The sequence below is a fragment of the Haliotis cracherodii genome, unplaced genomic scaffold (genome assembly GCF_022045235.1).
Source record: "Haliotis cracherodii isolate W230 unplaced genomic scaffold, xgHalCrac1.p SCAF_4, whole genome shotgun sequence".
NCBI classification, from domain to species: Eukaryota; Metazoa; Mollusca; class Gastropoda; order Lepetellida; family Haliotidae; genus Haliotis; species Haliotis cracherodii.
Genome location: NW_027266297.1, coordinates 58530332 through 58602420, shown reverse-complemented (window position 1 = coordinate 58602420; position 72089 = coordinate 58530332). Strand labels below are relative to the sequence as shown.

The 72089-nt window shown below is 41.0% G+C and overlaps 4 protein-coding genes across 8 annotated transcripts; 2 read left to right on the top strand and 2 right to left on the bottom strand.

Annotated features, from left to right (window-relative positions):
* Positions 1-3912: 3912 nt before the first annotated feature.
* On the bottom strand, positions 3913-10344 carry LOC139478994 (uncharacterized). Its single transcript, XM_071261716.1, has 4 exons — positions 10284-10344; positions 9758-10022; positions 5814-5962; positions 3913-4058 (listed from the first exon to the last, which is right to left on the bottom strand). Exons 1-4 carry the CDS (start codon positions 10342-10344, stop codon positions 3913-3915), a joined length of 621 nt encoding a protein of 206 aa, XP_071117817.1.
* A 6960-nt stretch (positions 10345-17304) lies between these two features.
* Positions 17305-22921, bottom strand: LOC139479528 (fucolectin-like). Its single transcript, XM_071262373.1, has 4 exons — positions 22854-22921; positions 22070-22151; positions 20883-21113; positions 17305-17573 (listed from the first exon to the last, which is right to left on the bottom strand). The coding sequence occupies exons 1-4, from the start codon at positions 22866-22868 to the stop codon at positions 17305-17307; spliced, it is 597 nt and encodes a 198-aa protein (XP_071118474.1). The 5' UTR covers positions 22869-22921.
* A 10393-nt stretch (positions 22922-33314) lies between these two features.
* On the top strand, positions 33315-42276 carry LOC139479187 (low-density lipoprotein receptor-like). 4 transcript variants are annotated; one of them, XM_071262014.1, is made up of 7 exons: positions 33315-33418; positions 34962-35081; positions 36301-36420; positions 36729-36857; positions 38372-38491; positions 39477-39593; positions 40587-42276. In XM_071262014.1, exons 1-7 carry the CDS (start codon positions 33334-33336, stop codon positions 40658-40660), a joined length of 765 nt encoding a protein of 254 aa, XP_071118115.1. In that variant the 5' UTR covers positions 33315-33333; the 3' UTR covers positions 40661-42276. The 4 variants fall into 4 exon arrangements, with proteins under 4 accessions (XP_071118115.1, XP_071118114.1, XP_071118116.1 ...); XM_071262013.1 differs by having other exon boundaries at positions 39474-39593; XM_071262015.1 differs by lacking the exon at positions 40587-42276 and adding an exon at positions 39685-39729 and having other exon boundaries at positions 39474-39593.
* Positions 42277-43093: 817 nt separating this feature from the next.
* On the top strand, positions 43094-70645 carry LOC139480243 (uncharacterized). 2 transcript variants are annotated; one of them, XR_011654411.1, is made up of 3 exons: positions 43094-43199; positions 45981-46083; positions 47169-47273. XR_011654411.1 is itself a non-coding variant. In XM_071263282.1 (3 exons), exons 2-3 carry the CDS (start codon positions 68611-68613, stop codon positions 70629-70631), a joined length of 1272 nt encoding a protein of 423 aa, XP_071119383.1. In that variant the 5' UTR covers positions 43094-43199; the 3' UTR covers positions 70632-70645. The 2 variants fall into 2 exon arrangements, 1 of the variants encoding a protein (XP_071119383.1); XM_071263282.1 differs by lacking the exons at positions 45981-46083; positions 47169-47273 and adding exons at positions 68611-69337; positions 70087-70645.
* Positions 70646-72089: the final 1444 nt, after the last annotated feature.

Here is a 72089-nt window from a genome sequence, read left to right as displayed (position 1 = left end):
GTGATTTAACAGAATGTTAGAGTTGTACCCCAGTAACACAGAGCATTTTGTAAATGTAAACTGTTTTGAACATTTTGTATTCAGAAAACATTCAACTTTAGCCCAAAACTCTTTAACATGCTTACAATCCCAATATACATGAAGTAAGGATTCAGTATCAGTTTCACAAAATGAGCATAGATCCTTATCGATAATTTTTCATTTTTAACGATTCTTTCTGTGTATAGATGGTGCGATAAATAATTTTTTATTGAAAATCAAGTAATTTTACATCTTTTGTACGCCCTTCCATAATATATCTAAGTCGAGAATGGTATCCCATTTTTCACAGACTGTTGGTAGATTTGCTGTAGTTATAATATTATCATACAAATATCTGGAGCTTCTAGGCGCTACAAGTAAGTCCATCAAAGATGTATTTAAATGTTGATTATATAAAATAATGTGATTATTTCTAATAGTATCTTTCCAGGATTTTGGTATGTTTAATATAACTTGGTAATAGTCAATAATTGTGCCTTTAATTTGGTATTTTCTTTTAAGTTCACTAAAGGGCATTATATCATCTTCATTGCAGGGATCTTTAATAGTGTAAATTCCCTTTAAAAACCAATTTCTTATAAATGAAATCGGTTTTTTTAAACTGATGGTTACACCAAAGAGGTTGTGATAGTATGTCTTCAATGTTTGTGGAAGTAGTTTTGTGTCTTCTATACAGTGTTCCCCAAGCAGACAAAACATCACACCAGTAAGGCTTAGCTAAGTGCATACAGCTTTCAATATTGGCCCCAAGTAGGAATATGTTTTTGAGTGGAAAGATGCTAGGGTTATTACAGTTTTTATTTTGGAGATGTTCTTTGAGAACTGACAGTTTTAGAGCAATTATAAAAGACTTTACCTCTATCGTTCTCAGTCCGCCTTCATCATATTTTCTAATTAAAGATGTTCGTTTTATTTTGTCCCTTTTGTCATTCCATATGAATCAGTACAATATTTTGTTTAGTTCATCAATAAATTCACTTGGAGGGTTTGGAAGAGACGAGAATATATGTACTAAGGTTGTTAGGGCCAATGTTTTGACAACAGTAATTTTACCTATCAATGTTAAATTTCTTTTCCTCCAATTCCCTAAAATTTGGGTAATAATTTCAATTCTCTTCTTTGTATTGATTACCCACAGATTGTTTGCGTTAAGCTTTATTCCCAATATTTCAAAGTCCCCACTGTGCCAGTCTAGTTTCAGATCCTGACATAATTTGATGTCACTGCCTGTCATTAAGCCTATCCATATTGCTTTTGTTTTATCAATATCAATTTTTAATCCTGACATTTTATAAAAATCATTTAGAGTGTCAACCGCTGACTTAAACTTTCGTCAGTCCCATCTAGAAATATTTCAGTATCATCAGCATATTGTCCAAGTTTATGTTCCACATTATTCAGTTTGATGACTTTTATTGCATTATTATTACGAATCATTATTCCCAACGTTTCTGCAACAAGCAGGAATAGATATGGAGACAATGGGTCTCCCTGTCTACATCCCCTTTCGTTACAGAAGAATGTTGATAAGTGTCCATTTTGTAAGATGCAAGATGAAGCATTATTTGTAAGTATGTATATCCATTTTCTTATATTAGGTCCAAAGCCAAACTTTTCCAGTGTCAACATGGTAAATTGTTTTGAAACAGTATCAAAAGCTTTTTCAAAGTCTATAAGTAATAGTAAACCAGGCTTATATTTTTAATTTTGTCTCAAACAAGATATCATATAGTAGTCGTATGTTTTCGCTAATCCATCTTCCGGGGATAAAGTCTCACAATCACTGGCCTTCCATCACAAGGTCAACTAACTCATACTGATATATAACATTCTCATACTTACTTCCTTACACATAGTCATGTGCCACTTAACGGACAACTAATATCTACTTTAGATTATAAATAGTGATGATGCCAATGTTCCATTGTGAATGTTGCACTGAGACCTTGAACGTTGTAGCTTTGATCAAACAGCTTTTGAGTAAGAGTCGTATTCGAAACTGCATATGTCAGGTGGACAATACACAATTAAAATGAGAGAGGGAGAGAGAGTGGGATTCTTTATTTCCTCCAGATGTCATTTTGACGATTACAATGTAAAATATTAACACACAAAAAAAAAGTCATAACATACTTACAATTACACACAGTTTATCAAATTCAGATACCTAAACGAAGACAGATATTCACTAAAAGATGTTGGTGGTGAAAAAAATCATGAACATATTTCGACACATTACTTGGTTGGCTCACTTCAAATAGTATTATATTGCAATAATCTGGCACACACGGGTTGATAAAAGACTGTTGTCTAAAATTCAATTTGTGAACACATTTGTGAAATTTAGGCAGAGAAACTGTTCAACACATATTTAAGAATAGTTTAAAGAAGCAAAGAAAACACTCTAGCAAAAATGCAAAAAGTGAAAATTAGATCTATGCACAAAGCGTTTATGTAATAAATGCACAGACATGTACTAATCATATTGTTATGTAGAGATTGCTGTGGGTTCATTTCTGGTCATTGTCAGTATCAGCAAACGACTGAGGCGCTCATAAACTATCGAAACGTGCAATCGGCGAGTTGCACCGTAAGTGTGATTTATTGTTAACAAACTGGATAGACTTCAAAGTTTGAGAGGTTTCGAACGTGACAGATTCTAAAAGTCTGGCTAGCAAGGCGAGGACGATTTCAAGCATTTCACAAGCGCCTTTTATGACCGTCTTATCTCTAGTGCAGACGGGATACCTATAAAAATCACCGAATTCGTGCCAATCTCCAACACTTTTTCGGAGCACGTACCTCTTTCAAGACATTGAAAGGTGACAAATTCTGGACATTCGAGTACACCGATTAATTTTATGAAACCTGATTTTTGTTGCTGCTGCTACTTCATACATCATATGACCTTTTATTGTAAACTTACGATAATGTAATTCTTTAATTATTCATTGGTCTTGTGTGGTCTTTAGCTGATTTCATAATTCGGTTTTGTACGAACCCATTTTTTTTAATTAAACTTTCGCATTTTAATTTTGAAATCCCTTCTTTACAATATGTATGAGCCGACAGTGTATCAGGGCACGTCTCTTATAACCAAACCTGAAGTTGGTCGATACGAAACATTGAGATCTAGAAAATCGACATTTGTTCTCACGACTACATTGTGGACTAAATGAAATAGAAAATGAGTCGATTGTACGATTCCGACTATATCATGTGTTTATGAATCACTATCAAATAGTGATACCGGGTGTTAGAGAAAAGGTGAGCGTATCCTGCCCCACCGTTGGCACCATCACAAACACAGGCAAAAGCAAGTCAAATAATGTACATTCACAGCTGCGGAAGTTTATCTGCAAACTCAATACTCATAACACATTTACTGAATTATTGTCATGAACATGGAAATTACTATATTAGCATGGCCCGACATTTATATATTTTGCCTTTTGACGCCATTTATCCTCTTAATGGTTACTTACCAGCAATATGTACAGCGCGTGACACCAGCCACAATTACCCCAAATTGTTGCTAATAAAGTCAGTGGTGCAATCTTATTACGTTATATTTCTCTCTAAATATACATGTTTGTTTGTTTGTTGGTTTGTTTGTTTGTTCCTTGGTTTGCACTCAGCAATAGTCCAGCTATATGACGGTTAAATATACACATATACCACTTTGTGTACAATACAGTCTGTGTGCATGTTCTGAGGGCAAATAACTAGAAACTTCCCCAATAATGTGTTCCCCATTCAGAAACTAAGGATTTAATCACAATAACAAAGTTGGTACGAAACCCATCCAATTTCGGACGTCACAGTGAATGATGACATGTCTCTATTGTAGAGGGCGCAGATAGCCTGGTTTTAGTGTAGCTGTATGTGATAGTTCCCGTGTGCCTGACGCTGCGTGGCACAGTGTACACCAGTCCAGGCCTTGCACTCGTGCAGCAGCCCGTCGGAGTATCTCCCACTCATGCTCGCTACACCATAATGGGACTCATAGCCTTCACCTGCAAAGACAAATGTATCTCAGTGTGCGAGGTTAAGATAGCTTAATATTGCAAGACACTGCCATTGAACATGCTTATTATTCCCCTCAAGTTGGTTTTCTTTTCACTGGAAATTCCCAATATACCCAGTTTCGAAAGTCTTTATTAGAAATTGGATCCAGCTAAAAGCTCTCGTAATTGTAATTTGAGTTAAGTGCAATGCAATTATGCATTGCCCATGTGGTTAGAATTAACAGAGTTCATAAAAATCTACTTATATGCTCTGTTGCAAATATCACTTCACCATTGTTTGGTTACGCCACCTGGACGGCATTATTGACGTCACACAAGAAAAGACGCCATAGCTCAAGATTGTTGACGTCTTTCTACAATTGTGGTTTTGTGAGACAGCGCTCGTGATCAGTGAACATTTCTGAAGGGGAGTTTAAAAGGATTAAGAAATAATGGGTAATAAAGAAATTATAACAGTCGCACGTAAATGATATTGAATTTAAGAAACTCGTTTAAAAATTCTTCACCCGGTTGGTAAAATCCCTATGGCACACATGCCCGTCACGAATTACGATCAATATAGTCAATAAATACTACAGTGTTACTGAGGTGGTTGTACCTCGAAATTTACCCCTAGCAATTAGCCTTGAGTTTTGGGACAGGTAAAAGTACAAAAGCGTGGGGTAAGCAAGCCCCAGGTGTTGCGATCTGATCCCGCTAGTGATCAGGTTGTTACTTCGTCATATACACCAAAACCCCAAGTGTCAAAAAGATTTCATCCTGGGCAAGTGGCTTTTTTCAAACGTTCCCTGTTCACCCAACAGGGAACGAGTACCCAATATGAGAGGTGGATGCAGAAACCCTCCAGGACTATAGGCACCTCCGGGTAGTTGAGAATGATACCTGGAATGCATACGGAGCCAATGATCGGGAAACAAATAAAACCTAATTTGAGCAGAGATGTCTGTATAAGTGCAGTATATACATGTACGCTATGATAATACAATGTGATTATTTACGGGTCACGAGTACTTGTCTGCGCTGTAAACTCGAGTGTAAATATATATTCCGATAAAGAACTGTCACTCATTCTACATCTATTACTTCAAAATAGACAACCAATTCTCAAACCCCAATCACACTTTTCTGGTTGCTGTTTTTATTACGATCTGTGCACACCAGTAGAATGATCAGGAAAATACACTCCCGCCCCAAAATATGGAAAATGATGCAATCATAGTGAAGGGGTACTGACGATAAATTTCTTGTAAATTATTTTCGGGCGTGTAGATCCATTTCTGGCGATCCATGCACGACATGTACATCTTGATGCACAATGTCCTATACATGCGTGATGTGAAATTCCATTGCACACATCTACGCAGTTCAATTTATTCTATGAGATATTCGCATTATAATGCAACACCAAGAACAATAACTGATCTGTTGGAAAATACATGTAGATGATTCTATTGATCAGCCATTATGCGTGAAATAATGACGTCCCCAATTACGTGCTACCATAAGCACCGAGGTGGATATTCTAGTTTTATTACACTGGATCTGTTCACAGCAGAACAAAAGTGGATCAATATTACGTATTTGAAAGACTATGATTAGAACACAGAGAGAAAAGTGTCAATAAATGCAGTTTACCTATAATTAATCATGCGGGTAAGGGCGTACGGTGAATTGAAATTCGCCAGTAATAAATACCAAGGTGTTGTGTAGGGATGGGTGATGCTTACAGTAGCACTAACGTACCCAGAATGTACTCGGCCGTGTATATATATGATGACACCCTGAACTCTTCAATGAGTCTGTTGATTGGTTCATCAAACACCAGCTGTAAGCCAGCAATGCGACCTTCGCCAAACTCCAGACGGCCTTCACCCCACCGGAACCAGAACCACCTAAAAACATCAATTGTAACACAACAAAAAAGAAAACGGAATTGAGACAAGTTTGTTGTTTGTTGTTCGAATCCAATTCCTAAAGCGCCGAGTATCAAATGAAGTTTAAAACTCCTTTATATTCCACACATTGGTAACGTTTAAACAAAACGCAATTGTTTCCCATTTTTTCCTGTAGTGTGCCTCGACCATTCGTAAGTGGCAGTTACGTTTGCTATAAAAGATTAGGAACATCAAGAAAATACGACATTAAAGTTGGTTCTGCCTAACTTACTTCCTACTTCAACAAGTAACGTCACCAGTAAAGGTCTCAATCGTCACTGATGGATAGTGATTCATAAACATTTGCGTAAAATATAATCGGAATCGTACAATGGATTTCTTATAATTAAATTAAGATGGTTCTATGGCTTTATTTACCTACATGTACAGTACGATTTACTGGACTCTGTTAAATCATTAACTATAGGTGCACATAAGACATTTTAGAACACTTGTGACGCAGATGAGTTTAAGAGTCACACTGAATGACGACTGCTTGAGAGAATGTGCATTTGTTTGTGTGTGATAAAGTAAATACTTTATTTAAACAGTTTGCATCTTTTGTGTATCAACTGTATTTTATAAGAAAAAAATATTTGGGGGAACTGGGCTCTTCCAAGACAATACAATTCAACAAAGTATGTATAATGTAATCCTAAGTATTGAACATGTCCAAGTATCCACAATTCGCTATAATTTGTACGGTGCTCCAGAAAACACATGGCTAAAGTGTGGTGATGAAATGATCTACAGATAACGTATATGTAAATTGTTCAGTTGCACACACAAATACGCAGATAAATGTATTATGTTGCAAAACGAATTTTTTTTAAACTTTACCTATCTCACACTATGCATACTTATTTCTTCTTTCGAGTGGAAACGTGTCTGAAATAAAGGTTTCCAGCTTCTAAAGTTAATCTACCCTGTCATACCTCAGGTCACCTCCGAGATCTGGATCATGCGCGCTATGCATGCTTGTTGACCTTCTTGCACTGATCACGTGTCTGTCCCAGGCAACTCATTCTCTTTCAAATCGCCACGTTGTGGTGACGTGTTGTTATTACAGGAATCCATTTTGGTTTTTTTCCCTTGCAAGATAGCTTCATATTTTTGTTGTCTTCTTGCCTGCAAATTTACCTATATCGCTGTTTGGGATAGTTATTCTTCATAATGGACAAGCAGTCTACAAGGAGACCTGTCTGCACTTTGTGCCGACGTGTTTTCTCTCCATGTGACCCTCATTCTCAGTGTTCGGATTGTCGTGGATTATGCAGTTTTTAAGAGCGTTGTGAGATCTGGTCAGATCTATCAGATGAATCCTTCGAACTGTACCTGCATCAATGTCGGCGTCGGGTGTCAGATCGTCTCTCTAAGACTGCAGAAAAATCCACGAAAACCAAGACAACACCGGTCAAGAAAGCTAGATCGGGCCGATCACCCTCATCGGCTGGCCAGGATACTAGGGATCCCACTGGTCCCATGATCTCATTAGACGATTAGGGAGTCAGGGAGTCTCTGACTCTTTTCCCACAGACATGTCTAAGGTCTCCACGAATCCACCTTCAAAACCGAACCTACCGTCCACAACCCGAGACATTTGACGAGTCCACTCGTTAGACACGAGTGTGGATGACCGGCTTATGTCAGCCAACGTATCGAGCCCGACCGAGGTTCGTACTTTTGTCTCGTCGTGTTCTATGACTAACATGGAGCTTGCTCCTGTCATACCTTCGGAGGGTACACATAGTACTGGTATCGCTGTCAACTGTACAAGTTCGGTCCGTCGTTCGAAATCTTCCATTCGACGATCTTTGCAGGATCGATCCTCTCAAGACCAGGAGTCGTATGACGACTTATCGGATCAAGGCTCTCGAAAATCCAATTCCCGAGAGGATTCACAAGACAATAGACATTCGTACCGGGAGCGACTAGGATCGACAGTCAGTGCACTTTATTCCGTGCAATCATCGGGAGATTCAGACCGGGACCAACGGACTTCTCACACTTGACACCAAGATGATTCACCGGACCACCCTCCGAACATCACCGACCCTCCAAACCTCGTCAAACATCCGAACCTCGTCGAACCTCCAAACATCGCCGTACTCGAAACATACATCTTCGGCCAAAAAAAAAGCCGAACCTCGTCGAACCTCTGAGGTTCAACGAACATCTGACTGAACCTCGAAGGACATACGGACTCCTAAGTATCAACACACTTCAAAGGAGGTTCAACGGGACACGAGAGATCATAAAACCTCCAAGGAGCAGAGACATTTGAGAGATTCCCCTAAGATGCGTCGTTCACCTGCAGATCGTAACTCGTCTTATGACAGGCGAGCGAATTATCGCTCATCCCCTTATTATGTCTCACACTGAGACTATTCGGACCCATTACGTCTAGGCTCGGAGGATGAACGCTACAATGAGTCTATTAGTCATTCATCCTTCATGTCTCGATCTCTCCTTCGCTCATTCATTCGGATTTTCGACCAAGAGAGTACCCTCACATTTTTATATTTTCATCAACGTGGTGATTACCCTTGGAACCCTACTTCATATATATATGAGTTGGAACGATACCCACACTACAGTGATCCCCAACCTCCATGGCATGGGTATCCTCTTGATCCTTCTTTTCTGGATTACAGACCTTCTCAGTCAAGCCATTTTTCCTCTTGTCGTCATGAGGATTACCAAGAAAATTGAAGATTGCTGGAGGTATCAGGATGTATATGTTTTTCATGTCTTGTTTCTAGTAAATAATGTTAGCCTGGGCATATCAGATAGCTGTAGTAATATTCTGTGCTATTTTAGTTGTAAATATACTCTTAAAGCTGAATCTGGGCATGTTCTTTTGGTGAAAATATTTTTCAATTTCTTATATATTTCATCTTAGATGTTAAGCGTATTAAATGAACAACTAACAGTCCTGGTATGATGATATCCTTAAATATCCTCTTCATATTCCCAGTTTGTTCTAGCATAGTCGTTGAAGCGTTTGATTCGCCACATTGGTACAAGGTGTGAAGCCCATTGCTTGGTGTCACCCACCATAATATTGTTGGAATATTGCTAAAAGTGGCATAACACCATACTCACTCTGACAAAATACTGAAAGTCGTTGGCTATGTGCTGACTTGAGCCTTTGTTCCTGGTAAGATTAAATAATTAATATTTGGAACGGTATCAGTACTTGTTACATCTAGACGGACGAGTTTCATTGAAGTTCGAAACAGAATAAAATTGCCCCAAATAGGTGCATAAGACAAATGGCATCCACAGAAAACACCTAAATAGAGTACCGGTACATAAAATATCAAGGTCATTTTTCTACTGTCATAGAACTATAAACTTTGTTCAGTGAGCTGTATTAATTGTGGGAAAACATTCAGGGCATGAGTATATTTGATATATGTACAGCACCTATGCTATGGCTGATTAAATTTATATTTCTTTAGTTTCAACAAAATCAGTAAAATTAAAATTAATGCACTATCGGGTCCCTGGTCCATCACTTGATTTTCGGGTTTATTTAAATATTGCCGTCGACTTCAGGCATAAAAATCTTACATTTATCAATATCGAATCTGAAGTATACACATGTATTCCTAAGAATTGAAAGTAACCCATGATTAATGATACTCAGATAGGTACATATTTACACAGCTCATGTAAGTCAAAGTATTTGTAACATAATCATTTACATCTTGATAATCAATGCTATTTGGACCCATGCGGGGATCTTACCTGAATTCATCGCAGTGTATGCCTCGCGGGTTTGAATAGATTTTCTGAGAGTCGTAACATTCACTACACTGTCTGAACCCGGTCTCTCTTCTCTCCCAGTTACAAATCTCATAGGAATTGGTGGGTGTGCCGTCCCCAAACCACACGTGTGCATGGTCACAGGCCTTGATCTGTAGTGGCATCGTCGTGCAAAGCCTGATGTCGACGCCGTACAGGGAGGTGCTGATGAACACCCAGTCTCCAGGTGACGTTATCCGCAGGGAAGCTAAACAATATGAAGCTATATAAGTCAGTAAAACCTATCCTTAGTGAACTATCTCGTTCCAAACATTTATACCACCTTTCCAAATTTATATTACGTATTGACACAGACTGCACAATTCCTAAACAATCCAAAATCAGCCCAAAGCAAGTGTTTGACAACCATCGCACACAAACACAAACCATATTTTAAAATATTTGCAAACATTGCATGCTCTGTCCACTCTTATAATGAGAATGCTGTGCTACAATGTCATATGTTCACCTTTGGTGTTATGTAAGGTAAGATTGACCAAGAGTAGACACACAATCACTTTGGACGTCATAACAGGAGGCCAGGTTCGCTGCTTCTTCGCTGCAGAAGCCAACAGAAATGTGAACAATCCTAACTGGACGCCAATGTTACAGATCAATATGCATTAAGTTAAATATTTTTCAGCAAGTACACATTACCTCAATTAGTGCCATAAATCAATAAGTGTAAACTGTAAACTATATCTTAAGATTGCTTATAGTAAATAACTGTCAGAGAGTTGGATCAGTACATAACATATCAAGTATTGAGCCTTGAGTGAGTGAGTGAGTGACTGAGTTCAAATTGATAGTAACATCGGCAATATTTCAGCCATATCGTGACTAAATCAAGTTGTACAGTAATTATACATAAATATAGATTATAAAATATGTCGTCAATGGACAGTAAAAGAACAAGAGTATCACAGCTATTAATATAAAACTAGTAAGTAACTGTAGAATTTTGACTAATCAGTACAATATATTATAACAGTAGGCTAGAGATCACCAGCAATCAAAGTTAAACCAACATACAAGTTACCAGGGGGACTTACAGTACATCTGCTCCCTGCGTGGTACCCCAGCAGGATTTACTATTTACGTCGTAACACAATTCTCTCAGCTTCTGGTGTTTGTAAATGGAATCCATTGAAAAGATTTAAGGCTTCATCACTAAGTGCGTTTAGGAGCAAAGCTACTTGATCTTCCCTGCCAAACCCTGGCAGGTTCACAAGTGTAGAATAATTTGTCCACTTTTCAGCAATATTGGATTCAATAACAAGGGGTGATGGAGGTTTGATACCACTAACGTGCCGTTGAACTGGAGGAGGATTGTCGGCCATAATTGAAGACTTGAAGCAAGGCTAGACTATCTTCACAGACAAATACACACGTGTAGCTAATTGACATCGACAAATGCAGACAGGAATCTCTCGAGTGTGCAGAATGTCACTTATCAGGTCAAATTAAGCTCATAGAATCAAGTGTTCATTCATTTCAGCGAGTGACATCACTGCTGAGACATTTGAATGATAGCAGACGAATGCACATGGTCAGGAACACCTCGGCTTCCACACACCATTTCAGACAGAAAACTGACATAAATAGGTCGTGGTATCATTGAGGAGTGAGAAAGTCACCCGCTGCCACCATGATACGTGCTGTGTGTGTTGAACACATGTCTGGATAGTCATAGCCAACTCAGATTAAAGCTTCAGCGTTTATTACAACTTGCATGGCAGACATATGCCAAGGGAAGCAACTCTTATGCAAAGACTGCATACCACGTAACAGTAACTGAATACAAGGCTATATCTGATACGATATGCATATTTGGTGACTTTAATGCTCGAACGAGGACACTGCAAGCCAATGTAATGTGTGAGGACCCAAGCTACTTGACATTGATAAGACATAGCACTCTTCATGAACGAGGCCCTTGTTCTGCATATCTCTTACCTGAGCTAACACAGATCAAACAGTGAATACTCATCGGCTACAGTCACTAAAGAGTGTCCCGCCAATAATATCTTTAATGTGAACTGCAGATTTGGACCAGATCTAAAGATCTCACGTTCAAACTGGCATACCAAAGAAAACCACTAGCATGTGTTCAATTTGTTCTATTTGTCTATTTTGCAACCGTCCCATGGCTGGAGTAATACAGTGTGGTGGCAGGCAACAAACATTTTTTTGAATGAAAATTGCAATTGTGTGAGTGGCGGGTGCTACCGCGAGGGTAGGGCGTGCTTACCCTTTTTGAGGATACCTGATTACACCACTCAGTGATCTATGCACATAATTTCAATGTTATTTGCCTTTTACGCCAATTGGAATCTGTTTTGGCGGATAATCGAGGATGGTTTTTCTATGTGATTGACGTTTTATATATACTATGCCAAAAAAGTAGGGGATAGAGGGAATCATCAAGACATCTCATCTGATCTTTTTAGTGTTGGCAAATGGAATTGATATGATCATATCTTCTGGGGAGTAGAGAATCAGATCTAATGGGTTGTAATGGTTGGTGTGATATGATGCGACGCACTAGATCATAAATGAAGTCGGGGTCAAAATCGAAATGTGCATTATGCAGTCAACGTCACTGATATCGGGTAAAACCACCTATGGCGTCCAGAAATTTGGTTGGTTGGTTGGTTGGTTTGTTGTTTAACGCCGCACTCAGCAATATTCCAGCTATATGACGGCGGTCTGTAAATAATCGAGTCTGGACCAGACAATCCGGTGATTGATATCATGAGCATCGATCTACGCAATTGGGATCGATGACATGCATCAACCAAGTCAGCGAGCCTGACCACCCGATCCCGTTAGTCGCCTTTTTACGACAAGCATAGTCGCCTTTTACGGCAAACATGGGTTGATGAAGACCTATTCTAGCCCGGATCTTCAGGGGTCGTGTCCAGAAATGCACGAATTCTTCGAGGCACCTCTCATAAGTCGATCAATGTCAGGTTGACTCATGTTGTTCCACTCAACACCGAGTCCATTGAGAGTGGTTATGGGTTTTGACGTTGACGTACACATCTACCAACGACGTCACAGACGTCATCAATGGGGGAAAGATCAGGACTGAGTGTTTACCATTACATGAAACGGATGTTTTGCTGTTGGAGGAATTAGGTCACAATACAGGCACGATGAGCACCGTGCATTATCATTTTGTGATTGTGACAGGTTGTGAAAATGATAGTATTGACCTGTGACTCTGTAACTGACAATAGGGATCGCAGTTTAGCCAGTCATTGTGTTACTATTATCGACCCACCTCCAAAACGACCATGCTGTACGACTTTAACGTCCATAAGATGCTCATTAGGACGTCACCAAACTCGATTCTGTCGGTCATGAAAGTCGAGAGTGAACCTTGATTCGTCATAAAATGACAATAGCCCAACGTCGATTAGCCCAGTTCCCTAAACCATTGCCGCCTCTTGAATCAAATGGCGTGCAGTAAGTTCTGAGATGCCACGTGGACGTCGTGCACACAAATGCGATATGTGCACACGATTTTGCACCAGCTGACCGTTGCAACCGGTCCCTTATCTGATTTATTAATGACATCGTTCTCGGCTGACGTTGTTGCCCTTGGGCGTCCAGAGCGGCGAGGATAATCCTCGAGATCATGTGTTTGTTGGTTTGTTGGTTTCTTTTGGACAGATTGAGAAACATGCAGCATTTGGGCAACAATATTTTGACGTGTACCATCCTGCAACATGCCTATGACACGCAAACGTCGCATGATCAATGATGTTGCTGCCTTAATGATTAAATGTGTTAAACAAGGTATCTTTGAGCGTTTGGTTACAAGAAAACAATATACAGCTGCTCACAACCGAGTCTAAGTGAGAAACGTAAATCTGGCATACCACCCCTTGCACGTGCTGTCCGAGGTCACGTGCTTCAAAATGTTGTGTTTTGGAGTTTGATTTCTTCGGGACTGTTCTTGCCTCATAAATCACTTACTTTCATTGCTAGACGTTTGTGTATTTTCAAGTAGTTTCACCTCAAGCAAAACATATTACTTGCTTGCATAGTGCATAGATTTGACATAACTAGCTCCCCTAACTGAGGTGATATTCTTCTCGAATCTCGACAGGCATGATATATCATCGGAGGTAGCTGTCAATCTGGATTATGAGGCATGTTCCCTTCCGGATAAAATGTGAAAGACAAATTGTCTGAAAAACTATACGATTCTGCTGTTAAGACATTTTTGAGAGAAGGGTCACTTCCACAAAACAGGTAAAATCCGTATGGTTTGGTAATAAATGGAACTCGGTCGTGACTGGGAAAATACACAACCAGCACAAAAACGATAATATTAAAGCATGTATGCTAAATCTGGCTAAAGAATATAGAAAAACTCTGACATTTTTCAAAAGTTAGTCAAAAGACTTTTTGCGAGTGTCTTACACACATGAAATCCAAACAACCAAAAGCGTTTTGGAAATGTTTATATTCCCCAAGAAGCATAAAGTTATTTGCCTACTTCAAGGATGTCAAAGAGGACCCTGATGAGGATATCGACGTTGACGGCGTTTCCACTGAAGCCCATAATGAAAACATCAATGCTCCTGTCTTGGAAGAAGAAATAGCGAAGGCGATCGATGGACTCAAAACAAGGCCATGCTGTCGACGATGTGTTTAACGAGTGCATAAAATCAAAATAAAACTTAACTTTTACATGTGTTTTTACAACTTAACTGACGTCCAAATGAAAGAACACCAAGAAGGTTTTTTTGACTAATTACTTTATTAAGTGAAACATAGAAATGGAATCGTTGTGAAATACATCACAGAAAAGCAACCAAATGTATTCAATGAAAAACAACGTGATAAAGTGTAAATTTGGAGTTCATCTCCGAAACCGCTTCCTCTCCGCGACAGCAACGGCATCGACGGCACTAAGACGTCTTATCAGTCGGAAGACTGTGTAACGGCGATTAAGGGAACATGAAATCCGAGCACGTCGACCCTCCCGTGGAAAGATTTTGACGCCACAACATCAATATAACTGGCTGATCTTGTTAAACTTCAAACGATAAGTTACCAATTGAACATGCCGCTGAGAAAATTATCCCCATATTCCACCTGTCAAACAAGCCAAATCGGTGACGAATTCCACTATATTTTCGAATGTTAAAAATAGAAATATGAATTAAATTTATTTTGACAAACGTATTATGTTACCATCACTAAATTCTATAAAATGTCAATTCTATTCCAGTTCAAAAAGTGACAGTCCTACGATACCTGTACAAATCGTTAACTATAATTTTGTCTTCATGCTTATAACTTCGTATGTAAATAGGACCTAATGGTACTATACAGCAAAAATAAATAAGTGGAGTAATCTTGAACACATGTTTAATTGGCTGATGTAATTCGTTTAATTTCGTGACGTCATAACATTTATTAGAACTATGACGTCACATTACCAAAGTAACAATGGACAAATAACCTTCATATTGATCTAAATGTTCACTGACTGGAATAAAGGGGTTGTGTGGCTGCTTATCTGTGAACGGTGAAGATACAGAGGATATTATATGAAAGTTCATGTGATACTATGTTTATGACACGAATGTATAAACATAGTATGCCATGAACACACATATAATGTCTACGTACAGAAAATGTCTACGTACAGAGACGAATTAGGTCGCAACAACAGCGGAACTACTATGTGTCAAATGACGCCTACAATTTTCAGCTACGACGTCGTTTCTAGTGTGACGTCATTCCGACCTCACGACAATACAATTCGAATGACGTCAACAATGCCATACGGATGACGGAAACAATATACTGTTGTCACAAGACGTGATATGACACCAGGGCACATATGATTTTCATGAACCGCAATATATATGTTTGACCTCGTAGGTAATAATAATTCTTTTTAATTTAAGTTCTTGCACCCACGTCAAAGAATCAAGTGTAACGGAGTTGTGCTAAAATGATCAGGGATGTCATAAACAAGACTAAAGTAATAATGGAAACGTGGGAATAGGTTCACAGGTTTATTAGTAACATCTAATTGTACTAATAGATGACACCATATCTGACAGAAGTATAGATACACTGCGCTGGGACCTCAAGGATGACACTCTCTTCTGGACCACGGGAATACAACGGACTGTGGTGCTCAGCCAAACTGTGTTTCTAAACACGGGGCAAACAGGAATAGCAAACTAATTACTATATCTATACTGAAGATGTGAGTATCAAAATAACGCGCTGAACATAGCTTTCCAACGGTATTATTAAAGATTTACAAAAATCTATGTACAACTATTGAGGAGGCAAAATGATAATAAATACATGAGACGTATCTGAATGTACCTTTAAATTCCCCTAATGTTTGAAAATCATAGTTACAAAAGCATTTTCAATACACGAATAAGGAAGTCAATACATTGCTTGAGAATGTCCTTAGATCACAAGAGAATGAAATAGATGGACTACTAATTTCCTGACGCAGATTGTACGTACACTGTACAATGACGACCGCCGGACTTTGCCGAGTGGTGCCGGAAACTAAGCCGGGGGCAGAACGGTCACTAGACCATGGCATTGGTAGATTTGTCCACTTTGTATTTTGGATTGAACAGCTTTCACTTCAGCCTGCAAGTAAGGCAACGTTTGTCACCGCGCTTAGAAACCTAGGGAGTAACGACAACAGAATCAAAACAATTCTAAAACTGTCTGGTTATATTCTACATATTCAGTAGATTAAACAGAATGATTGAACACAACGTTTCATTACTCACACTGCACAAACACAACAGTAGTAAGAACAGACCCAGTTTAAATCCTTTCATATTCACGGTATGGTTTCCCATAATATATTTATCCATCTCGGCGGAACATCACTGACAGTATGGATGAACGGTTCCCAACAGGTAACTCCAGTGGAGTATTCTGTAAGTAAAAAATACAACTGTACACTATATAGACCTTCACTCTAACTAGTTGTATTATACAGCGGGTACGAAAAAACATCCCTGTCATGTAAAGACGCAGTTTTAACCTTTCTACATACACATATGATACACATTAAAAATACTTTCAACACTCAATACTTATTGTGCACCAGTACTTCTATCCAGCTGTATCTCAGTACGTTTTTGCTGGAGGCCCGCTATTGAATCCTTGTCGCAAGAGGCGACTAACGGAATCAGGTGGTCAGGCTCGCTGACTTGGTTGATGCATGTCACCGATCCCAATTGCGTGGATCGATGCTCATAATATTAATAACTGGATTGCCTAATTATTTACAGACCGCCGTCATATAGCTGGATTATTGCTGAGTGCGGGGTTAAACAACAAACCGACCAACACACTTGGATGCTCTTGAAAGTTTAATCTTACGGTAAATATCATTGTGATATAGTCTATATAGTGATAATACCTTGAAGAGGAACATGTTCCCGTAACTTATTGATTAAATAATCTTCATGTTCTTATCATGTCGCCATGCAGACATACCAATATATCAGCTTGAAGCCAAAGACCTGGACTTCACAAAACTGGAGAAGATCATTCCTGTCATTTTTCTTCTTTCCACTAAGCCTCAGGTAATGGCCAGTCACTTGTGAAATACACTGCATGGCAACTGTCTTGCCAGGCTCTGTGACGGCTCCATTGTACATGTAACACAGTTGTGGACTGGCACTAGGGTAGACACGAGGGTCGCCTTGATACACGTCCACAGCAAAGTCGTGAAGCCGTTCAGCTGAAACACCAACCTCATGTCAAATTTGCACTTTTCTAAATGTTTTTGCACCTTAATTGTCCTTGTTTTTGCTGTTGAATACAGAATGTCAACGGCAGTGAAACATCAGTCTCGATTATCTGCCGAGACAGATTCCATTGGGCGAAAAAGGCAAAAAAGTCTTGAAAATTATATGAATGGATCACTTGAAAATAAGTGGCACCCGGAGAAAATGGTAAGCATGTCCTGTACTCTCAGTAGCGCCCGCCACTCACCGCGTTAGATCCGGATTAGAAGATTCGGGTTGGAATAGGTCTTCAGCAATCCATGCTTGCCGCAAAAGGCGACTATGTTTCTACTTTGTAGAATAAAGCTCCACACAGCCAATATGACAACAGCGTGCTCCAACATGTTTGATCAGCTTGATGTGCTTGGCGATTTTGCTTGTCTTAGGACAAACGGGATCGAGTGGTGAGTCTGGCTGACTTGGTTGATGCATGTCATCGTATCCCAATTACGTAGATAGATGCTCCTGATGTCAATCACTGGATTGTCTGGTCCAGACTCGATTATTAACAGACCACCGTCATGCAGCTTGAATATTGCTTAGAGCGGCATTAACAAAAAACAATCAAACAAACAATCACACAATTTTCATAAAATAGTATCTGTTTTTGGCAGTACAGCAGTAACATTGTCAAGCATCGATGACATGTAAACGAAACGAACATGATCAAAAACTGTATTTCCATGCACTGTTTTTCTATGTTTATAGTGTTCGCAGTTAATAGTAGTAAAATAAGAGGAGATAACTGTGTATTATTTACTGATCAAAAGCAGTTGATCTTTGGTTTCAGATATATCATGTACAAGGATCAGTCAACCGTCCAGAGCAAAGCCGTGAGGAAGATTTTCGTATCATGAAATACAACTGTGACATTAACTGTATGAAACAGACAATGTATAACTGGGCCTTTGCAACTTCATTCAATATCCAAGAGATAAACATTAATATAGATATTTTTAAGTGTCATTTATATTTAAAGTATGTTGTTGTCTTTTATTTTAACTCACCAAAAGAAGTAAGTAAGTCTTTGGTCGTAGCGACTCATAGATATGAAATCTTCAACTTTAAGGTTTCAGTAATATTGAATTTGAAAAAATAGCACAAGGTTGACTGCTGTCGACACGTCAAAGGTCAAAGCGTGTAGTACGTGAGAACAGTCGCTGTGTGCATTCTTATTTGCATTGTTATCAACTCTCCTAATCATGGGACCTAACAATATCTGAATTAAATGCTGAAATTTCTGAAATTCAGAACATGCTCGCTGATATTCCAAAGAGGTCAGAAAAGAAACACCTGATTACCTCGGCGGTAGACAGGACACCCTTACAGCCAGTTTAAAGGAAGAAATTAAAGATGAAATTCTGGCAGAAATTGAGGTTGACCAAATGAAGAGTGACATTATGGAAAACTGAAACCAAAGACTTAAGTCTTTAGAGGAAAAGCAAGACTTAGTACAAATTGATAAACGTAAAATCAGGCTTGAAGACAAACATTTCTCTTCAACAGCAACCGTGAAGATCCGGGATAGAATTGATCTTCAACAGCCGATGCTTGCCGTAAAAAAAGTGACTTTGCTCGTCGTAATGGGCGACTAACGGGATCGGGTTGACTTGGTTGATGCATGTCATCGTATCCAAATTGCGTGGATCGATGCTCATGATGTCACTCACTGGATTGTCAGGTTTAAAAAAAATTATTTACAGACAGCCGTCGTATAGCTGGAATATTGTTGAGTGCGGCGTTAAACAACAAACAAACAAACAAACAAACAAACAAATCAACTGAGTAATCACAATGATCAGTGTTCCAGAAAGAATAAACATTAAAATAACATCAAACTTTTATATTTAACCTGCCGGAATCAGAGGGTCAGGGTCTGTGTCGTAAATTTTCGGACCTTTTGAAAAAGAATTCTTATCATATTGTTAGCCAGGTTTGTTTCATCGGTGGCAAAGGCGCGGATGATTAAACTTAGAAACTTTGTCCTCGCTTGAAACTGATGATGAGACAAAGCTCAATGTTACACTTATAAATGGTCTGAAAAACCATGAATGCATACAGAATGCTTGGTATTTCAAAGGCCGTGTCTATGGTGTCACGGAACAGGGTAAACGGTCCAAATGTCACGCGTATGATAACATTGACTCAGTGATCAATGACATGTAAACGGTTCAATGATAATACACTCCATTAACCGAAAGCAACTTATGTCAGGTTATTGTGTATCCTCATATCATTGTCTGCCTTTAACCGTATGTTCGATAAATGATCGATAAATATGTACGGGCATGAAATACTTTGACATAAAACTATACTCAGTGACACAGGAAATCATCCGGAAAAATACTCCGTGATATTTTCTTCTGGTTATCTTTGTCTCCTTCCTGTCATATTTTCTCTTGGTCTATTTGTTTGTTTTTTTCTTTCGACATGCATAAAGAACTGTAGTGTCAGTTGTGTGGACTTTGACCCAAATTGTTGAGAATATTTTAGGAATCTTGTGTCACCTTTTGATATTTTTAACAGGTGAAGCGGAGATATATGCCTGTCCATGACATACAAATTAGGGCTCCCTCCCAATGGGTAGATGTCCTATACCTTTCACATTTTTATTCTCTTCTTTCCTCACCTACTCCATATTTCTTCTCCCAATTCTCTATTTTTCTCTCTTCTTTATTTTTCTCCCAAATATACCCATATCAATGTGTACAATATACCCATATCAATCAAATACATAGACTCTATAGTATAAATGACGAATCTTAGTGATTTTATCCATGAATACCAGGGATCTCCAATTAGATCATGTAAAACGTGAAATATTTTTTCAGTTTCTAAGACAAAGAAAATCGTATATCATGTTTCTGCTCATTTGGTCATAGACATTAGATCCTTTATGCGTGTAGACCCGACAGATAGTACTTTGGTACTACCTTATCATAAAACAATACATATATAATTCCAAATATAATTTTACTGATTTGCATACATGTATGACACATCTTACAAATATGGCACTATTTTAATTTTGAAATATTTTTGGACATATTTGGAGAATACAGCACGAAATTCAACAGTAAATGGGAATGTCTCACATTATACTCATCTCTACCTCTTTTCTTTTTCCTCCCTCCTTTCACAGTTCTTTTTAATAACTTGTTAATCTACCACGACAATTTTAATAAAAAAATCACCAAACGAAGCTGAAATTAAAGCAAACATATTTTCAAATTTTCAAATAAAAAGGAAAACGTTTGTCTTACGACAACAGTCTTCTCTACTGGTGACCCGAACTTCAACAACGGTGTAGGTGTCCAGAAGGTCCACCTGCCACCAGGGTGAGAAATCACCGAAGTCAACAGAAAAACAGGATCCAGATGACCACGTCGCTGTAACATCTCCGTCCACCGCAGCACTAGCCAGCAACATAGAACCAGCATACTCTGAACTTGCACTTGTTGGCTTATCTTTCGCAATATTAGGTAGAAATTCCTCTGTTGTAAGAAAGAAAACGCAATTCTAGAAACGCATTTGGGAAATGTCCAGATTAAAGGACAATAACATGCTACGGATTTCTTTTGTACATTTCTGTTTTAATTACGATATAAACACATTGTGTATTCGATTTACAATGAGTGAGTGAGTTAAAGCTGTACATCGCATTGGAAATATTGCAGCCATATCGCGACAAGTTAATTGTTATGAAATACCTATCGACAAAAGATAATAAAACAGTAAGATAAGCATCACAGTAACAAACCCAATTAAAATGAAATATAAGATTTTCAGTAGGTGGTCATGAGTCAGTGTTATTAAAAAAAACCAGGCCATCGATCACTAACAAGCAAACAAACCTTCAGACGTTTCGAACGTTGTATCAATATAAAATATCGATTTAAGAGTAACGCAGTTCAAACAATCATTATTGGTCGGTGATATTTTAAAGTGCAGCATGTTGAGGTGACATAGTTGGATCGAATTAAACCCGTAGGCGCAGTACCAATTAGAACATGAATTTGGCAGTTCTTGGCAAAATGAGGCAAAAATAAGCTAAAGAGGAACAGATAAAAGATAACTTAGGGTAGATTTCCCGTGTAACGAGCTGTAACAGGCAACAGGCCCACACGTCATTTTGGAAGTAATAAATTCAGTATCTTTGTACTTTTGTACATATTTTGTGATTGAGACTCTAGAGTTAAAATAGAGAGAAAGGTACATGTATAAGCATAAAGACACGCTTAAGTAAAGTGTAAAGTGTATAGGACCCAATCTTCAAAATCAAAACCACAATAGTATTTTTAAATGAAGATAGTGAATATTTTTATTTTTTTATGCATTTCACGTGTCTTTGGGTAGTAAGGTGCTAGATGTGTAGTTTAAGGCGTTTGCAATGAAGCATATCAGAAGTTCGAAAGCAGTATGCCATTCATCGTTAAAAAGTGGTACATACCACACTGCACAATGTCATTTCTCTGGGTTCTGCATCTCTGCGTGTATCCACATAGGGTGGTCTGACAAGGCCCAAGTGCTGTCTGTGTCATTCAATGTATAAATGAGGATTAGTTACATTGGTACATACAACAACATGTATATGTAAGCTATAATGTCAAGTAATTTGAAATTGCACACAAAAAATGACACATGGCATTTTCAGGTTCTCGTGTGAATCACTTACACTATTTTCCCTGGATACATGTTGATTCACAAAAAGCAGGAAGCATATACCGTCCTGATCAAATCTAGCTATATCCCCGGAAAATACATGAACTCGATTAGCAATCTAATTATAACCTTTGCTTTGAAATCCTTAATACAGAACTTCAGAACTTGACCTGTATGGTGTGAGACCTGTGCATATAATGTCGTGAAAATGCATTACGATTTCTTTTGAGGAACCATCAAAATCAAAAACTTGGAGGAGGAGCAGAATTAACTAAAGATGTTACATCACTGTGTAAGGTCTGCTCGTTCACGTCCAGCTGAGCTTATGTCATAAAATGGACACGCGGTTCCAGTGTAATCTTACCTTAAGGAAGCGAATTTATGGATGTCAACTCCTTTATTATAAGGAACACAACGTTTCGCAGTATATGCTTACTCCTTCATCAGGCGAATGACCTGATGAAGGAGTAAGTATATATTCCGAAACATTGTGCTCCTCATAATAAAGACATCCAGTAATTCTCTTCCTTATGTGTATCACTTCTAAATGCCTTTCCAAGACTTAATATTACCTTGTTCCAACTCATAATTGAACTGTAAATGAAATCCTTCTCTTGTCCTCGACTTTCCAGATATTGGAGATCATCAAATACATTTAGTTGACAAGATCCAGTCCCAAATTCAAAATTGAAGGATTTGCATATTCCATATGAAACACATTCAGCGGCACAGGAGAAAAGAGAAAATTTCTCGATAATCTTAAACGTTGATCTCACTAAATGCTGTCCATCATGTAGATCCGGCATACATGTATTTGTGAATTGTACCATACTCGAAAGAATTTGACAACAAATGTACATTATTTCCAATTTCCCAAAGCAAAGGAAGAATATGCACGACATGATTTTGATATCAATAAGATGACACTGGTGTTTTCCAAAATGTGGCTGAAGGAATTCACATGGAAATGTTAAACAGACGGCGTTTCTTCTTTCCGTCGTGGTTGGAGACGCAGCCGGATGTATTATAGGCCATGTCCTTTAGATTGACGATGACTGGGCTTATGTCAATAAAGTGGATCAATTCAATCCTCGGTCACACCAAAGAAGAATATGTTGATGAACTTTCCTGCAATAGACCGATCCAGTCCGGACCGATAAGCCCCGCCCAGAAGCTGCCGTCCTCGTTTTAGGCGTTAGGGGGGACAACCACTGGCTATTCGCTGTGGCGTCACAGCCGGCGAAACTTGATTGCGCGGGCAATGAAATTTGCTCAGAATGTTTTGTTACCAGTCGTGTGTCAAAAATAACTAAAGAGAGTTATATATGATCTATTTTGGGTTCTATTTTAGTTGTCAATTGCATATGGGGAGTGAGAATGAGTCATATGTCTGATGTAATGGTGAATCGGTCAATGAGGACGTCACCATGGCTGAAAGTTAGAAGCGTGCACTACTTCGAAGCACTCATGTCAGGCAGAGTTGGTTGGTTGGTTGGTTGTTTAACGCCGCACTCAGCAATATTACAGCTATATGACGGCGGTCTGTAAATAATCGAGACTGGACCAGACAATCCAGTAATTAATATCAAAAACATCGATCCACGTAATTGGGATCGATGACATGCATCAACCAAGTCAGCGAGCCTGACAACCCGATCCCTTCAATCGCCTTTTACGACAAGCATAGTCGCTTTTTACGGCAAGCATGGGTATGTTGTAATATTATGCTCGAGTAATTTGCAATATTAACAGATAAGCTATATTGTGATTTTTGTGATTTTGAAAATAAATAATATCTAAAAATCTGGAACAAAATAAATCATATCTAAGAGAGAGGAATACAATTTCCACTAGATTGTACTTCAATGTAAATAATAGTAGATTTCATTCTGCGCTAACCGAAATCAGATCACTTTCATTTTGGAGTTACAAGCATTATCCTTGGTTATAACATGCGTAAAATCATAACTTGCTGCCTATTGTCATTTACCCGTATTGAGTATGCAAATGTGCAAAAGTGCGAAAACTCGTGCAAATTCTCACTTTCGAGCAGACGTGGTTCCCGTTTAGGGATGGAGGCGACATTTAACTGATGGTGAGGCCTACCGCACATCTTGATCAGCCTCAAAACGTTTTTTGCCCGACCCTGTGGATTTGGGTAAAGGTATACATCTAATCCCAGCGATACGTAATGAATATCGCGAGTGAAAATAGCACAAAGCGTAGCCACGTCGCTTGTCGGGTGTCGTTTGACCCCGGAGTGAGTGAGTATGGTTTTACGCCGCTTTTAGCAATATTCCAGCAATATCACGGCAGGGGACACCAGAAATGGGCTTCACACATTGTATGCATGTCGGGAATCGAACCCGGGTCTTCGGCGAGACGAGCGAACACTTTAAACCACTAGGCTACCCGACCGCCCCGTTTGACCCTAGAAGTAAGTCTGACAAATCCGCAAAGCGCGCCCGGCCTTCTGATTGGCTCAAACTGACGCATGCGCCAAATTTGATTGACAGACTGGATCGGTCTATTGCTTGAACACTGTTGCGGACACGATGTACACCTATACATACAATTTGTCATTTAGACAAAGTATGCACCTATGTGTGGTAATGGGAAATGGGGTTTAATGTCGCGTTCAAAATTCTTGCACTTGTATAGTAATGTGCATGCGCGTGTGCGTGACTGCTTGTACCTGTAGGACTTATACTGGTTTAAGAGTGCTATCCCATTGTGTTTCCATGCAACAGTGATACCTCACTCACACGCAGTATACTGACTCCAAGCTGACCAATACTTGTCGTTATATCCCCTTGAAGCCGTGTGCCACGCAGGGTGACAACAAGTACCATCTTTAAACGTATTTTGGTATGAGGCTGCTTGGATCGAACCGCAGACACGCTCCCTGGGCATACACTCTAAGCACTAGAACGTGGAGGGGCGCACTTACAGTTAGACTGTTCACAGATCTGAGGTGAATTGTATGAAGGAATGTTTTCAGCCTTTGCTTTGCTTTGCTTTGCTGGTGTCGGTGGAGGAAGGGATTCTGGTGGTTGAGGGCACTGGAGCCAGGAACAGGTGTTCCTTTTTCCCATCACACGGACAAACTGAATAATGCTTTGCTTTGCTGGTGTCGGTGGAGGAAGGGATTCTGGTGGTTGAGGGCACTGGAGCCAGGAACAGGTGTTCCTTTTTCCCAACACACGGACAAACTGAATAATGCTTTGCTTTGCTGGTGTCGGTGGAGGAAGGGATTCTGGTGGTTGAGGGCACTGGAGCCAGGAACAGGTGTTCCTTTTTCCCAACACACGGACAAACTGAATAGTGTTACTGTTGAAACTATTCCTAAGTCCTCTGTTAAACCACACATTCGTAAACCATGGTTTACTAATGATTGCAAACAGGCCAGGAAGATATATATGCGAAGGCTGAAAAATACTTTCGCCGTCATCCTACAGTTCACTTTCAATTATGTAAAGATAAATTGTGCCAAGGCTCGACCTATGTTTAAACAAGATCGGTGACAGTCATGGAAAAACTTTTTATCAAAGATTAATTCCCGTATGCCAAAGGTGTGGAACATGATACCAAAAATCAAAGGGGAAGGTTCAAATTCATCATCTTTAAGATTACAATGGTCTACTAACTGACAAAGCTGACATTGCAAATAAGTTGGGTGAAACGTAAGCTTAACATTACTCATCATCCAATCATAATCCCCAATTTCAGAAGCATAAAAATCAACAATAAAAGAAAACTATTAACTTTATTTCGGATAATGGTGAAGACTACTATGAAGTATTTTCACACGAGCCAAGTACATCCCTAGTGCCAGCCCATGATACCCCAATAGGAGCTGATAATATCCATTATCAGATCCTCAAACATTTACCCAATTCATGTCTGGAAACGCCTCTAAATCGTTTTGATAAAATTCGGACAACAGGACACTTTCCTCCTTCGTGGCACAATGCCATTGTTATCCCTATACAAAACCTGGCGCGGGTCATCCCGATCTATCTAACTATCGACCTATTTCGTTAGCGAGCTGCGTTTGTAAAACCATGGAACGCATGGTCAATAATCGACTAGTATGTTTTTAGGAAACCAATTGTCTTATTAAAAATATTCAATGTCGTTTCAGCGTAAATAGAAGTACCATTGACCATCTGTTCCGGTTCGACTAAACAATTCAAGTGTAAATAACCAGCATGCTGTATCGATCTTTTTTTGCTGGGGAACCATGCAGGTAGCAGAAGTACCTTGGTCGCTAGTATGGTGATTGTAACATTGTTGCTGGCGATCTATAGCCCTCATATTTATATCGCGTCGTACCCCAATAATCAATGTTCTACATACCCATCAAATTGAAAAGTAGTGATTGAATTCGAACTGGAATAGTGAACGTTATCCGGTGGTAATGTCAAATTATTCACTCCCTACAGATCACGCCTGTGTTTAGGGATTGAGTCGATACTTCATCGACTTGTGTACGTGTTCAGTTACTTATTATATTATTTATGGTGAGTTTGGTTAAGGGTAGGGTTTGTAAGGCATCGTGTAATCGGATTTGGGAAAATCTATATTTGGCGAATGTACAAACATGCTGCTTGAAAGGTAAATATCCACATGCGTGTGATATTAACTCTGTTAATCCAGACGGAGTAGCAGTAGAAGTAAAAGTGGTAGTAGTCGTTGCATTCGTGGTTAGTAGGGGTGGCAGTAGCAGTTGTAGCGTTGCTGTTGTTATGAGGTTAAAATGCATCTCAAAAACATTAGAAAATGGTAACAAATAAAACCGTTATAGCTGCAGTGAGGAGTTGCATTAGATATAGTTTCTGACAGACAACTTTTAGTTCGAAAGGAATAAATAGATAAAAGACATTTCACATTTATCATTGGATTGGTTCCAGGTTATCATCCATTAGTTAATGAAACAAGTAGAGAAGCAAAATATATTTCATTTGTAGCATCCGGATCAAGTCACAAAATCAATAGAGAGATGAGCAATCTGGCACGTAGGCTTCAGTATTTTTCCGATTACGACACACATGAATCCATGATCTAACTTTTAACGAATCAAAATGAGGTATTGTGACATGTATATAAACTGACGTCCAAAAGAAAAACTTTTTCAACTGAAAATATAAATTTCAGACAAAGTATACATTTTTTTTCGATGAAGTCTATCTAAAACACATAACCTAAATACAACAATTGTGTATGCAGAAAATGTTAATCGTCTGTTACATGTTCGCGAAAATGTGAAAAACACGTGCACCACGGACAACTGCAAATGCACGTGCGGGTAAGGGTATAAAACGATTGCAACGGCAAGTCAGACATCCACAGTGATACAAAAAACACAAAAGAAATGCCACGACTCACAGTCGAACAACGTGAACGAGCCTTGGGTATGGTACAGATGGGAGCCACCCACGCCCATATTGCACGAACCTTCGGTTGCTCCCGTCTTGCCGTTACCAACTTGATGCAACGTTACAGACAGACAGGGCGGACCGCTGACAGGCCAAGAACAGGCAGACCCAGGGTGACCACGCCCCATGATGACCGGTACTTGCGTATCTTGCACCTCCGAAATTGCTTTCTGACAGTGACGTTATCGGCGTCAAATGCCTTAGGTCACAGGGTAAGTCGACAGACAGTGGCCAGGAGACTCAGGGCTCATGGAATTAGGGCTTTTAGACCATACAGAGGACAGCTATTGACATCGCAACATCGTCGTCTGCGATTGAGATGGGCCCGGACTGTACGATGCCGGCAACGACGTGACTGGCAGAGGGTTGTCTTCACTGACAAAGTCGCTTCTGTATGTTTAGGGCTGATGGAAGACAACGTGTTTACCGCCGAAGGGGTGAACGAACGGCGGCGTGTTGCGTGCAGGAGGTTGTACCATATGGTGGAGGGAATGTCAAAATGTGGGGAGGGATCCGTGGGCAGGAGAGGACACCGCTGGTCATCGTTGACGGAAACTTGACAGCTCAGCGTTATATGGATAACATTCTTCGTCCAGTTGTCCTACCATTTCTCCAACAGCAGCCACGTGGTGTCATTTATCAGCATGACAACGCTAGAGCCCATACAGCCAGAATTGTCACTAACTTCCTCGCAGCCAACAACGTCAACGTCCTGCCGTGGCCTGCACGCTCACCCGACATGTCCCCCATAGAACACTTCTGGGACTTGATGTTCGACAACGACCACACTCTCCAGCCAACCGGCAAGAACTGATCTTGGCCTTCCAAGAAGAATAGAGTCAAATCCAACGTGACCTCATCAGACGACTGACTTTTTCTGTGCGTTGAAGAGTTTCTGCGTGTATTGAGGCATTTGGTGGTCACACACGCTACTAATGACTTGTTATTGAACGTGAGCGATTGTTTATGTACTCTGCCTATTGTCCATGATTCCGAAAGCTCGAGTTTTGTACCACACCCAACTTTGGGGGGGCTCTGACGTCATTCTCGGTCGCGGTATGATTGTCATTTTCAGTGTTGATTATGTTGATATATTGATCTTCTCAATATACTTTACTTCATGCATGTATGTTTTGTTGTTTTTGAGCAAGAGTGATTTCAAACTCTGGTAAAGTTTCTTTTAGACGTCAGTTTACATGAACACTATAAAATGATACCTTTGACATAAGGAGAGGAGAGCGCGGTTTGCAATCAATCGAGTCGAATCCCGATTGTTCTAAGTTTTCCCCATTCAGTGACGAGTCTGGCCGGTCTGATCCTGTCCTTTATTGATAGATGGACTGAGAGTAAGTAAAACTATGTGAGTGTAAAGCTGGTGTTGCGTTTCTTTATTATGCGAGTATGAACGCTGATAGAGACAACTTGGAGTAAGCGTCGTTAGGCCAATCACTCTTTGACGGAGCCGAGCCGCTTCGGAGTGGCGAGTGGCAAAGTAATTGCCCATTATGACCAGGAACGGCAATACTTTTAGTAACTGTAGTAGGGTCGCACATGACGCCCGAAAGCAGTTACGACACAATTCCTTCTGTGGTATGATTCGTTGTGCGTCCCCCATGCGTGGCAAATACCAGTTTTAATTCGCCCTGATTATGTTTCTAGGTTTTTCAGAACAATCCCTGTGCTCGTGAATCACTTCCTCCAATACCTAGCTGACACCAATGACACTATTCCTTGTACACTTTCAAAAACAATCTGTGCTTGATGACATAAGTTCGAAATGTTCGACGAAGTTTGACCTAAAACGTGGAGAAAAAACAATGGGTGCACAACAACTCCTGCGCTCCTACCTTCACCAGACACCCAAGTGGAAGGCCTCTTAATTCAAAATGACATCAAATTAAATGTCCGTGACGTTGTCAAAAGAAAATTATTATATCCATAAAAAATGCAACACTTTCTCTTTTAAAATTAACGCTTTTTCTCACAGGTTAGCATAGTCGTTTTAATTAAAAAATTAGGAAACTACAACTGAGTGAGTGAGTTGGCTTTAACGTCGCTTTTAACAGTACTATATCGCGTCTTGTCAGCTTAATGTTGGAGTTTAACCCGAAGTGATGCAGGTCTCAGACGTTTACCACTTCGGTGAAACCAACGAGCACGGGTATGGTATCCGTGCCCCTTAACTGCAACTGCAGCTGTACAAGATGACTGCCCCTCTACACAGTGGAGTTGTTTGTTCTCCGGAGTCTCATCCTAGACGAGAAGATACTTCCCATTAGGGATATGTCATTTCACAAGAGAAAGCTCTTCAAAGAAGATACTTCCCAAAAAGGATATGTCACTCGGCGAGATAAATCGCTTCAAAGAAGATTCTTCCCATTAGGGATATGTAATTCGACGAGATAAAGCGCTTCAAACAAGATACTTCCCATTAGGGATATGTCATTCGACGAGATAAAGCGCTTCAGAGAAGATACTTCCCATTAGCAATATGTCATTCGACGACATAAGGCGCTTCAAAAAAGATACTTCCCATCAAGGATATGTCATTTCACGAGATAAAGCACCTCAAAGAAGATACTTCTCATTATGGATATGTCGTTTCACGAGATAAATCTCTTCAAAGAAGATACTTCCAAGTAGGTATACGTCATTTCACGAGAGAAATGTCTTCAATGAGATACACAATGCGAACTCCTAATGAGATGTAGTTGAGTGTATGGATCAGTCATCTGAATTTAAGCAAAACTAAATCAAGATTGACAGTTTCAAGAATAATGTAAATATGACATGACAGATATGCATGACATTTACATAAGCATCAGCAAGTTTATGTAGTCTAGAATGTTATAATTAAAAAATTGTTGGACTCATTACAGAACAAAAAAATATATACATGTATATCATGACTCGGTGAACGTAAAGATATTCTGATTTTAACCCTCGTCTCCCTACACCTACAAATCTATTCCGTAACAATGACTGTATTTGCAAACTATAACATTTTCCTTCTAAATAATATTAATAAGTTGGTTTCTCAAAGCCAAACGTTAATCCGATTGAACACAATATATTCATTTCCAATGCGGTAGTTTAGAACAGCTTCTTATAATTAATTATGTAGGTACATGTATGTGTACCCTGTTCAAAAGCACATATTGTAATTGACGAAGTTGGTCTGGTCTCAAGATATGTTTATTTTGTTATTTCAAACGGATTATGTTGCTTGAGATCTATGGAGTTGAAATTTGAGAAATTAAATACGCTGGTCTCAAAGACGGGGACATGTGGTGTCTTCGTCGTTGATAAATTGAGAGGGATAAAAATATGCCAAATCACAACCATTCAGCGACAATTCTTACTCATTGTCACAGGTTATCTCGTTTCAATTCAATGCTGAAAATAATATTTTACGAGAACAAAGAATGGACTTGCCAAAAATCGATTTGGATTTGTTGAAAATGAACGTAAATTGATATGGTCTCTATTCCACTGTCCATGCCCAGTATTAATGCTCAGTGTCTCAATGTTATGTATTCGCATCTACATGTAGCGTATCCCAGTCAAGCTGGATAATCAACCAATCACAAGCAAGCTAGACAATTTGCCCGAAGGTGTTCTTCCTGTTCACGAATAAACCGTTTAAAATAAATGTTCTCTTAATTGACTGTTTGTCCTGTATTTTTTGTTTATTCAATAAAGGTCGCAGGGCAGGAGTGTTGCTGTGAGGCATCAGGCAACTAACTGACACTTACCTTTTTATTCAAGTTGTGTGACTGACGATGGCTGTGTGCTTGCTGGAGACCAGGGAAAGAAAAGGGCACCTGTGTCTTGTGTAATGCTGACATCAGTGACCCTCTGGTCCACAGTGTGTGCTCGTGTGTGTACCGTACACATAAACGTGACAGTCTCTGGATGGACATTATAGACTGTAGTCCTGTAGAAGTGAGCGTCAGTCTCCACAGTAAAAATTACACTGATCTTGTGTGTTTTCTGCTCTCGTGCAGACCCCCATTTCCTCTGCCAGAAGAAGACACAATAAACCATGCAAAGACTGTAATACAGCACCTTTCAGCATTCGCATCAACTCCTGAACTTTAAAATAACATGTATCTAGTCCCCTAAATATTTTTTTAATATTTTGCCATGCATATTGTACTCTCCTTTGGAGGAATAAAAGCTTATATATATGAAATAAATGTCCTCTTAATTGACTGTTTGTCCTGTATTTCTTGTTTATTCAATAAAGGTCACAGGGCAGGAGTGCTGCTGTGAGGCGTCAGGCAACTAACTGACACTTACCTTTTTATTCAAGTTGTGTGACTGACGATTGCTGCCGGGAGGGCAGGACATGATTACCCTTTTCGCGAACACATGGTATCATCACTGATCATCCTTTAATTGTCACCTATTTTTTGCCTTCTTGAGTTTCTGTTAAGTTTAACTTAAAATTCATGTACATCGACGATTCGATATCGTTCAATAACGGTCTGATAGCCGATTCCCTACCACTGACTAACCGAGAACGAAAAGTAAAAGACACTAGTGAAATAGCCTCCTCTGTTTAATATTTAAATCCATGCATAAAGTTTAAAGTGACATAAAAACAACACAAGTATCACAGAGGATGACTTCAACTTTCCACCAGTCAGCTTTCCCTTTTTGTCGAGAAATATTGCAGCATCTCTATATTTAACAACTTTTCAGGTGCAATCGAGCATGCTTTTTCCACGAAGGTTTTAAATATCGTCATATGACTTTTACTCAAAAGTCGGTTGATGAAGGTAACAAAATGAAGGCCTCTGTAAAGCTTTTACACACGTGAAGATCAGGGTTAGAATTGGTCTTCAGCATTAAGAGGTGACTGTGCTTGTCGTAAGAGGGATCGGGTGGTCAGGCTCACTGACTTGGTTGATGCATGTCATCGTATCCCGATTGCGTAGATCGATGCTCATGATGTCAATCACTGGATTGTCTGACCCAGATTCGATTATTTACAGCCCGCCGTCATGTAGCTGGAATATTGCTGAGAGCGGCGACCTCCACCGATTCCGTCAGTCGCCTCTTACTACAATTCTAACCAGGATCTTCACAGAAGCTAATGTTTATAGATCACGATAATATACCGTATACATATAGCCTATGACAGTCACATGCATTTGGTCTCGTATGCCAGTAACAAAATGTTGTGTATTATCATAAAATTAAGTGACATACAGCGTGCAAATTAAATATGAATATATAATGCGTATGAACTGTCCCGATGATGTATTGTTCTTATAATGGATAGATATTTTATTGTATATTATCTATTTTGAATTATAAATTTTTTTTCCTGCACTGCAACCGACACTGGACTCGAAATCCCTTACCTTTTCTGTAAAGGTTTCCGACTTTACCATGTTTAATTACCCATCATTCAACTATCCTTGACAAGAGTTTAAGCCTAGCGGCGTCAACGCTTTGTGTTTGTATAGCGAGGTACAGGAGGTGTCGATCCCCGTATAATTAATTTAGCGTTGTCAACAATGACGTCAACGCGGATGTTGTGGCGCACCTTCAGTGTCTGTCTTCAACACAGTGTGAGGCCTTCTACGTGGGACAGCTATGTTACATGCCTGCTATGATGGCTCTGTCTGTACCGCGCGGGGAGTTCATTGTTTTGTTAATCTTCCATTCACTTCAAGTGGTCACATCACGTAAGTATTAATTATATGTATGTTATATCATATATGTACGTATATTGTATTTGTTTTCGCCTTTTCACAAACGCCTGGTATCACCATTATATGCTGTCAATTCATAAACACGTGCTTTTGACATTGTCGGAATAGTAAAAGGGGCTCTGAATTTAACAGATATTATGATAATGGAATTTTTTTGTCGTTTCTATTTATCTGTTATGAAATTCTGTTTTTTTTATCGATTTACTTAAATGTTTCTCATGAATTTGGGGGCGGTGTGGTAGCCTGGTGGTTAAAGTGTTCGCTCGCACGCCGAAGGACCATGTTCGATTTACCACAGTTCCCAATGTTTGAAGCCCATTCTGGGGTCCCCTGACATGTCATTGGTGGAATGTTTCTGAGGATCGGGGTCAGACAAACCAGTGGTTTATATTATGAGCGCTATTGTGATATGATGACACGCAATCAACCACGTCACTGAGCCTGATCGAGTTTAGTTGTCTCTTGCGATGAGCAACAACGTGCCCGGACCTTTTCTAACCCGGGTTACAGGACAGCAGTTAAGTTCATACAACATTAAAGTCCTGAGGTGAATTACGTCTATTGTTTTGGGGATACATTGCTATGACGGAATGGCCTTCAGTTCATGTGTACCGTTCCAGGCGGAATGGCCTTCAGTTCATATGTACCGTTCACAAAGCGTGTATATGGTGGTTTTGAAGGAGGGACATACATTAAGGATAAAATACTCCTCCTCGGTTTTTGTTGAAAATGTAAAACTGCGAGCGAAGGAAAAGATACATCATAGTGAAACAATACAATATGTCGCTTATAAAAGGAATTCGAACAAAGCGTGCGAGAAACAAATAACACGTGCGGCATGGACACAAATGAAGTCATAACATGTAAAATTGAACAACCTTCCATCACCTTCCCCGTTGGCTCAGTGGCACGATATGTGAGATTGCAAGTTCGATTAACGTCAAGGAATTTTCAAGTTAAAAATATTGTGACTTTTAAACCATCAAACATCAACAATATATTCATATCAAAAGGCCAGTTTATAAAATGTCAACTGTACCTTGGCCGAGGTTGTCAGGAACCTAATGCAATATAAGATTATAGGTTTATAGATACGATTTATCAACCTGAACCGATCTTTGATAGGCTTATTAATCTGAACCCCCTTGCAATAACCTGTTTCATGGCTTGAAACAAACTTCTACCTCCAATTTAATAACTTGTCACGAATTAACTTTTCCTAAGATTGTTCCTGGGATTCGAGCCCGAATACCGCATCGTATTTTTTTTTATCACGGAGGCCTCAACAGGAATTTGAACTCTTGCTTTATATATAAGAACTTATTACTTGAAATATCAAAAAATATGTTTTTGTTTTGTTCTTGTGTACTCGCCTTATTGCAATATATGTAACAAGGTGCCAAACCATTATCACTAGATTAGTTAGCTGCTGCCCTCATACATCTGGAATGTTGCTGAGAGCGGCGTTAAATAACATACACTCATTTACTCCTCGCATTTGTACCTACATGTACAGAGGGACGGACATGTGGATCGAACGAGGCGATGTGTGCAGACAGTAAGCGGTGCATACCGAACATGTGGCTCTGTGACAAAGATCGGGACTGTGCCGATGGGAGCGACGAGGCGGACTGTGGTATGTTACATAGTACTAAAGAGAAGAATAAAAATAACCATTTTAAAACGAAGCGTTAGTGTGAGAGATGTCGATCTTTGTAAATTTTTCCCTAGCTCGAGGGTTCACATTTTCAACCAACACCGAAAGGAGGAGTGTTTTATCCAACTTATGACCCGTCTTAATGGAAGAAATACCAGAATCTTATTTTCTTTGATTTGAGATACATTATAGTCAAACAATACAATATTTCGCTTTCAAAGGAATTCGATCAAAGCGTGCGAGAATAATAATAACACGTGCGGCATGGACACAAATGAAGTCCTGACATGTAAATTTGAACAACCTTTCCACACAAGAAAACCATTATTACGGGTTCGAATCCTGGTTCGCCCCGATTATGTTTCTAGGTTTGTCAGCACTATACCTATGCTCGTGGGTTTCACCGAAGTGGTAAACGTCTGAGACCTGCATCCCTTCGGGCTTTCCTCCCACGTTAAGCTGACACGCCACGATATAACTGGAATAATATTAAAAGTGGCGTTAAACCCAACTCAAAGAAAGAAAGAAAAGAACAACCTTTGAGCACCTTCCCCGGTGGCTCAGTGGGAAACAGTAGGTTATAGATTAACACGATATGTGAGATTGCAAGTTCGATTAACGTCAAGGAATTTTCAAGTTAAAAAAATATTGTGACTTTTAAACAATCAAACATCAACAATATATTCATATCAAAAGGCCAGTTTATAAAATGTCAACTGTACCTTGGCCGAGGTTGTCAGGAACCTAATGCGATATAAGGTGATAGGTTTATACATATGATTTATCAACCTGAACCGATCTTTGATAGGCTTATTAATCTGAACCCCCTTGCAATAACCTGTTTCATGGCTTGAAACAAACTTCTACCTCCAATTTAATAACTTGTCACGAATTAACTTTTCCTAAAATTGTTCCTGGGATTCGAGCCCGAATACCGCATCGTATTTTTTTTATCACGGAGGCCTCAACAGGAATTTGAACTCTTGCTTTATATATAAGAACTTATTACTTGAAATATCAAAAAATATGTTTTTGTTTTGTTCTTGTGTACTCGCCTTATTGCAATATATGTAACAAGGTGCCAAACCATGATCACTAGATTAGTTAGCTGCTGCCCTCATACATCTGGAATGTTGCTGAGAGCGGCGTTAAATAACATACACTCATCTACTCCTCGCATTTGTACCTACATGTACAGAGGGAAGAACATGTGGATCGAACGAGGCGATGTGTGCAGACAGTAAGCAGTGCATACCGAACATGTGGCTCTGTGACAAAGATCGGGACTGTGCCGATGGGAGCGACGAGACGGCCTGTGGTATGTTACATAGTACTAAAAAGAAGAATAAAAATCTCTCTCTCTCTCTCTCTCTCTCTCTCTCTCTCTCTCTCTCTCTCTCTCTCTCTCTCTCTCTCTCTCTCTCTCTCTCTCTCTCTCTCTCTCTCTCTCTCTCTCTCTCTCTCTCTCTCTCTCTCTCTCTCTCTCTCTCTCTCTCTCTCTGGAACCTACATGTACGACTGTTGTAATGGTAGCTAGACATTAAACTCATACTTTTCCGTACGTGTGTATATTTAAAATCCATTTACTGGTCAAATTCGTTTACTGACCAAACTAAATTTCCTTAGACATATTCATATGCAAGGCGAACCAGACACGGTGTGCGGACGGCAGTGCCTGTGTCCAAAACAGATGGCTCTGCGACGGCGACAGTGACTGTGCTGATGGCAGCGACGAGGGCCCACAGTGTAGTAACCGTACGTACACTACTTGCTTTACATAGTACCAGTAATTCAAATAGAAACTAATATGTGTATTTGGAATGTGGCTGCATTAGCATTGTATTCAGCTTTATTCAGTTACAATAGGATTTGAAACCGATTTGGGGTAAGCACTGGCTCCAAACAACCGTGCGAGTCAACTTAATTGATCATTTGTTCAGGATTGATTGCTTGATCGCGTGTCGGCACACTCCAAGTGATTCGTTGGTCACTGTTTTAGTCACACGTTCGTCTGTCCCAGGATGGATTATGTTTGTTTGTTTGTTGTTTAACGCCGCACTCAGCAATATTCCAGCTATATGACGGCGGTCTGTAAAATAATCGAGTGTGGACCAGACAATCCAGTGATTGACATCATGAGCATTGATCCACTCAATTGGGATCGCTGACATGTATCAACCAAATCAGCGAGCCTGACCACCCGATCCCGTTAGTCGCCTTTTACGACAAGCATAGTAGCCTTTTTACAGCAAGTATGGGTTGCTGAAGACCTATTCTACCCCGGAATCTTCAGATTATGTACAGCCCAATGAGTTTGTGTCAAAAAACAAACAAACAAACAAACAAACAAACACACTATTCAGTGACTGAGAAAAGGTCATGGTTACGAATACGGTGTTTGACCTTTTGCCTCTACATTTGAAGTAAACTGTGCAGTGTTCAACAACAAACAGTAAGAGATGTTCGGTTGCACTCAATATCTGGCATCCATTATTGTGGCAAGCACTTATGATAGCCAATGACGAAGTATTTGACTTGAGGCTGCATTGAGGCTAAACTATCGTGAACACCTGGAAAAGTGAAAAGCATGTAATCATGTGAACGCAGAGAACGTGACAAGCTAACCCTTACCCGCTGGGCCACCAACCCCTTATTGATATAAGTATGCAGTTATTTTATATTAGACTGTAATGGCCAACAACTTAGACAGCAGAGTGTGAATGTTTAATGTTTAACGCCGGTTTGAAGAGTGTCATATCATGACGTGACAGCCTCATGTGAGAAGTAGCTCAAAGTGATGCAGGTCGTCACCAGTTTTTTCAAACGGATGAACCACAAAGAGTTTGGGATTCGAAACCACGATTGATCATCGTAACGCGTCTAAGGGACACAACTGTACAACATGACGTTTTGGCTCCCTAGGAGTGGAGTGAGTTGGGTTAAAATCCGCTTTTAACAGTATTCCAGTTATATCACGGCGTGTCGGCTTAACGTGGGAGGAAAGCCCGAAGTGATGCAGGTCTCAGACGTTTACCACTTCGGTGAAACCCCCGAGCACAGGTATGGTGCTGACAAACCTAGAAACATAATCGGGGCGAATCGGGAATGGAACCCACAATCATAGGTTTCTGGCGTGTCCAAGGGACGCAACTCTGCACGGCGAATCGCGGCGCCTTAGACGACTGGCCACCGTGCCCCCCGGCGCCCTTGGAGACTATGATAGGGTACCTTTTGCGATTGACATGTGCTGCCATTTGATTTCTCCACAGACACGAAAACATGTAATGTTGACTCCGCCATGTGTTCCGACGACAACCAATGCATCCCGGTTTCTTGGCTCTGTGATGGAGAAGAGGACTGCTTCGATAAAAGTGATGAGAGAAACTGTGGTATGTTGTTCTCAATTATTTTGGAATGTCGATTACAAGTTCGAAAAATATCTTACATGTTGTTCCTTCAATCAATACATTGGATATTATACTTCATCGGCTTGTTTTTATTTGTTTATTTGTTGTTTAACGCCGCACTCAGCAATAGTCCACCTATATGACGGCGATCTGTAAATAATCGAGTCTGGACCACACAATCCAGTGATTGACACCATGAGCATCGATCCACGCAAATGGAATCGATGACATGCATCAACAAAGTCAGCGAGCCTGACCACCCGATCCCGTAAGTCGCCTCTTACGACAAGCATAGTCGCCTTTTACGGCAAGCATGGGTTGCTGAAGACCACAGATCTTCACGGTTGTCATCAGCTTGTCATTAGTCATTAGGTATATGTATAGATGTTTTAAGGATACAGATAAAGTTATGCTTGTCTAAAGAGGCGACTAACGGGATCGGGTGATTGGGCTTGCTGACTTGGGGGATGCATGTCATCGTATCCCAATTGCGAAAATCGATTCTCATGATGTCAATCACTGGATTGTCTGGTCCAGATTCCATTATTTACATAATGTCGTTGGAGTATTGTTGATTGAGGCGATAAACACACATATTAAGTCACTATGGTCATAGAAATCATTAATTACCCCAAAAAACTTCTGAATACCCAAGCTATGCACACGTCAGAACGTCTTGTCACATACTGCTACGGTCAGTGCGTTTTGGGGATAATTATGAGAGAGATTAGCGTGATGCATGCATGAAACAATTACACAGCGGGAGTGGCGGGTTTTTTCAAATACGTTTGAACGTTATTCATATATTATAGGGAAGGGAGATGTATTTGAGAAGCATCAAAATATGATGTAGTCCAAATTAAAAAAAATAATAAAAAATGATAAAAAGTGATGACACTAGGTGTCCGAGAAAAAAGGGTTTAAGTAATGTACGTTCCTATCATGCACTAATTGTTTATACCAGCAGGCCCGACGTGCAGTGTTGCTGAGACAATGTGCAAGAACACCAACCAGTGCATCCGGAGCAGCCAGCTGTGTGACGGGAAGCAGGATTGCCCGGATGCTAGCGACGAGAACGGTTGCGGTAGGTGATAGGTCTCTCATAAATGATTAAAAAAAACACTTTCAGAAAGTGTGTTTGGTTATCCCATTTATGTCTCCACCCTTTATATCAGCATGGTCAGAGATGAAATATCAATAGTTTCATGCATCGAGAGGTGAGGCTCCAATTTATTTCGTAATATGGTTCAGCGGTCTTCTAAACCAAATGGGTTTCACTTAATGGGACAAATAAAAGCTACAAAGCTATTAAGATAATGATAAGAAAGCATCTTGGCGGTAGAAAATAGATCGAACATTATAATTAACCAATTCCAAAAATATTCTAACAGTATAAGTTATTGTCTCTGTTACCAATATGGCCATTAGGAGACATTGTTATTATGTTTCATTTTGTTTGTTTTTGAAAGTTTATATGTTACTTGCATTTTCATTGTGAATAAGGGGAACGAGTGGTAGGTCGTCTAAAGCGCCGCGATTCGCTGTGCAAAGTTGCGTCCTTTGGGCACACCAGAAACCTATGAATGTTGGAATCCCGGTTCGCCCCGAGTATGTTTCTAGGTTTGTCAGCACCACACCCGTGCTTGTGGGTTTCACTGAAGTGGAATACGTCTGAGACATGGATCCCTTCGGGCTTTCCTCCCACATTAAGCTGACACGCCGCGATATAACTGGAATAATATTAAAAGTAGCAGACTCGTCGTTGTTGGCCAATTAGTGAAATATTCAAACGATTCATTATGATTCTTGCGACTCAAAGATATTTCTCAGGTGGGTGGATCGAGGCTCATGATATCAATCACTGGATTGTATGGCCCAGACTCTATTATTTACAGAGCGCCCTCATATAGCTGACAGATCGTTGAGTGTGGATGTTAAGCAAATAAACAAAACAAAAAACACACATCAAAAACGTTATTAGTCAAGGGGATGTGATACCAAAGTACCAGCATATACATGTAAGTATAACAATAAGTACAAGACAACGGTAATAATTGTGTTTTCCTTCTCTTTACAGCTGCTGTGTACAGTTTGAAGAAAATTCTTCAAGGTTTCAAAACACTTTTTAATAATATCACTTTGTCAAACTGAATTTGATGGCTAGGGAGTATTGACCACCCTACATTGTCAAGACCTCTCATCAAAGCAGTAGATTACCAAGTACCAAGCAGGCTTCGAAATCATCTTCACTGGCTCCCCATCCCGTAGAACGATCTCCCAAGCCAATGGCCGCATAGAAATCGTGTGTCGTAAGAAGCGGCGAACAACAATTTTTTTATCAACAGGGATCAAGAATAGAATACCTCGTCTGCCTATGAAGATCTTTAAGCATTTGGCTATTTTAATTAGGATCCTACCAGCATGTCACAACTGTAGAACCCCTTTAATACGCATCCTTCCTTTACATCTGGCTTCACATCCCGTTTGCTTCGTTACATGTGTGCTATTTGTTATCTTTACTGTACATTTGGCTTCATCCAATAGATACGCCTGTCTATAAATTATGATGATGAAGATTTTCCCTTGTTGTTTTGTTAAAAATGAAATTAAAATCAAACTTTACTCTTTGTGTTTTACCTATAATCAGTGACATATAGAAAATAGAATACTGTACAGGGAGAAGAGAACACAAAGCAAACCCCCGCTGTAAAATGTCAGACTTTATGCCACTTAGTTTATACCAGTAGTTCTACTGGGCGCCTTTTATAGACGTTAGAGGGCGCCTATGACACTTGCAATAAACACACTACTTTTTCAACTCCCTGATTTTGTGTTAAAACTGGTAGAAAGGGCCAGCAATAAGACAATAGAGTTAGATGATCTACGCTATGTCTAACTAAATAATTATGTGTTTAAAGCGTGAAGATTTCACTCACCCACAGGGTCCGTAGAGGCCCCTTTACACAGGGCCTTTGTTCCACCTTTGGGCTATCAAAAACTGGCCAGGACGCTCAATGGTCGCCTAAACCCAGAAAATCACGTTTCTATGTAACTGCTCCAGCAGTTGTTCAGCAGTAGCTGCTGGAGTTGTTCAAAATGAAACACTGCAGGTACAAGCCCTATATTTATAAGCAGGCTGAGGAGGCACTACAGGTAGCTCAAACGAGGCAGAAAAGAGAAGCATTGCCATGGTGCCGAATAGAGGCACGGCGGTCTCCATAGTCATCGTTCAGTGCACGCTGTTGATCACCCAAAGGAAGCACAAGGGAGGCAGAAGCATCGCCCAGATTGACCGGAAAATATTTCAGCAGAACGCATCTATTACCTAGCGACCGTTGGGTGCCTTCATTCTGCAACAACGGCAAGCTCCTCGGCTGTTTTGAATATAAGCTTGCCAAGATTGTTTATACTGATAGTAGTAGCTTGTAGTCTAATGTTTATTACAGAGGTGAATAGCTTACCCAAGCAGCTTACTAGTGAGATGCCCCGGTAATTCTCAGGCTCGCTCGGGTTCCCTTTGTTTTTTTATAGATTAGCTTGATACAGCCGAGAAGCCAAGAATCTTGGATAACTCCATGATCAAATATAACATTCAAGAGTCTAACATAAACTGGCATTAAAATGTGAATTGTACTTTTAATATATTCATTTATAATTCCATCAAGTCCGCAGGCTCTATTTGATTTAAGATTATTGACAGCTGACAGTATTTCATGTTCAGTTATAGCATCATCTAGTAAATCCTTATCATGCATATCGCTAAGGTTAAAATCATTACAATCATCAGTCGGATGATCATTCATACGTTTAAAGTGTTCGAATAATTTGTCAATATTAATATCGTTTTCACTCGATTTAGGATTAAATGATTTCAAAATTTTCCAGAACGTTTTTTGGGTCTTTGTTTTTTGTATCTTTCAGTTTTGAACTACAGTTTTGTTTCTATGCGGGGCGGTCGGGTAGCCTAGTGGTTAAAGCGTTCGTTCGTCACGCCGAAGACCCGGGTTCGATTCCCGACATGGGTACAATGTGTAAAGCCCATTTTTCTGGTGTCCCCCGCCGTGATATTGCTGGAATATTGCTAAAAGCGGCGTAAAACCTCATTCACTCACTCACTCATTGTTTCTATGCTTGTTGTGATTTTCTAAGTAATTTACTGTATGATTTAGCGGCTTTCAGAAAATGCTGTTTGTTGAATTCAGTCTTGTTTAGGCCATAAAATTTTACGTTTATGGTATTGCTTACGAGCAGTTCTACAATTACTATCGAACCAAGGTTTGGAAACTATATTACGCTGTTTTCTGCTTGGATCAGATGCAAAGCCGAACGTATTGCCCGCTGATAATATGATTTCATCACGTAATAACTGTGTCACATGCTTAATACCTTCTTTCAGGTTGGCATGTGTTATCTCGTTGTCTCGTGCTATCAATTTTGCACACGTCGCTATCCGGTAAACAAGGAGACGATAACAACACATTCAAGCAAACACTGATGACAATCCGACCTATCGCGACACACCAAAGGGCAGATCTTCAGACGCCATTAGACTGGACAACCCGTCACCCGCTGATACCCGGTAGATACAAGGATTATTGATCTTCTTTCCTGACATCAAGGTGAAACGCATCTCCGTGTGGTATGAGATCAGGGCCCAGTTCAAGGAAAACAAACGAACTATCAGTCTAAGGTAAATACCCAGACAGTGTGTGTAGATGGTAACTGCTTTGCGCTAAATACATGGCTCTGGGACGGCAACAGGGACTGTGTTGGTGGCAACGACGAGTGTCCACAATGCAGTACCTGTACATACACTACTTTTACGACCCGTGAAGATCCGGGGTAGAATAGGCGTCGGATTGTCAGGCTCGCTAACTTGGTTGATGCATGTCATCGTATCCCAGTTACGTAGATCGATGGTCATAATGTCAATAACTGGATTGTCAGGCCCAGACTCGGTTATTTACAGACCACACAAGATGTTGCACACAAGTTGGTTGATTTGTTGGTTTGTTGTTTTGTGTCGCACTCAGCAATATTCCAGCTGTATGACGGCGGTCTGTAAATCATCGAGTCTGGACCAGACAATCCAGTAATTGATATCATGGGCATCGATCCACGCGATTGTCAGCGAGCCTGACCACCCGATCCCGTTAGTCGCCTCTTACGACAAGCATAGTCGCCTCTTACGGCAAGCATTGGTTGCTGAAGACCTATTCTACCTCGTCTCAGGGGAGGAGGGAGGTCGAGTGCATTGGCTTTGGTACATACATGTATACCTAGTGTAATGGGCTGCTGAAGACCTATTCTACCTCGTCTCAGGGGAGGAGGGAGGTCGACTGCATTGGCTTTGGTACATACATGTATACCTAGTATTATGGGTTGCTGAAGACCTATTCTACCTCGGATGTTCATCGGTCACAGCACACAAGTATATTGTTTCCAAGCTACATCGTTGATGTGCATTAAATATATATGAAATATTCATCATTGTGTTTCCAAGAGACACAAACAGATCTTGTCCCAGAGGTTGTGAAGGGAAAATATTATGTCTGATCACAAGGGGGAGAAAAAAAATAATATTATCTTTATCACCCAGAGAGATAACTGCCAAAACATTATGTATCTGATTAAGATTTGGGGACGTGAGCAAGCAAATATTGCTTGTGTATTCGGTTCATGTCAGTGGTATCATAAATGCATCTACATGTACATGTATGTATTTCACTGTTTAAATGGCGTAGACGTACTGTCACTATATGACACACTGTGTCAAGGCGATACTTCTGATGGTAGAAGGATGTGTTTACAAAACTGATTTTGAAAAAAGATTTACATATAACGGCAGTTAACTGCAATTGTCATTAGCCCATCGCCATGTTTATATATAAACTACACGTGTAGTTCCAGCTAGACTGTTTGCAGTTGATTGACATTATAACCCTGCTCAATGGATCAGTTTCCATTCGTATTTTATTCTCAGCTCCATATACAAACGAAGCTGCTGATGAGGCGCTAGAAAGTTAACAGTCACATCACCATCTCATCCACCAATCAATGCTGGGTGATCACAGGCATATTTCAAACAAAGTCACTTGTCAAAGAAGACAGCATATGCGACACCATATTCAGAATTAGCATATCGTTTTTAGTTTCCCCCAAATTATCAAAAGCGTCACCGTGTCACTGGATAGTCTGTTCTATCTCTTGATTGTCTGGGGGCACGGGGGCCCAGTCGTCTAAGGCGCCGCGATTCGCTGTGCAGAGTTGCGTCCCTTGGGCACGCCAGAAACCTATGATTGTTGGTTCAAATCCCGATTCGCCCCGATTATGTTTCTAGGTTTGTCAGCACCATACCCTTGCTCGTGGGTTTCACCGAAGTGGTAAACGTCTGAGACCTGCATCACTTCGGGCTTTCCTCCCAAATTTATCTGACACGCCGTGATATGACTGGAATACTGTTAAAAGCGGCGTTAAACCCAACTGACTCACTCACTCACTCACTCACTCACTCACTTGATTGTCTGGTCGGGGCTTGATTGTTTACAGGCCTTCGTCGCATGGCAGGAGTACTGTTGTGTGGCGTCAGGCAACAAGCGAACACTTATGTTTTACTGCCAATTGAGCGAGTAGCGGGTGCTACTGGTAGGGGGGGGGGGGGGGGCGGGAGGGGGGACGGGCATGCTTACACCTGTGTCATTTATTTTCAGGGATCAATTCATATTATTTTTACCGATGCTTATCATCTAGCGTTGACGTTGTACATTTACATGCGCATAAGTGTGGGGCAGGGTCGAAGCCCTAGAAACTCAAGTTCAATAAACCAACCTATCTCACAGATCGACCTTGCTCGCCTACAGGGCCCCAGGCGAGTTCAACTAACTGTATTCCAAACATGAATGTGCATGCATTAACGTCCAACATAACAATATCTAAATAGGAAAACATTATATTTAATCTGACAGATTTGCCTGCAATAACATTCTTAGTGATCTGCATTTTCGTGTCTAAATACGTTCATTGTACACAATGTGGTAATCCATTCCTTTCATCAGGGAGGACTACAATCTCATTAAAATCAGACTTTAGTTTTCGCTACCGTTAAACATGTACAAAGATCTGAGGACATCCCATTACGGGTCACGTCAGACCGACCTTGCGCTAACTTTAACCGACCAATGGAATGTCGGACAAGAAGTCGACATTAGCCAATCAGAAGGCAGCTTTCTCGTGCTTTACGGAACTAATTTCAAACTGGCGACTACGCCTCGAAACATATTTTGACAAATTCTCGATTACAATTTTGAAACCCGAACAAAAGAACATGTTGGTATGGCCAATAGATCTGGTCTAGATTGTGTGGATTCTGTCGTGAAGCCCGTTACTATCGTTCGATATACCCCGTGTTAAAGTTTTCGAGGTTGCATGATTAGAAATTACATTCCCACTGACACCTTCATTCTCTTTTAAGCGACGCTCTGATTGGTCGGATGAAAGGTCGTTCTGACTGGACCCCTAATGGGATGCATGTCGTATTGGCCATAGCAGGTATTCACACGAATATCTTTTAAAAGGTGAGGATCCTCCATTTTGTATCCCTTGTGATGAAAGAATCACCGTCAAGCATGGCCTGCTTGATTGTGTTGATTTTTCCATCACAAGGGATAAATATTTCAAAGTTTCATCCGTAAAGGATCTTTTTAATATCAGTGTTCATTTAATTATTGACTTTTTAAAAGAAATTGAATTGTTGCTTAAATTGTGATTGATATGTTTTGTATATAGTATAGTTTTTATAATTGGTAAAATAAATTTGTTAACTGAGATTGTTAGTGGCTGTATCCTCGAAGGGGGTTGAAGTAGTGTAAAATTATTGTCCCCCTGAGAGGGTATGTAAGACCACGTCTTTCAAAGTATATTTATTTTGGCCACATTTTAATAGTAGTATATATGTTCGTTTACCTTTGGCTAAATTTGTCATAATCGCCAACAGCTGAAGGGATGATGTAAATCCGGCTCGGGTCCATGCAGGTAGCAAAAGTACTGTAAGTCCCCATGGACCCTAGCAGGGTGGTCTACCTTCAGCTTCTGGCGATCTATAGCCTGTTTTTATCTTGTATCGTTATGTATAGTGCTATTCTCTTTTATAATTCCGTACTAGTTTTATATCTTTTTCTGTGATGAATCTAGTAATTTTACTGTCCTTCGTTGACAGGTTTTTATACAAGTTTCAATATATGTATTCTGTTGAACTATTGATAGTCACGATATGGCTGAAATATTGCCGATGTGACTTAACATTTAACTCATTCACTCACTCACCTAATGGGATGCCCTCAGATCTTTCAGCGGTTGCGAGAACTAAGATATGATTTTAATGAGATTGGGCGGACTATTGCACATTCGAAAGCAGGTGCATATTGCACACTTACGCACACATATTGCACACTTATGCTAACGAATCCTCATTCATTTCCTACAAAAACAATACAAAACGAAAAAAGGTTGTAATTGCAGAAGCAGACATCTATAATAGTAGCACCTTATAGAGGAAATGGGGTTTAACATCGCGTCAAAGATTATTGCACTTATATAACGACGCATATGCACGTATGTGTGTGGCTGCTTTTACTAGTCCGCCCTAATTTCGATTTTATAGTTCCAGCCCACTGAGATTCCATACCGCAGTTTAGATACCCCACTCAGACACAGTATACTGACTCCGGGCCGACCAGTGCTTGTTAAGCCCCTTAAAGACAAGCGCCAGACAGGGTAAGCAGTAATTTATATCTTTAACAGCCAGTATGCGGTCTCTTTCAATTAAGCGGTGGTGGAATGTCTTCATGGAAACATGCAAAGTTAAAGACCGATCGGAATAATAGGAAATGCCACACACACACCCCTACCCTCACACCTCTACACACCCTACCCTTCGCTACCATACACACCTACTTTACTCGACTCTAACACACCTTATCCTACTCTACCATACGCATTCTACCCTACAAACCTACCTTACCCTTCTCTACAACACACAACCTACCCTACTCTACAACACACACCCTAACATACACATCTACCTTACCATACTCTACCCTACTCTACCATACACAACTCTCTCTGAGTGCTAGGTTAAACAACAAACAAACAAGATGATGATAATGCCAACTAGATAAGATAAAAGAACACGCTGGGTGCCGAGTTAAAAAAGTCACATTAAAGAAATTACCAAATATGTACATTTGTACAATGTTTTCTTACGTATAACATCACTACCTGTGACCTACTTTTTCAAAATGGGGTGTTCACTGACGTTCAAGTACGCGTCATTTTAAGAGGATAATTTTCTTTGATTGATGAATCCTACATAAATGTGTCATGTAAGTAATCGGAAACAATCAGACAATCTGCCTACTATTATTTTTTTTATGTTTTCTTGTGCGTGATGTAATTTGAATTTTATTCGACTTCGTAGTGAGGGTTGAAGAAGAGGGACATATATGTCGCTGTGGCATCCAGGGGGTTTATACTCTAAAAAACATAACGTTCAACACAGACGTAGGTAAACATTCCACTGAAGCACGAAAAACTTATCAATGACTTACAATCAGGAAAGTGGTCCGTCACAATCTGACCTCAGGTCATCACCATGGAGTAGTCTGGAGTTTGATCTCACACAACACACTCAGGCGCAGTGGTGGCTCAACATAACACCACTGCCACAGGCTAATTTGCATATCACGTGACCGGACTTTTCTCTTGTTTGTAAACAAACGCGCTTTTTCAGAAATCAGTATAGAACGGACTAATGCAAGTATTTGGGGGCGCTTTACATATTGTTTTGCATAATTATATAGATATGCTACTACAACTGCGACAGTGAGTTGCTTGACGATATATACTCTTCAAAAAAAGAAACTTGACATAGATGTAAAACCACTTTTTGCCAAATATCTAAAATAATTACATTAAATGAGAACCAAATAAGTCAAACAGAAAGATGATGTGTCTATAATTCGCGAAAACACATGCAAAGCACATAAACGTAGCGTTTGGGGATCAATTTTACAGCTTCATCCAAACGCAACCGCCTGTAAAAAACGTGCAGCACAGGATCCTGCATTTAGGCATGCAGCCCCCCCCCCCTGCTGAATGGGTATAAAAATCCACATCAACGGCTGTTCATACAGTCCTTGTAACGGCAGTAGAGGCGGTGACAGAATGCTAAGACTGAATGCAGCTCAACGGAACAACGCCATTGGGAGATTACAAGCTGGAGCAACTCAGCAAGAAGTGGCCAGGCACTTTGGCGTATCCAGACAGACAATCTCCGCACTATGGACCCGATACAACAACACCAACAGAGTTGACAACAGACCAAAGTCAGGAAGACCAAGGGTGACAACCCAAGCACAAGATCGATACATCCGGCTGCGACACCCCCGAGACCGCACTACCACAGCCACGTCTACAACCACACAGATCCCTGGGGTACGCAGAATATCAGATCAAACGGTACGCAACAGACTGAGGGAGGCTGGACTTTTTGTACGGAGACCTGTTCGACGTCATGTATTGACCCCACGTCATCTGGCGGACCGTCTGCTTTGGTGCCAACAGAGGGTTAGATGGGCACGTGCAAGGTGGAGAAATGTACTGTTTACTGACGAGTCCCGTTTCCTCCTCACACGTGCTGATGGGCGCGCACGTGTCTACAGACGTCGGGGTGAACGTTACGCCCCTAACTGTGTGCAGCAGGTTGTCCCATTTGGCGGCGGGAGTGTCATGGTATGGGCCGGAATTCATCACGGTGGTAGGACGCCTCTCGTGCATGTGGCAGGTGCATTGACAGGTGTGCGTTAAAGAGACTTCATCCTACAGCCTTACGTTCTTCCTCACGTCAACGTTCATGGCGGACAGTTCCAGCAGGACAACGCTCCACCGCATATTGCTCGTGTTTGTCAGGACTTCTTACAGCGCAACAACATCCAGACATTACCTTAGCCAGCCCGGTCACCAGATTTGTCCCCGATTGAGCATCTGTGGGACGAGTTGGATCCACACACGTTCGCAGAAGGAATCCACTGCCCAACACTCTTCCGGCGCTTCTTGATGCACTTCAGCATGAATGGCAGCACATCCAACAGCTCTTATTGACAACTTGATTGCTTCTATGGGTCGTCGGTGTCCTGTTTTGAATATTACATTTTGAAAGTCAGTGTCAAGTTTCTTTTTTTTAAAGAGTATATATTTATACATCAAAGTGACCGTATCGCTAGCTTTCCGTTGGGCTTCGAAGACAGCACGTGGAGCCGTACAACCAATGTAAACAAAGGATAACTACACAAAAACAAGTAGATTTTCACGTATAAGGATACCTTCTTAATGAACCGTAACCATTCTTTGACATTTGTTTATGAAAATGTGTAGACTTGTCAAACATGAAACGGATGAAAATCATATCCAATATCTTGAATGGACTGTGAAAGATGTGACGAATCGTCACATGGCGCTGGCCTGTGGCAGAGGTACTATGCTGGCTGGCTTCCGGCCGCATGGAACTCTGGGTAGGAGAGTGCTAATACATATGTTTGATACCAGGTGTGTAAGAAACACCATTCCTTGTTTTAGCCCCTCGTAAAGTCTGTGTCCGAGATCCTACATATGTTATGAAATCTGCTTTATGGCCCGACATCACAGTCACTGGCTCATGTTTACTATTTGTTTGGTTGTTTGGTTGTTTATTTGTTTGTTGTTTAACGCCGCACTCATCAATATTCCAGCTATATGACGGCGGCGATTTGCATCATTTGTCTCGTGCAGGATTAGCGTGTAAAGTTTGCAAATCACGTGCAGCATTTCGTGATAAGAATAAGAATAAAGACACTCCACTCTGTGGTAACACTTGACTGCTTTTTAGTTTTGTCATTAATTTGTACACATTCGAAACATCTCGTCTTAAGGTATATACTTCTCTACATGTGTCTTTGGCTCGCGATCCCTTTGACGGTATATATATCACGCTTCATGCACACTTGGAATATTAACCCTATATGTGGCTCAATGACAGATGATGCTTCATACCGGCTTAGTTAGTTTTTGGTTTGGTTTGGTTTGTTGTTTAACGCCGCACTCAGCAATATTCCAGCTATATGACGGCGGTCTGTAAATAATCGAGTCGGGACCAGACAATCCAGTGGTTGACATCATGAGCATCTATCCACGCAATTGGGATACGATGACATGCATCAACCAAGTCAGCAGGCCTGACCCCCCGATCCCGTTAGTTGCCTCTTACGACAAGAATTGTCGCCTCTTACGGCAAGCATGGGTTGCTGAAGACCTATTCCACGCCGGATGTTCACGGGTCTCGTGTTTCCTGCATTGATGGCTTGTTGCTCTCTCGAGATGGCTGGTAGAACTCCACCCTTGACAACTTTCGTTGTTGCCACAGTGTGTGTCCTATGTCACACCGCGGTTGATGAATTTTCTTCGTTCAGTCATGACCCATAAAGGAGTGATATGATCAAAAGTTCATGTCTCCATTCAAGCCACCAAGTGTATTCAGGTCATTTCGTGTCTACAACCATTGTACCTGGTCTCACGAATATGGCTGTCCAAATAATAGAATTAAGGCTGGGACCACTTCACTATAGGGGTTGCCTCGTTCACTGTAAGTGGGAGAGACTAGGGTGCAATATTTACAACCGCGCCGACACAGCACACTCGTGAAGAATAAGTCAAACTTTCGAATCCACTTATATCCAATCCCATCGACGCGTCTGGAAAGTATGCGGCGTTTCAACGCTGGCCATTGACCTGTAATGTTGGTTTGGTCACATCCCTCAATAACACAACGTGATGCACCCTGTGAAGTTCAGGGTAATGTTGGTTTGGTCGCATCCCTCAATAACACAACGTGATGTACCCTGTGAAGTTCAGTGTAATGTTGGTTTGGTTACATCCCTCAATAACACAACGTGATGTACCCTGTGAAGTTCAGTGTAATGTTGGTTTGGTCACATCCCTCAATAACACAATGTGATGCACCCTGTGAAGTTCAGTGTAATGTTGGTTTGGTTACATCCCTCAATAACATAACGTGATGTACCCTGTGAAGTTCAGTGTAATGTTGGTTTGGTCACATCCCTCAATAACACAACGTGATGCACCCTGTGAAGTTCAGTGTAATGTTGGTTTGGTCACATCCCTCAATAACACAACGTGATGTACTCTGTGAAGTTCAGTGTAATGTTGGTTTGGTCACATCCCTCAATAACACAACGTGATGCACCCTGTGAAGTTCAGTGTAATGTTGGTTTGGTTACATCCCTCAATAACACAACGTGATGTACCCTGTGAAGTTCAGTGTAATGTTGGTTTGGTCACATCCCTCAATAACACAACGTGATGCACCCTGTGAAGTTCAGTGTAATGTTGGTTTGGTTACATCCCTCAATAACACAACGTAATACACCCTGTGAAGTTCAGTGTAATGTTGGTTTGGTCACATCCCTCAATAACACAACGTGATGTACCCTGTGAAGTTCAGTGTAATGTTGGTTTGGTCACATCCCTCAATAACACAACGTGATGTACCCTGTGAAGTTCAGTGTAATGTTGGTTTGGTCACATCACTCAATAACACAACGTGATGTACCCTGTGAAGTTCAGTGTAATGTTGGTTTGGTCACATCCCTCAATAACACAACGTAATGCACCCTATGAAGTTCAGTGTAATGTTGGTTTGGTCGCATCCCTCAATAACACAACGTGATGCACCCTGTGAAGTTTAGTGAGTTTCGCTCCTGATCACACGAAGTTAGGCAGCGACCTGCACTAAAGGTAATCTGCATTGTGGTATGTTAAATCTGCAAGTTTGTGCATATGTCGTGTGAGTTGTATTATGCTATAAGTGACGTATACTTTTTACTGACGTTCCGTGGACGTAGTTGGTGTTGCTCAGATGGATGACAAGTATTGAATCACTGCGGTGAAAAATACTGAAGCAGCTGCAGAGATTCGATACTTAAAGGTAGACAGTGAGTACTCTATCCAGACGCTGCTTAATCTCATAGCGAGGATTGCATTAATGTTGTTATTTTAACCGTCATGGATTGTTTGCTGGATGTGAGACCTAACTAGCATTTTTAACACTTGTGCCGTGTACAGGTTGGTAACTCCTTTGTGACGTATTCATGACATATGTCTCATGACCGCCTCCGTGGTCTAGTGGTAGAGCGTCCGCCCGGAGAGCGGAAGGTCCGGGGTTGCTTCACGATATTTAGTTATTGATTAAAGGCATACATTAATAGTTGCACCCCGACTTTACTATGAATGTGTAAATGGATTTAACGACACTTAAACAGGGCCCACTGGCACAAAGCCGTCTTAGCGCTAAGATTATCCTTAGCCTATGTTAAAGTATGGGAGTTACGATCATCTGAGCGCTAAGATCGCTTTGTGCAAGTGGGCCCAGTGCTTCAGCGATATTAATGCCAGCCAGTCGAATGTGGGACCTTTTGAAGATATGGGTTAGAATTGGTCTTCAGCTCCGGAGACGACTAACGGGATCGGGTGGTCAGGCTGGAAGACTTGGTTGATGCCTGGCCCTATATCCCAATTGCGCAGATCGATGATGCCATGATGTCAGTCACAGGATTGTCTGGTCCACACTCGATAATTTACATAATGCCATCATATATCTGGAATATTGTTGTGTGCAGCGTTAAAACAAAAAACAAACAAATGTTTATGTGGAAGGAAATCAGGTCTTTTTACCACGTCGGAGAAACCCACGACTATATATATGGCGAGAGCGGCGTGAACAACAAACCAACCAATTGACGCATTGGCTATCGACCAATCTCTCGCACAAGTCAGCTCGAATGCTGGCGTGATCAGCTATGCTAGTGCGATAGGGTAAGGCTTATTCACAACTAATAAATCTATAATAAGAGGCCATTCATAGACTACGTATGGACTACCCGGTGAGCCTCCGTAAACCGTAGACTTAGTAGCACGGCACATATCAACTTACACATTCATATCATATCATCGTTACATCGTTAGGCTAGCGACAACGCCAGGAGAAACCCAGTTTCCCTTGAATTCGTCCCGATTAACAAATGTCCGGGTTAATAAATTACCCTTTTTATTGTAGCTAAACGTTCCCAATAGTAACGGATCGGAATAAGAGAATTATATATGCTTTCATTATAATCATCATTGCAGTATTGGCATCTATTTATATGTAGAGGAGTATACCGTATGTACCTGCTGACGAGGAGTAAATATGGAGACAACATACATTCAAGGAGAAAAACAACGGTACTTAGAAATTATAAAATATGCATATACTACAGTTGGTTTGAATGATTTCGTTCATCAATTCCTAACTCATCGCCTTTGTGGGAGTATATACTCAGCCGACCCTCGAGGTGCATTTGAACTGGGTCTACATTGACGTTAATATTGCTCGGTTACCAAAGACCATGACAATGCCCTAGCTGGGAAAATATATACCACGTCACATGCCGTTCAGTTGATGGTGGCGGCGTGTAGACGACTGGCGCAGTCTGTAACAAATAAGGTAGGCTTGTGTTAAGGATTGTTGTTAGAGACGGGACATGTTTGTGTGTAGCATTAAACACGCTTCCGAGGTTTTGGTTGAAAATATTAACACGAGGGAGAGGGGCAAGAATGTCGTGTTCGCGTCGCGGTTCCACATATATATATGTATATACCACGTGGCAGGTTAGAGCGGGTCACTACCATTCAAGGCTTTCAGCATGAGCGACGATGAAAGGATCTTTATCAGCCAGTCAATTTTCAAGAATATTGATTGCCATGACAAGCAAACCCGATAAGGAGTGTTTTATCCAACTTTTGAACCGTGTAAATATAAGTAATACCAGAAAACAAATGAGGGACTTCAGGATACCTTTTAGTGAAACAATAAGTGTGTCGCGGTATAAAGGGGATACTATCAAAGCGTGCGAGATAAAGACCACGTGCAGCATGCAGCATAAACTGAAGTCATGACAAGTAAAACAAGAAAACATTGATGCAGAGCATCAAAGGTCCCCGCCATATGTGATGCCTCACAAACGCATAATTATGATGTTACTGGAACTTGTTGTTACCCTGTCTGGCGTTTGGCATTAAGGGGCTAAAACAAGGACTGGTCGGCTCGGAGTCAGTATACTGTGTCTGAGTGGGGTATTTATCTTAAACTGCGGCATGGTATCTCAGTGGGCTAGCACTATAAATCGGCATCAGCCCGGACTAGTACAAGCAGCCACACACACACACACACGTACATGCACGTCGCTATATAAGTGCAATAATCTTGGACGCGACGTTAAACCCATTTTCACCTCACCTCACCTGTCAGATAACAATTATCTTACAATGAGTTGTTTCAAAACGTAACGAGTTTAAGATTAAGGCAAAAAGACAGACACGAGTGCAGTAATTTATTTCTTACACACACTAAAATGGCACCATTTCTTAATTGAATCAATACATAATTTGCCTATTCTCATGATCGTAGTCTGTCTTACAGACCCTGATACAGATATATCAACTACAGCCCATGCAACTCTATAATGTTTGGCAAGTCTAGATTACTGCAATGAAGAGAATCACTGGGCTCCCTTTTTATTATATTTTTATTAAGATAACTGAGCAACTGTTTTTTCTGTACGATATGTTCATTTCAGAGACTATATGTTAGTCTATCATGATCGCAGTGGCGCATTTATACATAACACAAGGTCATGAGTGACGTCATCCGGCTTACTGCTAACTACTTCCATGCACGAGATTAAATCGAAACATTCGTGGCCTCCTAGAGGTCATTAGACTGTCATTAAGGAAGTTCAAGGCCAATAAAATAATTGAACCCACAACAGTCCACTGATTGGTATGCGGATAAGGTATCAACAAACTTGAAGGTAGATGAAAAAACGAAGGTTGTAGATCTGTGTGTGATGAAGTCAATGGGTGCACGTTGGGTCATGTCGTCCTTTGACGAAGTATTGTGAGGGTGGCAACTGTTTGGACTTCTAGATTATTCAATGCCTAGTTTGACACGAGTGGGTACAACTCCTGACCCCAGCAGTGATAAATCACCGGATGCCTATTGTTTAATTCTTATTCTTTGAATGACATGGTTATATACTTGTTATAAGTGCTGCTCAATAAACAATATTTTGTGTTTATATTCAAGTTGGTATTTCCGCTAAGTGTGCAGTGGAGCCGTCTCATTGTTGATAATAATTTTGGAGACAAATGCGAAGTTTCATTAAACGAACAAAGACCACTCACATTTTTCGCATTTAATTTACGCTCGCGTTAATTTCAAGATTTACAGTACTGATGTATGTATTGTGAGGTTCAACACGTGTATGAAGTATACCATTTCTTGGAAGATATAACACCAAGTTACACACTGATTTTACTACTGTTTTCGAGGAGAAAATGTTAAAATGGAGAAAACTGCGAAAGTTTAATGTTTTAGTGTGTTAATACATGTTTATTGATCTTATCTGGGCGCACGGGTGGCCCAGTCATCTAAGGCGCCGCGATTTGCTGTGCAGAAACCTATGATTGTGGGTTTGATTCCAATTCGCCCCGATTATGTTTCTAGGTTTGTCAGCACCATACCCATGCTCGTGGGTTTCACCGAAGTGGTAAACGTCTGACACCTGCATCATATCGGGCTTTCCTCCCACATTAACCTGGAAATATCACTCACTGACTCACTTCATTTTCATCATCGCCTTGATAACAGATATGACTGAAACGTTTTTGTGGACGGTAACGCTAGGTATATATGTATGTACCAAAGCCAATGCAATCGACCTCCCTCCTCCCCTGAGACGGGGTAGAATAGGTCTTCAGCAACCCATGCTTGCCGTAAAAGGCGACTATGCTCGTCGTACGAGGTGACTTAAGGGATCGGGTGGTCAGGCTCACTGACTTGGTTGATGCATGTCATCGATCCCTATTGCGCGGATCGATGTTTATGATGTCAATATTCGGATTGTCTGGTCCAGACTCGATTATTTACAAACCGCCGTCATATAGCTGGAACATTGCTGAGCGCGGCGTTAAACAACAAACAAACACAGCTAATGCATTCGAGCTCCCTCCTCCCCTAGGAAATTCACTCATGCATCTTCATCTGTGAATTTGCGGCAACTCATAGGTGAGGTGTAATGGGGTTTAACGTCGCGTCCAAGGTTATTGCACTTATATAGCGACGTGTCTGTCTGTCTGCTTCTACCAGTCCGGACCAATGCCGATTGTTGTCATTGCATTGAGTGTTTAAGAGGTCGCCTTCTGCCTAAGCAATTTCGGCTGACCTTTCCCTCTTTAGGACTCCTGTGTGCGAGTAGGGTACACATATCTATTGTGAGTTTGGTATTCACATACTTTCTGTTTTTGTATTGATATGATTTCTATTTTCTTATATTGATATAATTTCATTTTTATCCTTGGCTGCTCTGTTTATATACGTTCGAGTAGCTGTCCATCTCTCAGAAATAGAGATAGTCTGGCCTTCGCTATTGCATCTCTTGGCTTTAGCAGATCTATGACAGATAGAGGATCTAACTGCAATTCTTGTTTTAACCTAGCCCGGGCTGGGGCATGGTCTTGACATTCTAGTAACACGTGAGCAATGGTTTCAGCCTGATTGCAAGATGAACAAACCTTGATTGCTTTTTGTGACCGAGTCTGAAGGGTGAGATGGCAATTTCAATTTTCCTTTCATTTGAGTATGAGTTTGGCTTTTGTTGGACCTTGGGTTGAATTTTGTATAGCCATCTGCCGATCTTACTTGCGTCCCACTCGGCTTTCAATCTTTGGGCTATACAGGCTTTGATTGTGCTTTTTATCTCTAGTTTACTAAAGGGAATAGGCTGTATATCCACTTTGTCAAGCGCTAGCTTCGCCAGTGTGGACCGATAGTTTTGTATATCCAAACCGAGGGGTAGCGTTTTCTCTGACTTATAAACCATCAAAAGAGTTTAATTTAAACAAAAAATCAAATTTACATTTAGCGCGCTATAATGAGACAATTGTAAAGCCTGTTCGTGTATACGACTGTAGGCGAAGGCAGTCGCTGCACGAGAATATACCACGTGGCAGGTTAGAGCGGGTCTCTACCATTTAAGGCCTTCAGCATGATCGACGAGGAAAGGATTTTTATCCCCCAGTCAACAGACGTGCATGCTCGCACTCGCGCGTGTATTTGTGTGTGTGTGTGCTTCTATCAGTCCGGACTAATGCCGATTTTATAGTGCTAGCACACTGAGATACCATGCTGCAGTTTTAACATGAATACCCCATTCCTTGTTTAGGAACCTTAATGCCGAGCGCTTGGCAGGGATAGAACTAGTACCATCATTTGATATGACGCGGCCGGGGATCGAACCCCGGACCTTCCGGTCTCCGGGCGGACGCTCTACCACTACACCACGGAGGCAGTCCATTTTACGTCGGAAAAAAAATCCACGACCTTATCAATAAATAAGAATCTTTTTAATCACCTTTTATGTTGATATGAGGACAGTTTCTATATGAAAGTAAAGGGATGATTATTCATACGAGTCACTTCCTTTAGATTACTTAGGGAATGGGGTTTAACGCTGCTTTGAACATTATTCCAGTTATATCGCGGCGTGTCAGCTTAATGTGGGAGGAAAGCCCGAAGTGATGCAGGTTTCAGACGTTTACCACTTCGGTGAAACCCACGAGCACGGGTATGGTGCTGACAAACCTAGAAACATAATCGGGGCGAACCGGGATTCGAACCCACAATCATAGTTTCCTGGCGTGACCAAGGGACGCAACTCTGCACAGCGAATCGCGGCGCCTTAGACGACTGGACCACCCGCGCCCCCAGATAAGATCAATGAATATGTATTAACACTGCTTCCGTGTTCTTTATTTCTTCTGCTTGAGTGTATTCTATTAAATGTGCATCACAGTCTGCAGTCTTTACTGCATGAACGGTATTTCCACGCTCGTTGGCGCTGTCGAGATTGCTGTAGAACTCAAAGCTTCACAGATTTATCTCATCCATTATTCATGAAGTCACGGTCGGTTTATGTCTTTGTGGAAAATTGCTGTTTCCAAAACAGCCTCGCTTGACCTGGGATAGACATTGAGGAAGTTTAATGCCGAATACAACAGAACAAGGAAAGGTGAAATCTCAACGCCTGGTACACAAACACCCCTATGTTACTCTGTGTGGTTTTATCCACAGAACATTAAAGCCACCTATGAAAATCTATACCATGTCACATGCCATTCAGTTGATGGTGACGGCGTGGAGACAAATAAGGTAGGCTTGTGTTTAGGATTGTTATTAGAGACGGAACATGTTTTAAGTGTAGGAGTAAACATGCTTCCGAGGTTTTGGTTAAAATGTAAACACGAGGGGGGGGGGGGGGGGGGGGGGGGCTTTTACGACGAGTGTTTGCATCTTCAGACCAAGCCGAGAGGTAGTGTCTTCTATGACTTATAAACCATCAAAAGGGTTTAATTTAAACAACAAATCAAATTTACATTTAGCGCGTTATAACGAGACAATTGTAAAGTGGCAGGTTAGAGCGGGTCACGACCATTCAAGGCCCACGGCATGAGCGACGACGAAAGCATCTTTATCCTGTTTGCAAAACTGGCCTCTGACCACAATTCATTTCCTTCTTTGCTATCTACAGTGATATGACCGCCCACCATGATTATTATCAGTTGTAGGCTGTTTTCCTGTTGCATGCTGACCAACCTGCCACTTGTCACTTGTCACGCAAGTCCCGAGTCGAAACACACAGAGGGGCCTTCAACTTGGGGTCAAGACAGAATTCCTTAACCAAAAATTGGCAACAAACTACAATGTCTAATCTTCATTTAAGCTATCACAAGTAAAAAAATTGTCACAGACTGAACAACCCATTTATACAGGGCACTATATTCTCCTATTTTCCTTCCGGTTCATGGTAAAAATAGAGAGGGGTAACTGTGGTCTGAGGCCAACACCCTCGCTTGACCTGGGAAAGACATTGAGGAAGTTTATTGCTGAATACAACAGAACAATGAAAGGTGAAATCTCAACGCCTAGTACACAAACATTCCTATCTTACTCTGTGCAGTTTTATTCATGGACCATTGAAGCCATCCGTATGAAAAGAATGTCCACATTATGGCTGACAGCGGAAAGTTTGAAAGCGTTGCAAACCTTTCTTTGGTATTAATGGAAGATTTCTTATACATACACAAAACATTGGAATCAGAGGCATAGGAAAGTTGAGGAGATTTACCATGTGCTACCATGGATTAAGCAGTGAACAGCAAAGGAACACGAACGAAATGCTTCAAGAAGATATTTCACTTCGTGTTCGGGAAATGTGGCTTGGGCAGTTAACTGAGGAGATTTACCATGTGCTACCATGGATTAAGCAGTGCACAGCAAAGGAACTCGAACGAAATGCTTCAAGAAGATATTTCACTTCGTGTTCGGGAAATGTGGCTTGGGCAGGTTAACTGAGGAGATTTACCATGTGCTACCATGGATTAAGCAGTGCACAGCAAAGGAACACGAACGAAATGCTTCAAGAAGATATTTCACTTCGGGTTCGGGAAATGTGGCTTGAGCAGGTTAACTGAGGAGATTTACCATGTGCTACCATGGATTAAGCAGTGCACAGCAAAGGAACTCGAACGAAATGCTTCAAGAAGATATTTCACTTCGTGTTCGGGAAATGTGGCTTGGGCAGGTTAACTGAGGAGATTTACCATGTGCTACCATGGATTAAGCAGTGCACAGCAAAGGAACTCGAACGAAATGCTTCAAGAAGATATTTCACTTCGTGTTCGGGAAATGTGGCTTGGGCAGGTTAACTGAGGAGATTTACCATGTGCTACCATGGATTAAGCAGTGCACAGCAAAGGAACACGAACGAAATGCTTCAAGTAGATATTTCACTTCGTGTTCGGGAAATGTGGCTTGATCATGAGCAGGTTAACTGAGGAGATTTACCATGTGCTACTATGGATTAAGCAGTGCACAGCAAAGGAACACAAACGAAATGCTTCAAGAAGATATTTCACTTCGTGTTCGGGAAATGTGGCTTGAGCAGGTTAACTGAGGAGATTTACCATGTGCTACTATGGATTAAACAGTGCACAGCAAAGGAACACAAACGAAATACTTCAAGAAGATATTTCACTTCGGGTTCGGGAAATGTGGCTTGAGCAGGTTAACTGAGGAGATTTACCATGTGCTACCATGGATTAAGCAGTGCACAGCAAAGGAACACAAACGAAATGCTTCAAGTAGATATTTCACTTCGTGTTCGGGAAATGTGGCTTGATCATGAGCAGGTTAACTGAGGAGATTTACCATGTGCTGCTATGGATTAAGCAGTGCACAGCAAAGGAACACAAACGAAATGCTTCAAGAAGATATTTCACTTCGGGTTCGGGAAATGTGGCTTGAGCAGGTTAACTGAGGAGATTTACCATGTGCTACTATGGATTAAACAGTGCACAGCAAAGGAACACAAACGAAATACTTCAAGAAGATATTTCACTTCGGGTTCGGGAAATGTGGCTTGAGCAGGTTAACTGAGGAGATTTACCATGTGCTACCATGGATTAAGCAGTGCACAGCAAAGGAACACAAACGAAATGCTTCAAGAAGATATTTCACTTCGTGTTCGGGAAATGTGGCTTGAGCAGGTTAACTGAGGAGATTTACCATGTGCTGCTATGGATTAAGCAGTGCACAGCAAAGGAACACAAACGAAATGCTTCAAGAAGATATTTCACTTCGGGTTCGGGAAATGTGGCTTGAGCAGGTTAACTGAGGAGATTTACCATGTGCTACTATGGATTAAACAGTGCACAGCAAAGGAACACAAACGAAATACTTCAAGAAGATATTTCACTTCGGGTTCGGGAAATGTGGCTTGAGCAGGTTAACTGAGGAGATTTACCATGTGCTACCATGGATTAAGCAGTGCACAGCAAAGGAACACGAACGAAATGCTTCAAGTAGATATTTCACTTCGTGTTCGGGAAATGTGGCTTGATCATGAGCAGGTTAACTGAGGAGATTTACCATGTGCTACTATGGATTAAGCAGTGCACAGCAAAGGAACACAAACGAAATGCTTCAAGAAGATATTTCACTTCGGGTTCGGGAAATGTGGCTTGAGCAGGTTAACTGAGGAGATTTACCATGTGCTACTATCGATTAAACAGTGCACAGCAAAGGAACACAAACGAAATACTTCAAGAAGATATTTCACTTCGGGTTCGGGAAATGTGGCTTGAGCAGGTTAACTGAGGAGATTTACCATGTGCTACCATGGATTAAGCAGTGCACAGCAAAGGAACACGAACGAAATGCTTCAAGAAGATATTTCACTTCGTGTTCGGGAAATGTGGCTTGAGCAGGTTAACTGAGGAGATTTACCATGTGCTGCTATGGATTAAGCAGTGCACAGCAAAGGAACACAAACGAAATGCTTCAAGAAGATATTTCACTTCGGGTTCGGGAAATGTGGCTTGAGCAGGTTAACTGAGGAGATTTACCATGTGCTACTATGGATTAAGCAGTGCACAGCAAAGGAACACAAACGAAATGCTTCAAGAAGATATTTCACTTCGGGTTCGGGAAATGTGGCTTGAGCAGGTTAACTGAGGAGATTTACCATGTGCTACTATGGATTAAGCAGTGCACAGCAAAGGAACACAAACGAAATGCTTCAAGAAGATATTTCACTTCGGGTTCGGGAAATGTGGCTTGATCATGAACAGGTTAACTGAGGAGATTTACCATGTGCTACCATGGATTAAGCAGTGCACAGCAAAGGAACACAAACGAAATGCTTCAAGAAGATATTTCACTTCGGGTTCGGGAAATGTGGCTTGGGCAGTTAACTGAGGAGATTTACCATGTGCTACCATGGATTAAGCAGTGCACAGCAAAGGAACTCGAACGAAATGCTTCAAGAAGATATTTCACTTCGTGTTCGGGAAATGTGGCTTGGGCAGGTTAACTGAGGAGATTTACCATGTGCTACCATGGATTAAGCAGTGCACAGCAAAGGAACACGAACGAAATGCTTCAAGAAGATATTTCACTTCGGGTTCGGGAAATGTGGCTTGAGCAGGTTAACTGAGGAGATTTACCATGTGCTACCATGGATTAAGCAGTGCACAGCAAAGGAACACGAACGAAATGCTTCAAGAAGATATTTCACTTCGTGTTCGGGAAATGTGGCTTGGGCAGGTTAACTGAGGAGATTTACCATGTGCTACCATGGATTAAGCAGTGCACAGCAAAGGAACTCGAACGAAATGCTTCAAGAAGATATTTCACTTCGGGTTCGGGAAATGTGGCTTGAGCAGGTTAACTGAGGAGATTTACCATGTGCTACCATGGATTAAGCAGTGCACAGCAAAGGAACACGAACGAAATGCTTCAAGTAGATATTTCACTTCGGGTTCGGGAAATGTGGCTTGATCATGAGCAGGTTAACTGAGGAGATTTACCATGTGCTACTATGGATTAAGCAGTGCACAGCAAAGGAACACAAACGAAATGCTTCAAGAAGATATTTCACTTCGGGTTCGGGAAATGTGGCTTGAGCAGGTTAACTGAGGAGATTTACCATGTGCTACTATGGATTAAACAGTGCACAGCAAAGGAACACGAACGAAATGCTTCAAGAAGATATTTCACATCGGGTTCGGGAAATGTGGCTTGATCATGAGCAGGTTATTTACCATGTGCTACTATGGATTAAGCAGTGCACAGCAAAGGAACACAAACGAAATGCTTCAAGAAGATATTTCACTTCGGGTTCGGGAAATGTGGCTTGAGCAGGTTAACTGAGGAGATTTACCATGTGCTACCATGGATTAAGCAGTGCACAGCAAAGGAACACGAACGAAATGCTTCAAGAAGATATTTCACTTCGTGTTCGGGAAATGTGGCTTGAGCAGGTTAACTGAGGAGATTTACCATGTGCTACCATGGATTAAGCAGTGCACAGCAAAGGAACACAAACGAAATGCTTCAAGAAGATATTTCACTTCGGGTTCGGGAAATGTGGCTTGAGCAGGTTAACTGAGGAGATTTACCATGTGCTACTATGGATTAAGCAGTGCACAGCAAAGGAACACAAACGAAATGCTTCAAGAAGATATTTCACTTCGGGTTCGGGAAATGTGGCTTGAGCAGGTTAACTGAGGAGATTTACCATGTGCTACCATGGATTAAGCAGTGCACAGCAAAGGAACACAAACGAAATGCTTCAAGAAGATATTTCACTTCGTGTTCGGGAAATGTGGCTTGATCATGAACAGGTTAACTGAGGAGATTTACCATGTGCTACCATGGATTAAGCAGTGCACAGCAAAGGAACACAAACGAAATGCTTCAAGAAGATATTTCACTTCGGGTTCGGGAAATGTGGCTTGAGCAGGTTAACTGAGGAGATTTACCATGTGCTACTATGGATTAAGCAGTGCACAGCAAAGGAACACAAACGAAATGCTTCAAGAAGATATTTCACTTCGGGTTCGGGAAATGTGGCTTGAGCAGGTTAACTGAGGAGATTTACCATGTGCTACTATGGATTAAGCAGTGCACAGCAAAGGAACACAAACGAAATGCTTCAAGAAGATATTTCACTTCGGGTTCGGGAAATGTGGCTTGATCATGAACAGGTTAACTGAGGAGATTTACCATGTGCTACCATGGATTAAGCAGTGCACAGCAAAGGAACACAAACGAAATGCTTCAAGAAGATATTTCACTTCGGGTTCGGGAAATGTGGCTTGGGCAGTTAACTGAGGAGATTTACCATGTGCTACCATGGATTAAGCAGTGCACAGCAAAGGAACTCGAACGAAATGCTTCAAGAAGATATTTCACTTCGGGTTCGGGAAATGTGGCTTGGGCAGGTTAACTGAGGAGATTTACCATGTGCTACCATGGATTAAGCAGTGCACAGCAAAGGAACACGAACGAAATGCTTCAAGAAGATATTTCACTTCGGGTTCGGGAAATGTGGCTTGAGCAGGTTAACTGAGGAGATTTACCATGTGCTACCATGGATTAAGCAGTGCACAGCAAAGGAACTCGAACGAAATGCTTCAAGAAGATATTTCACTTCGTGTTCGGGAAATGTGGCTTGGGCAGGTTAACTGAGGAGATTTACCATGTGCTACCATGGATTAAGCAGTGCACAGCAAAGGAACTCGAACGAAATGCTTCAAGAAGATATTTCACTTCGTGTTCGGGAAATGTGGCTTGGGCAGGTTAACTGAGGAGATTTACCATGTGCTACCATGGATTAAGCAGTGCACAGCAAAGGAACACGAACGAAATGCTTCAAGTAGATATTTCACTTCGGGTTCGGGAAATGTGGCTTGATCATGAGCAGGTTAACTGAGGAGATTTACCATGTGCTACTATGGATTAAGCAGTGCACAGCAAAGGAACACAAACGAAATGCTTCAAGAAGATATTTCACTTCGGGTTCGGGAAATGTGGCTTGAGCAGGTTAACTGAGGAGATTTACCATGTGCTACTATGGATTAAACAGTGCACAGCAAAGGAACACGAACGAAATGCTTCAAGAAGATATTTCACATCGGGTTCGGGAAATGTGGCTTGATCATGAGCAGGTTATTTACCATGTGCTACTATGGATTAAGCAGTGCACAGCAAAGGAACACAAACGAAATGCTTCAAGAAGATATTTCACTTCGGGTTCGGGAAATGTGGCTTGAGCAGGTTAACTGAGGAGATTTACCATGTGCTACCATGGATTAAGCAGTGCACAGCAAAGGAACACGAACGAAATGCTTCAAGAAGATATTTCACTTCGTGTTCGGGAAATGTGGCTTGAGCAGGTTAACTGAGGAGATTTACCATGTGCTACCATGGATTAAGCAGTGCACAGCAAAGGAACACAAACGAAATGCTTCAAGAAGATATTTCACTTCGGGTTCGGGAAATGTGGCTTGAGCAGGTTAACTGAGGAGATTTACCATGTGCTACTATGGATTAAGCAGTGCACAGCAAAGGAACACAAACGAAATGCTTCAAGAAGATATTTCACTTCGGGTTCGGGAAATGTGGCTTGAGCAGGTTAACTGAGGAGATTTACCATGTGCTACCATGGATTAAGCAGTGCACAGCAAAGGAACACAAACGAAATGCTTCAAGAAGATATTTCACTTCGTGTTCGGGAAATGTGGCTTGATCATGAACAGGTTAACTGAGGAGATTTACCATGTGCTACCATGGATTAAGCAGTGCACAGCAAAGGAACACAAACGAAATGCTTCAAGAAGATATTTCACTTCGGGTTCGGGAAATGTGGCTTGAGCAGGTTAACTGAGGAGATTTACCATGTGCTACCATGGATTAAGCAGTGCACAGCAAAGGAACACAAACAAAATGCTACAAGAAGATATGTCACTTCGGGTTCGGGAAATGTGGCTTGAGCAGGTTAACTGAGGAGATTTACCATGTGCTACCATGGATTAAGCAGTGCACAGCAAAGGAACACGAACGAAATGCTTCAAGAAGATATTTCACTTCGGGTTCGGGAAATGTGGTTTGTTCATGAGCAGGTTAACTGAGGAGATTTACCATGTGCTACTATGGATTAAGCAGTACACAGCACAGGAACACGAACGAAATGCTTCAAGAAGATATTTCACTTCGGATTCGGGAAATGTGGCTTGAGCAGAACGCCATGTCATACTGCACGTTCGACAGTCCTCACCCTTATCACATTTAGGCGGCATTCAGAATTTTTCTGCAGGTGCCAGAAGCATTCGCTATAATCACACTGTCTGTGTACACCTAAAATGCCACTTCTCACCCTCGATTATCCATTGTATTATTTATTCATTATATACAGTAAACTACGGTTATAACGAACACGCTTATAACGAACTGATGGATATAACGAACTTACTTTTTGGTCCCGACTGTTTGCTGTAGTTATGCTGTATATATGCTTATAACGAACTACGGTTATAACGAACTAAAATTAGTAGTCCCTTTGAGTTCGTTATAACCGTACTTTACTGTATATACATTACGGTACATACCATTGACCATTCGCTTCTACAGCTTTTTTGTTTGAGGTCACTATTTTCATCTATCACCATCATCAGTTACTTCCCACAAAATATATACACATACATGTGTACACTAAACTACGGTTATTACGAACTCAAGAGGACCACTAAGTTTAGTTCGTTATTCAGCAAACTTAAAGGAAAACTTCATTCCAAAATCCGGGGGACATTTTTTACTAAACATTTTTACCATGGATTCATATTTATCTTCAGAGGTTCGGGGCAAATTGCTAAAAATGAAAACAAATACAGTATTCGACGTAATAAGCGCCCCGCTGTAATAAGCGCCCACGGTGATATTTGCTTATATATTGGGAACTTAACATTTGGAAAATATATCTGTCGTGTATAATACGCAGAGACATTTCTTTTGTATCATTTCAGGCTGTCAGCAAAAACCACGAAATTTACGATCTTTTAACTCTGTTTTCTTTCTCACCAAAATTATATATTTTAATAAGAGCCCCCTATTTATAATTTTGAGAACGCCCTGAGCGCCTATTACGTCGAATACGGTACAATCTGATGTTTCCCGAGGAAGTGAGGAAATCAAACATTTTACTCTTTTTACATTTTTGACTTCCTCGTTAATAACATTCATGTAAACTTTGGGAGTGAGATAGTTGTAGCAAGAAGTAGCCATTTCCACAGGCACCAATTGACTCCCCTTCTTGCTGATCTGTATCTTTATGCATATGAATCAGAATTTCTGTTCGGACTGACAAAGTCAAAACAAGGTAATTTTGCCATGACGTTAAACTTTTAGCTTCATGTAAATCGATGATCTGATATCGTGCAGCAACAATCAAATAGCCTATTCTCTTCCACCCATGTATCCTTGGCTAGAAGTAAAGCACCCAGTGAGACCATCCCTTCCGTTTCCATTCACCATGCATAAAGATTCAGGGTGACAACACACTCTCCACAAGACTATGTAACGGTAGGGATGACTTCACTTCGAATATTTCAAAGAACGTCATACTACTCTTATTTAGAAGCTGTTTGATTATGGCTACAATATTCAAGGCCTCAGTAAAGCTTTTAAAACGTTTTTTTTTTTTTGTAGACATGTCGAGGACATTTGCAAATATGGCGTATCAGAGACAAAAAATTCAGGCAATTCCCTATTTTGACTTGTACCATATGTCCCCATGGTTTTCAGGGAAACAACTGACTAGCCTTCGACACAGGTGGAGCAGGATACGCTGACCTTTTCACGAACACAGGATATCATTACTGTTTGATAGTGATTCATAAACACTTGATCATGATATAGTCGGATCGTACAATCGATTCACCTTCTGTTAGAGATTTCTTATAAATATGAAAAGGGTTTTGTTGCTTTTATCAGCATTCGTTGTTATTGGTTTTTATAATGTTGCTTCATTAATATCCAAGTGCCAAAGACAAATTCTATCCTTTTAGAGGGCATTCAACATGGCTTCTGCAAACTAATTTGCCCTGATACGTTGCCTCATACTGGAAATCACCGTACAGAACGGACATGAAGCCTACTTCTCTCGAGTTTATAACACCATATATAAAAATACTTACTCGTTTTCATAAAATCCTCAAAGACGAAATGAAGAAAGAATATATAGTTTAGGTGATATTTATATATTATACATGTCTTTGTTTGTTTATTTGTTGTTTAACGCCTGCATGTATATACATATACATGAACTTATTACGGCGGTCTGTCAATAATACAGTCTGGACCAGACAATCCAGTAATTGACATCACGAGCATCGATCTATGCAATTGGGATACGATGACAAAATCAGTCAAGTCAGCTAGCCTGTCTCCTAGGACAAGCATGGGGTGCAAATGACGTGAGGCGGTTAGGGAAATAACAAAACGTACATGATATGATTATATGATGTTTATTAACGTGCATAAATAACCTATTTTGTAGATGACACTCAAGAAAAAGATCGTGAAACCAAATGCTCATTCAGCGGAGAACGGACTGACGCCATTCAAAGATCAGACACGACATGTAGTAAAAAATAGGAGCATTCACCGTGTGTTCAAAACATTACTTCTCCTCTGTATTATCTGCCTACTTGGTACAAGCATGTTCCCCCTAGCTGTAAAATATTACTTGCCATCTCCACTCACCGGAAGTTGCCCGAGTGTCATGTCGGAGATGACAAAGGGGGGATGGATTACCCGCCCTTTGGCTCAAAACGAGTCTAAACAAATCCACGACTTTCTAATCGTAGCACGATCTCACTATGGGGTCTCCGCTAGCATGGAACGACCGGACAAGCGATGTGGGGATGTTGGGTTTGACGGACTTAAAAGTCACCCTGCGCTCAAGTTTCGAGCATTGTGTGATCCGCTCGGAAAGATGCCATGCTGTTATAACAGCCAGTGTGTTGCTCGAAGTGAAGAAGATTGCTCCTGTCCAACATGTTTTGATATGAGGCAGCGGATTCATGCTGAATATGCATCATGGAAGCCTCGAGACGACCGGTGTCCGGTCAAAACTCTCGCAGCCTCGTCATCCTGTGAACTCCTGTCTGGATCTGAGTTATATTTCATGGGTGACTCCTATTTGCGACAGATGTATACAATGATTGTGATGCATTTGACAAACAACTATGAGGACTCCACTATCCGACCGAATGAATCATCACGTAAGTACCCGTATACCTTTAATAGTGTGTGTCTGAATTTGCATATTATCTAGTAAATAGACTACTTTCAGATTACTAGAATAGTCACGAGACCCGTGAAGATTCCGGGGTAGAATAGGTCTTCAGCAACCCATGCTTGCCGTAAAAGGCGAGTATGCTTGCCGTAAGAGGCGACTAACGGGATCGGGTGGTCAGGCTCGCTGACTTGGTTGATACATGTCATCGATCCCATTGCTGTCAATCACTGGATTGTCTGGTCCAGACTCGATTATTTACAGACCGCTGTCATATAGCTGGAATATTGCTGAGTGCGGCGTTAAATAACAAACAAACAAAAAATACTCACGAGGATATTGACATAAAATCTTTTCAGCACGTACATACATTCATTCATTCATACATGCACACACGCACGCACATACATACCCGTGAAGAACCGGGTTATAACAGGTCTTCAGCAACCCATTCTTGCCGTAAAAGGGAACTATGCTTGTCGTAAGAGGATACTGGCAAGATCGGGTAGTTCGGCTCGCTGACTTGGTTGATGCATGTCTTCGTATCCCATTGCGTGGCTCGATGCTCATGATATCAATCACTGATTTGTGTGTCCAGACTCGATTATTTACAGACCGCCGTCATATAGCTGGAGTACGGCATTAAACAACAAACAAACAGAACGAACATGCATACATGCTCTCTTTTGTAGCCCATCTTGTTTGAACTGACCATAATTCACTTGACTATTGCAGGAAAACGGAAGATGTACAAGGGGCTGTTCCAGTTTCTCAATTACGGCGTGACGACGAACAAACGAGTGTGTGAAGGTCACACTCTCTTAAAACACATAGAAGTGAATTTACCAAGTCACGCAGGGACTGTATTGACTTTAATTAACAGCCTGCGTTCTAGGAACAGGTCTATCATTCTGTTAGGTCAAGGTATTCATGGTGGGTATAATAAAGAAGACGCATGGGAACATCTCCTGAAACCAATTGCAAAGATATATAATCAAACCAAGCAGGAATGGCCGAAGTTTGTATGGGTGAGTCCACATGCTCATGGTTTACTGAAGATTCCAAGAACCGTTGATCAAAGTGACGAGAAACTGCGGCTGTATAACGAATACATCAATAATAGACTGAGAGAGTTAAATGTTGAAGTGTTTGACACATTTCCTTTTACGAACGGTGTGATGGCGTATGACGGCGCGCACTATGGAATCGGAGTGAACATGCTGAAGATACAGATTGTGTATAACTATATTGAAGAACTTCTCAAGAAGGGAGCGTGGTAAATGGTGGCGCGCACTTCGAATCGGGGTGAACACACTGGAGATATAAATTGTTTATAAATATAGAGAAGAACTTCTCAAGAAGGGAGCGTGGTAAATGGGACGCGCACTATGAAATTGGAGTGAACATGCTGAAAATACAGATTGTGTTTAACTATATTGAAGAACTTCTCAAGAAGGGAGCGTGGTAAATGGTGGCGCGCACTTCGAATCGGGGTGAACACACTGGAGATATAAATTGTTTATAAATATAGAGAAGAACTTCTCAAGAAGGGAGCGTGGTAAATGGGACGCGCACTATGAAATTGGAGTGAACATGCTGAAGATACAGATTGTGTATAACTATATTGAAGAACTTCTCAAGAAGGGAGCGTGGTAAATGGTGGCGCGCACTTCGAATCGGGGTGAACACACTGGAGATATAAATTGTTTATAAATATAGAGAAGAACTTCTCAAGAAGGGAGCGTGGTAAATGGTGACTTCGAATCGCGGTGAACACACTGGAGATATAAATTGTTTATAAGTATAGAGAAGAACTTCTCAAGAAGGGAGCGTGGTAAATGGTGACGCGCACTATGAAATTGGAGTGAACATGCTGAAGATACAGATTGTGTAGAACTATATTGAAGAACTTCTCAAGAAGGGAGTGAACACACTTCGAATCGGGGTGAACACACTGGAGATATAAATTGTTTATAACTATAGAGAAGAACTTCTCAAGAAGGGGGTGTGGTAAATGGTGACGCGCACTATGAAATTGGAGTGAACATGCTGAAGATACAGATTGTGTATAACTATATAGAAGAACTTCACATGACAGAAGCGTGGTAAATGGTGGCGCGCACTATGGAATCGGGGTGAACACATTGGAGATACAGAATGTGTATAACTATAGAGAAGAACTTGTCAAGAAGGGAGTGTGGTAAATGGTGGCGTTCGGCTGCATAGAATCGGGGTGAGAACACTGGAGATACTCCTAAGGGGGGCGGGGGGGGGGGGGGTTGGTGTTGTTAAAGGTGGAGGGGTGTGTGACTGGCATATCTAGGGCGAGCTTAAAGGTAGGGGTGGGGGAGGGGGGTATGACTGGCATATCCAGGGCGAGCTTAAAGGTAGGGGTGGTGGAGGGGGGTATGACTGGCATATCTAGGGCGAGCTTAAAGGTAGGGGTGGTGGAGGGGGGTATGACTGGCATAACGTGGGTTAAGGATCAGCTGTTTGTGGACATGACGTCAGAGTTGGTACGGTTAGGCTAGTTATCAGCTGTTATTAGAGGTGGAATGCTTGCAGTAATTCCCATTCATTGTGACGATGTGGTGCAGACGACCACAGCTGCAACAAAGAATTTTTTGGCGCTGGTCATCTACGTCAAGCTTCCAAGATGGGCTTGGCAGGTAATCATGGATAATGAGTGATCCTCACATGAAAGATATAAACACTCTTCGGGTTCGATCGCCGACATG

Excerpts from the sequence above, each read along its gene's own strand:
- LOC139479528 (XM_071262373.1), bottom strand. Across the intron at positions 21,114-22,069 it reads AAATGACATTGTGCAGTGTG|AGGAATTTCTACCTAATATT; the intron begins GTATGTACCACT and ends TTCTTACAACAG. Across the intron at positions 17,574-20,882 it reads CAGTAGAGAAGACTGTTGTC|CTGAACGGCTTCACGACTTT; the intron begins GTAAGACAAACG and ends TTGGTGTTTCAG.
- LOC139480243 (XM_071263282.1), top strand. The coding sequence starts at position 68,611 with ATGACACTCAAGAAAAAGATCGTGAAACCAAATGCTCATTCAGCGGAG. Across the intron at positions 69,338-70,086 it reads CCGACCGAATGAATCATCAC|GAAAACGGAAGATGTACAAG; the intron begins GTAAGTACCCGT and ends TGACTATTGCAG.
- LOC139479187 (XM_071262013.1), top strand. The coding sequence starts at position 33,334 with ATGCCTGCTATGATGGCTCTGTCTGTACCGCGCGGGGAGTTCATTGTT. Across the intron at positions 33,419-34,961 it reads ACTTCAAGTGGTCACATCAC|AGGGACGGACATGTGGATCG; the intron begins GTAAGTATTAAT and ends CTACATGTACAG. Across the intron at positions 38,492-39,473 it reads AAGTGATGAGAGAAACTGTG|CAGGCCCGACGTGCAGTGTT; the intron begins GTATGTTGTTCT and ends TGTTTATACCAG.
- LOC139478994 (XM_071261716.1), bottom strand. The coding sequence starts at position 10,344 with ATGACGTCCAAAGTGATTGTGTGTCTACTCTTGGTCAATCTTACCTTA. Across the intron at positions 5,963-9,757 it reads ATACACTGCGATGAATTCAG|GTGGTTCTGGTTCCGGTGGG; the intron begins GTAAGATCCCCG and ends TGATGTTTTTAG. Across the intron at positions 4,059-5,813 it reads CACGGCCGAGTACATTCTGG|GTGAAGGCTATGAGTCCCAT; the intron begins GTACGTTAGTGC and ends TTGTCTTTGCAG.